The sequence below is a fragment of the Ambystoma mexicanum genome, chromosome 4q, assembly GCF_040938575.1.
Source record: "Ambystoma mexicanum isolate Mex_15411 chromosome 4q, UKY_AmexF1_1, whole genome shotgun sequence".
Classification (NCBI taxonomy): Eukaryota; Metazoa; Chordata; class Amphibia; order Caudata; family Ambystomatidae; genus Ambystoma; species Ambystoma mexicanum.
The window spans coordinates 1,303,417,520-1,303,478,687 of NC_090928.1; the positions used below are offsets into that span (position 1 = coordinate 1,303,417,520).

General features: G+C 48.7%; 1 long non-coding RNA gene across 1 annotated transcript; it reads left to right on the forward strand.

Moving 5' to 3' along the window:
- Positions 1-6,978: 6,978 nt before the first annotated feature.
- On the forward strand, positions 6,979-51,716 carry LOC138468412 (uncharacterized). The gene is made up of 2 exons (XR_011268262.1): positions 6,979-7,041; positions 49,333-51,716. It is a non-coding gene; the product is annotated as an uncharacterized lncRNA (long non-coding RNA).
- Positions 51,717-61,168: the final 9,452 nt, after the last annotated feature.

The window sequence follows — 61,168 nt, forward strand, 5'->3', positions numbered from 1 at the left end:
AGCCAGGCCCTTATTAAGGGCATGGTTCACTCCAAACTCGTAATGAGGCCCCTTGAGTTCGATATATCGGGTACCCCTTCGAAACGTGGGCCAAAATGGCTACTGTGGGTTGAAAAACTTGACATGTATTTTAAGCAACTGGTGAGACGTACGATGAAGCCAAAGTGGAGACACTCTTCTATGCAGCCGGGTCCGAGGTTCATCGCATCTTCAAATCCCTTGTTCCCGTCGATAACTCGTACCAGGCTGTGAAAGACTGCCTTAAGGAACATTTTATGTCACTTACAAATCAAGATTTTGAAAGATTTGTCATGTGCAGCAAGAAGCAGAGGGAAGATTAATCCCTAGATCAATTTTGTGGAAAGCTCTGCCATTTAGCGAGCACATGCCACTGGGAGAATGAAGAAGGCATGGTACGCAACCCGCTGCTGCAAGGGTGCAGTTCAGGACAATTACGCAGTCAGGTCCTCCGCGATCCAGGTTTAACACTAACTCGCATACTTGAGATGGGGAGGTCCTACGTACTTGCAGATAGCCGTGCTACCAAAATGGATGCTGCAGTCAAGTCTCTGAAAGGGGAAGACGCCTACGCAATCGGGCGACCATCGAACGTCGGACCATCAAGACCGAGATGGCCCCCGAGGAGAGCCGAGGTGCCACAGCCATGCCCCAAATGTGGCTACGATCTCCCACACGCAGGTGAGTGTCCAGCGAAGGGGAGCATGCGTGGGCACTGTGGGGTAGCGGAGAACTTTGCGAGAATCTGCCGGGCAGCCGCTCCAGTTGCCATTCGTAGTGGGCCAAGCAGGATGACTAGCGACATGCCCTGCTGAAAAAAAACAGGTAGCCGTGGTGGAACAGGATATGCAAGGCCTGGAAATAGCTGAAGAAGAGGAAGAGGAAGAAGAGGTCTTCTTTATTTTGAGCATTGATTCCCTCAAAAAGAAAAGAAGACAGCCCACGTGCATGGTTGCGGTATGTGGAACGTTGATGAAGGCACACTCCAAAATATGTCCGTTTGGTGGGACCCAGCCACTGTCCCTAAGGGGTGCGTTTGTGACTCAGGTGGCCAATGCAGACAAAGTAATCCAAGCTAAATTCGTTGTGACAGACATAAGTACGCACTCCCACTTAAGCTGTACATTTTGCACTCAGTGTATGCAGAAGACAACAAGAACATCTTGGAAAAGATTGCCAAAGTATGCCGAGGGGTCGGAAAGCTCAAGGGCGAGCCCATTAAATTACACTTTGATGAAACAGTACGCCCAAGGGCGCTAAAATATTGGTGCATACCATTTCACCTGAGAGAACTGTAAAACTTGGTTGACCTAGATCTAATTGAGAGAATAGAAGGCCCCACTGCGTGGGTGTCTCTCACCATGGTAGCAGCCAAACCAAAACAACCAGGGTCTGTTCGAATCTGCGTGGACATGAGGCTGCCAAACCTTGCATCAAACGCGAGAGACATATCACGCCTACACTGGATGATGTGATGGGGGAGCTACAAGGATCCAAGGTGTTCTCCAAACTTGATCTGTGGTCCAGGTACCACCAGTTAGAACTACACCCGGACCCACGCTACATAACGACTTTCACGACTCATCATGGGTTGTATCAATACAAGCGACTGAGCTTCGTAGTCTCCTCGGCGGCTGAGGTTTTTCAAAATGTTATCAAGGGAGCCCTGGCTGGCCTGGAGAGTGTGATAAACTTGAGCAATGATATTTTTGTCTACGCTACGTCAGAGACAGAAGACATGAATTGCCTGGAGAAGACACTTGAGAGGATTAGGATTTTAGGATTGACACTGCACTGTGAAAAGTGTGAATTCCTCAAAGACAGTATCGATTTTTGGTTTTGTCTTTCATGCCAACGGGATCCCTTCGGATCCACAAAAGGTCAGAGACATTCAGGAGGTGAAACCTCCAGAAAACATCTCAGACGTAAGGAGTTTCCTAGGCATGGTGACCTATTGCGGGAGATTCGTTCCAAATCTGGCGAACCTCTCCAGGCCCTGACCAGGAAAGACACCACCTGGTCGTGGTCAGAAGCTGGACAAAAGGTTTTTGACACCATCAAGAAAGCGCTCACGGGAGATGAGACAATGGCCCTCATTACGACCCTGGCGGAGTGGGTTTACGCCAGCGTTATTCGCGGCGGACCCGTCCGCCCTACTACGAGTTCCCGTAGCGCCATGGAGCCTTTCTCCGCCTGGTTTTTCCGGGCGGAGAAATCCATGGCGCTACGGGACCTTGTTGTTAATTACGCCACCGTATTTTACGGTGGCGTAATTAACGCCTTCCCCACTCCCATTATACCCTATGGGGCAAAAATGGGAATGGGGAAGGGTAAAATGGGGGATGGGGATTTACCGCCCCGCCAAGGTCGGCATGGGGCGGAAAATCCGCCAACCCCCATGGCGCTATCGGCAGCTTTCCGCCGTGCTCCGCGGTGCATTTAGCACCGCGATTTCCGCCAGGGTCGTAATGAGGGCCAATGGCTTTCTTTGATCCAGGAAAAGAGTCCGAAATCATTGTGGATGCCAGTCCGGTCGGACTTGGGGCAGTACTCCTCCAGTCAGATACCCAAGGGCAGATGAAGCCCATCGCCTATGCCAGCAAAGCGCTCACAGCCACCGAACAAAGATACTTGCAGATTGAAAGGGAGGCGCTGGCGGTTTTATGGGGCTGCAGGCACTTCTGTATCTACATCCTAGGAAAACCTGTCACGTGATCACCGATCACAAGCCGCTGATCCACATCTTGGCGGGATCCTCATCCAAGCCAGCCCCTAGGATACATAGAGCGGTGGATGCTAGCTCTCATGGAGTATGGGGTCAATCTGAACTACAGGCCAGGAACCCATAACCCTGCGGACTACCTGTCACGACATAAGCCTGTGGCCCTTGCGCTGGAGGAGGTAGCAGAGGACGAGTGTTTCCAACTGATTCAAGAAGCCATCATCAGTGGTGAGTGGGGGTCGGTACTATCCAGTGCCAATCGCAGAAGCCGGGAGACTCAACGAGAACTTGAACAGATATGGCGAGTCCGGCATGAACTTTCAGTGACTGTAGATGGTTTGCTGCTATGTGGCCGACAGATTGTAGTTCCGATGACACTGGTAGAGAGAGTAGTGGAACTGGCACACTGTGGCCACAGCGAAAACAAAGGCGAGATTACGCCCCAAAGTGTGGTTCCCAGGGTAGATGAGTATGACAGCAGGTGTGTCTGGTGGCAGGCAACAGCCCCTGTGAACCGGGAGCCAAGCATTGAATCCATGGCTAGAAGTAACACCCCCTGGGACACGTTACATGTGGACTTCGGGTCGACAAGAAGAGGAATGTACTTTCTTGTGATAATCGACCAGTGGTCAAGATACCCGGAGGTAGAGCTGGTAGAATCGACATCCTGCCAACAGATCATCCAAGTGATGGAAAAGGTGTTCACCACCCATGGGTTCCCACAAGTGACATGCTACGATAATGGACTGCCATTTCAAGGAGGAAATTTTGCAGAGTTTATGGCAGACTGCAGTATTACGTGCAGGAAGGTGACACCTGGATGGCCGAAGGGCAAATGGAGAGGCTGAGCGGTTTATGCGGACGCTCAACAAAGTGTTCCGCATAACCCAGGGTCAGGGAGGAGAACTGAAAACCCTGTACCAATTCCTGAGGGAGTATTGAACCACCCCTCACCAGTCCGCGGGAGTACCTCCAGCGGAAGCCCTCTTCAACATGTGCCCACGGGTGCTACTCCCAGAAATGGAAGGCCAACCGCCAGGCATCATCGATGACAACAGGACATCAGAGGACCGACTAGCACACAACGAGAGAGAAAACGTCAGATGTCGGCTCAGACCACCGGACATTGAGGAGGGTGACACCGTCCTGGTGAGAAACTGCCATCCGGAAGGAAAATTGTCGGGGTGTGTCATGTAGAGCTCTTGCTGTGATGCTTAGAATGTTGTAGGCCAGTGATGCTATGCAGTTCTGTATAGGAATGTTTGTCTAACTTCAATAAAGCCATATCAAAATCATTTACACCACCCTCCACATCCAATTCCGCAATATCAGGTAGTGCGTTACAGATCCTTTGCCCCTCATAACCCAAAAAGTGCATTAACATAGATAATTTGTGATCTGATGAGACATTGGGCCTCATTACAAGTTAGGCAGTAGAGGGATAATGGGGCCGGTAGAGCTGCCGGCCCCGTTATCCCTCTACCGCCTCATTACGAGGTCTGCTCGCGGCTCCCGCAAAGGACGTCTGGTAAAACCAGGTGTCCTTAGCGGCACCCGCAAGCAGACGGGATGCTAACAACTGGCCCGTCATTAACGGGCCCATTGTTAGCATCCTCCCCATTCCCATTGAGCCTTATGGGGGCTCAAATGGGAATGGGGATGTACCGGGTCCGGGTTCCTGGAATGGGGAAATACTGGGCCCTCCAAGGTCGGAATGGCCTGGTATTTCCCCATTCCAGGAACCCGGACCCGGTGCCCAGTATGGGGGTAACCATGCGGTAAAATCAGCCTTCCTCGTAATGAGGCCCATTGTTCCCACAGGCAGCTTTCATGTAGTGAAGAAAACCCTTTTTCCATGGTGACCATTTAATCTTGGGCTGTCCTGGGGCGGGCAAGAACATTTGTGGACCTGGGACACCAGCCATTGCCATGCTTATTAACCTGCTGGTTGCCGAATATTCAAATTAGAGAAACCGTGCAGGCAAGGGATGTTGTAATTTATGCATTTCCCTACAGACTCTTCATGCAACCCCAAACCACAAATGGTGTATCTGTCACAATATGCTAGTACTTCCAAACGTGAAGTATCCAACAACACAAATAAAAATATAAAGGCGACCACAGAGAAATGTATAACCAGTGGAGTGGTGGGGTCGCCTCCCCTGACGGGCCCTGGGCGACACAGATGCCAGCAGAGATCCGATAGCACCTCTCTGTGACTGGCACCCCCACACACGTGGTTCTTTCCTTGTCCCTCTGGGGTGTGCCCTCTCGTAGTGCACAACACCCTCACCTCAATTCTGCAGGAAGTGGCGATGGAACACTAGTTTGACTTCTGACCAGTTACGCCAGACCCGAAGCCGGCAGAGTTTGGGTTCCATAAGTTAACGGACACTCTCCTCGAAACGCGTAACGACACACAGCTGCTTCCTGGTCGCGGGCACGCAGACGTGCCACAGTGCACTAGGGTTCCTTATTAAAATCCTTCATGCCCCACAAGCGTAGCCGCAGGGGCTTGGTACACAGCGCGGCAGGCGAACCTCGACTCACCGAGCATTCGGGTAGATCGCCGACACCCTGTCCAGGCTGTATCGCGTCATCATTCACCTACAGGCGCAGTACAATACGGAGCACGTCCGCTTCAATAGGGAAACGTGCCATTGAGCACCGAGGCGCTCTGGGCTCCTGATAACACATACACAGCAGGGCAGCAGGCACGACAGGCTTCTCGTCTTCTCCTACACTTGTTGCTGTTGCCGAGCCAATGTCCAATCCAAGGGGTTCAGTGGGGTTGGGGGTCCACGGGTTCCCTCGTCGCCAATAAAAAGATGTGCACGGACACCTGTGGGGAGGCTGACATGTGAGCTTTATTGAGGATAGGAACAGCACACAAAGGACCCCCAACCCATCTCTCTCAGCCTCCTCATCCAACTGCCTAATCTTATGAACAAACATCCCTATACAGAACTGCATAGCACCACTGGCCTACAACATTTTAAGCATCACAGCCAGAGCTCTACACTCACTTATGAGCCAACTCCCATGGGGGTAACCCAAGTAAAAGGCTCCATGGTAACCGCTGCTGATCAGAATGGAGCGGTGACTAGGAACTCCAGTGTTTTTCAGAAAGTTGGAGGGGGAGAGAGGCGGAGAGAACGTCGAAGTGAAACCTCCCCGGCCCGACCGTGGACAGAGAAAAAACCCCAGATGGAAACGCTGGGCTCCCAGAATTTGCACTAAGCGACCTAGAGAGAGAAAGGGGAGATGCAGCAGCAGAAGGGCGCTACCCCCGCAGAGAAGGCCGTCATTGCCCCATGTGGTTCAAAGACTAAATCATGGGCGACACCTGAAGACAAGTTGAGCTTCCCGTATTGCCCACGTTGGGCCCACCGTGTGTTCATGTGTTGGTACTTGCATGTCTGTCATGTTGCCAGTAGTTTGTGCCTAATGGCTGTGTTTAGATTTTGTTATGAAAAAGGAAGAGTGTGATGGTGTCACGTAGGTGCGACGGAAACGTTCGCCGTCGCGCGTGTTGTAGAAAATAAAGTGGGCGTGCCCCAGGCTCGGCAGTGCGCCCCGGGAGCCCTGATGAGTACAGTCCTGTGTCTCCTTTTAGGTACGGTAGGCAAGGCATGACCACGGGGGGCCTGGGTGCAAATAAGAACATCACACTATGGACTCAAAAGAATTGGGACTTACACAGTCACAGCAAGTTTGGCTCCAGCGCTAATAGCGACGGACCACGTTGCGCTAACAGTAATTTCTTTGGGTGGTATCCCGGCGGATTTACCTCCAGGATACTGCACAACGTCTGATGATGCCCCTAGTCCGATTGTATCCTGGAATTCTAGGAATTCTAGTTTTGTTTTGCCATTTTATATTTAGGGCTACAAAACCCAGAAGTATTTTTTAAAAAAACCTGGGCTGGATAGCTTCCGCATGCATGGATCTGGGAAACCTGAGAGCTCTGGAAGTCTTCATGTCAGCGGGACACCCTACTCCACTCCTGGGCTCTGTTTTTACTTTAGGTTGCCTTGCCTGAGGAAGGAGCTGTGTGTTTTCCTCACTTTATTTTCCTTTCCCTGCTTCGTTGGACAGGGACAGCCAGTCCCGTGCCTCCCCTATTTCAGAGCAGTTTTCAGCAGGGTTAGTCCCCATTTTCCCAGCACCCACCCCCGAAATCACCAATGGTATTCCCCATTCTCGCCATTGGAGGTTATTCCCCATTTCTGGCATTTCCTTCATCTCTGCGGCTGCAGGAGGTAGGTGCCAAGGAAATGTCCATCACGGATCCTTTGCAGGTAGGACCCACTGAGGGCTAAAGCAGGGTGATCCACTCACGTAGGACCCACTGAGAGCTAAAAACAGGGTAATCACCTCAGGTAGGACCCACTGGGAGCTGAAATCACAGGGATCTGTTCAGGTAGGACTCACTGAGATCTGAAATCAGGGAGTTCTGTGTAGGTAGGCCCCTCTGAGAGCCAAAACCAGGGCAATCACCTCAGGTAGGACCCACTGAGAGCTGAAATCACAGGGATCTGTTTATGTAGGACTCACTGAGATCTGAAATCAGTGAGTTCTGTGTAGGTAGGCCCCTCTGAGAGCCAAAACCAGGGCAATCACCTCAGGTAGGACTCACTGAGGTCTGAAATCAGGGAGGTCTGTGTAGTTAGGACCCATAGAGATCTACAATACGGAAGATCTGTGCAGGTAGGACCCACAGAGAGCTTAAGCAGGGTGATCAACTCACATAGGACCCACTGAGAGCCAACACCAGGGCAATCACCTCAGGTAGGACCCACTGAGAGCTGAAATCACAGGGATATGTTCAGGTAGGTCTCACTGAGATCTGAAATCAGAGAGTTCTGTGTAGTAAGGACCTATAGAGATCTACAATACGGAATGTCAAGCTCTGAGGTCCATGTGGATTAGTATACCTCCGTCGGCAAGCACCAGTCAGGGAGGAGCACAAAATACTCGCTGACTAATTATTGGGGCCACAGGTGGGAGAAACAGGAAACACCGGGTCCCAGGTGGCTGCAAATAAAACACCAGGTTAGCTGATTGGCTACAAGGTATTCCCAACAAGCATCAACAGATAGACAGTAAATGCACCTACCCTTGGGATGACCGATGAATTCTGTACACCTAACTGTTCCCCCCTGAGGGTCTGGTGGGTGGTGCAGAGGAAAGGACGGGACCAATGGCGTCTGGGTGTAAGGGATTGAGTCTTGACAGAAGGTAACAATGGTTCCAAAAGGAGAAAGAGATGCAGTCCTTGAAAACAGTTCCAAAGTTCTGAGCAATTCAGGTAAGAGGTTTACAATGCGCCAAATCCAAGGGGTAATCCAAACGCAATCCAAAGATTCAGTCCAAAAATCCAAGCAAAAGGGTAAGCAGTCCTATTTTAATCCAAGCGTCAAAAATCAAGAACAATCCACAAGAGTAACGAGGTCCAAAATCCGAAGGGGTCGAAAACCATGAAATACGGAGCGCAGGAATAGCTAGACGCCGTCTAAACAGCTGAGAAGCAATGAATGAAAGGGCTAAGCCCTTTTTATCATGGTCTTCCAGGTCTGTTGGCCAATTGCAGACGACTTCCTGGTCACGTGACCGCTCTCTCCTGGTCACGTGACCGCTTGGGTAATCCAAAGCCTGCAATTTCATGGTCATGTCACGTGACATTCTGCTGTGGGACGCCACGCCCAGCAGAGGACCACAACGCGAAATGGGACCCCGTCCGTGCCACACAGAACAAGAAGCCACATACGCCACTGTATCCCTGTTCATGGAGGGCCACCAACACCAACGTTGGAGCAAGGCCAGTGTGCGTTTCTGGCCAGGATGACCGTTTATGACTGCATCATGGGACCACTGTAATGCTATTGAACGTGTATCTGGCGTGGGTAAGTATAATTTCCCCTGTATGTATGGTAGGCCTTCATGCATTTCTATCTCCCACTCTCGCATTTGTTCTGGATGTAAGACAGCCCATTGTCGTATTAGGGTCAATAAATCTGCTGAAGGTGTGCACAGACATATGACATGTTTTCTCTCTAACCAGTCTCTGGAAAAACTGGTAGGGAAGTACCCCCATGGCTACGGGAAAGAGCGTTAGCTTTGCTATGTGCTACGCCCGGTCGGTGTTTGATAACAAAATCATAAGCTGATAAAAACAAATGCCAGCGGACTTGCCGGCTGTTAGTACACTTAAATGTGGCCATATCCTGGAGGTTGCGGTGATCTGTGTAGACCGTGACCTGATGTTTGGCCCCAAGTAGATGGTGACGCCAAACCTGAAAGGCATCTTTGATTGAGAGGAGTTCTTTCTCCGTGACCGTGTAATGAGTTTCAGCTGGTGTAAACCTTCGGGAATGAAAGGCGACTGGATGTAAGAGGCCCGTCGATGGACATGATTGAGACAAAACAGCTCCTAAAGCATATGAGAGGCATCGGCTTCAAGAATATATGGAAGGTCCGGATTAGGATGCTGTAAAATAGGGGCATTGGTGAATGCTGTCTTAAGGGCTGAGAAAGCTCTTGTTGTGAGGGGGTCCAAACAAACGGGGTACGAGGACTTGTGAGTTGGGATAACGGGGCAGCCAGGGCCGAAAACCCCGCAATGAAACGCCTGTAGAAATTAGTGAAGCCAAGGAAGGACTGCACTTCCTTAACGGTTTGTGGAACAGGCCAGTTAGTGACTGCACGGACCTTGGTCGAATTCATAGCCAGACCACCGGGGGTAATGTGAAAACCCAGGAAGTCTACTTCCTTGGCGTGAAACACGCATTTCTCAGGTTTGGCGTAAAGAGAGTGAGTGCGCAGACGGCTCAGGACCTCTCGTACGTGAGTGACGTGTTCTTGTTGCGATTGAGAAAACACCAAAATATCATCCAAGTATACCACCACGTAAATATCGATGATATCATGAAAGATTTCGTTCATAAACCTTTGAAAGGTTGCGGGTGCATTACAGAGCCCGAAGGGCATAACGGTATACTCAAAGAGACCGTATTTTGTACAAAAACCCGTCTTCCATTCGTCCCCTTTTTGGACGCGTATAAGATTGTACGCCCCTCGTAGATCGAGCTTGGTGAAGACAGAAGCATGTGTGAGACGGTCCAGCAATGGTGTGATGAGTGGTATGGGGTACCGATTCTTGATCGTGATGTTGTTGAGACAACAGTAGTCAATACAGGGGCGAAGATCACCTTCCATTTGGGTACAAAGAAGATAGGACTGGCTGCGGGGGACTGGGAAGGTCTGATGTGGCCTAAATGTAATGAATGTTGTATGTGCTCCTTTAGGATCAGATCTTCAGACGGTGAGAGGGAATAGATGTGTCCGCAGGGTATGAGAGCCCCTGGTTCCAGATCTATGGGGCAATCATATGGACGGTGCAGAGGCAGGTGTTCAGAGGATTTTTTGTCGAACACTTCCAAAAAGTCATGATATTCCGAGGGTATTTGGGCCGAAACAAGGCCGACCACATGCCCGGGGATGTCAACCTCCATTTGCTGAGGTTCATGTATGAACAACCGAGCTAATGCTCCACAGGCTTGTGCCGGTGTCGTCACCTGTTCTGGGGATGCCAGGCAATGTTCCTGACAGAACAAGGATTCAAAGGTGATTGAACCCAAGGACCAGTTGATGACAGGATTATGTGCGCATAACCAGGGGATGCCAAGGATAATACCATATTGAGGAGTAGTAATCAGGTCAAAGGTAAGGATTTCCTGGTGTGTGTCCTGTACTACGAGAGTTACTGGGGCTGTTTGTTGTCTGATAGGACCCAAAATCAGTGGGGAACCGTCTACAGCTTGTACAGGTTCTGGGTGTTTCTTATTCTGCAATGGTAGGTTTAGGGAAGCAGCCAAAGTACTATCACCATAGTTGCCCGTCGCTCCAGAATCTATGACTAAATGTACCTGGTGTTTGATGTTGTCAGCAGAGAACAAAAGAGCCGAAAGGAACAAGGGCTGGTTGGGTCGGACAATGACAGCGGTACGTATGGGTGTACTGACAGGCTCGACCGTGCCCCCTGATCTAAGGACGAGCCTTCGGAAAACCCATTGATCTTTGTTTGGGTCTCCGGGGGCATTCCTTGACGAAATGACCAGTGATTCCCCAGTAAAAACAAGCGTTGGCCTGTCTGCGTCGTTCCCTCTCAGTGGGCGAAATGGGACTGCAAATACCCCCAATTTGCATGGGTTCGCTAGTTTGTTCTGTGGATGATGAGCCCAGAGAGAACACTGGATTTGCTCTTTTGGATTCAGTGTTTCTCTCATTATATCTGGCATCGACTTGGAGTGCCAAGTCCAACAATTGAGGATATTGGGTAGGCAATGTGGGTACTACGGATAGGGCATCCTTCATACGTTCGCTGAGGCCCTTATAGAATACAACCGCTTTTTTATCTTCGGGCCAGGCAGTTTCGACAGACAGTTGGTTAAAGCGTGTTATGTATTCTATCAAAGTGGTTTTCCCTTGCGTCATGTCAAGAAATTCTAGGTCCTGAGTTTGTGCTTTATGTCGTGTGTCAAATACCTTGGTAATTTCTGCCACTAACCTATCGAAGTCATACAAAACGGGGCTATCATTCTCCAACAATGGGTTAGCCCATGTAGCGGCAATGCCGCTTAAATGGGATAAGGTGAAGGCAGTCTTAGTGGTAGAATCAGGGAATGCCTGTGGCTGACATAAGAAGTGTGGTTTACACTAATTCAGGAAGGTGCAGAATTTACGTGGATCAACCTGGAACTTTTCGGGGGCAGCCAAGGGGAACAGAGTGTGGGACATAGACTGGGGCTGGTGCCACCGCCCCTGCAGGGGGTTCTGGTTGTGAGGGCACATCCCCAAACTCCTCATCTGGTGGCAAAGCATGTCTTTCACTTTGTATGGCATCTAATCGCTGATGAATGGCCGTAGTAGCGGCCGTCATATCAGCCCTTAAAACCGTGATTGCTTGTACAAGGGAAGCCACCTGGTCCCCGGCAGAGGTATCCATAACCCAGTGGTGGGCGTCTTCTCAGTCTGTCTAGCTCTGAGGTCCACGTGGATTAGTATACCTCCGTCCCCAAGCACCAGTCAGGGAGGAGCACAAAATACTTGCTTACCGGTTATTGGGGCCAAAGGTGGGAGAAACAGGAAACACTGGGTCCCAGGTGGCTGCAAAGAAAACACCAGGTTAGCTGATTGGCTACAAGGTATTCCCAACAAGCATCAACAGATAGACAGTAAATGCACCTTCCCTTGGGATGACCGATGAATGCTGTACACCTAACTGTTCCCCCCTGAGAGTCTGGTGGGTGGTGCAGAGGAAAGGATGGGACCAATGGTGTCTAGGTGTAAGGGGTTGAATCTTGACAGAAGGTAACAATGGTTCCAAAAAGAGAAAGAGATGCAGTCCTTGAAAACAGTTCCAAAGTTCTGAGCAATTCAGGTAAGAAGTTTACCATGCGCCAAGTCCAAGGGGTAATCCAAACGCAATCCAAAGATTCAGTTCAAAAATCCAAGCAAAAGGGTAAGCAGACCTATTTTAATCCAAGCGTAAAAAAACCAAGAACAATCCAAAAGAGTAACGAGGTCCAAAATCCAAAGGGGTCGAAAACCATGAAATACGGAGCGCAGGAATAGCAAGACGCCATCTAAACAGCTGAGAAGCAAAGAATGAAAGGGCTAAGCCCTTTTTATCGTGGTCTTCTGGGTCTTTTGGCCAATTGAAGACGACTTCCTGGTCACGTGACTGCTCTCTCCTGGTCACGTGACCGCTTGGGTAATTCAACGCCTGCAACGTCCTGGTCACGTCACATGACATTCCGTGGGACGCCGCACCCAGCAGAGGGCCACAACACGGAATGGGACCCCCTCCGGGCCACAACACGGAATGGGACCCCCTCTGCGCCTATAATCGCCAGGGCAAGCCCCAAGACAGGCACGGAAAGTGGCACGAGGGAAGTCCCGGAACGTGGCGTCCTCCTAGAGGCCAAGCGAGTGCAGCCTCAGGAGTGGCCCGTACTCCGCTCCACCGCCTGCATGCCGCATGAGCAGGTAAGTCTGATGAGGGCATGACACGATAGATCTGTGCTGGTAGGACCCACTGAGAGTTAAAGCAGGGTGATTGACTCACGTAGGTCCCTATGAGAGACAAAATTAGGTCACTCTCCGCTGATAGGAACCATGGAGAGCAGTGGGGATCTGTTCAGGTAGGATTCACTGAGATCTGAAAACAGGGAGTTCTCTGTAGGTAGGACCCACGTAGAGCTACAATATGGGAGATCTGTGGAGGTAGGACCCACTGAGAGCAGAAATCACAGGGATCTGTTCAGGTAGGACTGACTGAGATCTGGAGATCTGTGAAGTAGGGCCCACTGAGAGCGAAAGCAGGGAGATCGACTCACGTAGGACTCACTGAGATCTGAAATCAGGGCGTTCTGTGTAGGTAGGACCCACTGAGAGCTTAAATCATAGGGATCTGTTCAGGTAGGACTCACTGAGATATGAAATCATGGAGATCTGTGTAGGTAGGCCCCTCTTAGAGCCAAAACCCGGGCAATCCCCACAAGTAGGAACCACTGAGAGCTGAAATCACAGGGATCTGTTCAAGAATCCTTAATAGAACAATCTGTAATCAGGAAAGTACTACAGCATGTATAATCCCATAATTTATTGGCTGCTTCTTCTTTTCATGATCCATCATCCAAGTTACACGTATACTGGTAAATACTTTTCCAGTGTATTTCGGACCAATGGACCTTCATCAGGGCGAACTCTAGAGAACATATGCTAATCAAATAATACTCGGCATACTAAATAAACCTTCAACTATCACACCTATTATTGAAAGAAAACCTGTATAAATTGTCTGTGGTACAGAGTCATTCAAAAGATGTAAAAAAGAACCCGTCAAACATGTGTCCCAACCACCGACTCGGTGGCCACGGCTGATCGCTCCCCTTCCCCCCGCCCTGTGAGCCAGGCCTTTGGCCGTGGCCACTGTACATGTTCCCCCAATATGTTTTTTTTAGACCCACTAGGTGGCCACGGCTGTTTGGCTCTTTGGCCGTGGCCTCTCTGCATATTGTTCCAATAGGTTTCCTAAACAGGCCCACTAGCCATGGCCTTCGGCTGTGGCCACACCACTAGATTTGATTTGGGCACACTAGCCATGGCCTTGGGCCATGTCAACTTTCAATATTCCACCCCTTGACGTGTTGCGCCAGTAGGTTTTGTTGGGCCCTCTAGCCATGGCCTTCGGCCGTGTCCGCTTTCCATATTCCACCCCTTGACATGTTGCCCCAGTAAGTTTCTTTGGGCCCTCTAGCCATTGCCTTCGGCCGTGTCCACTTTTCATATTGCACCATTTGGTTCTTTAAAGTAAACAGTTGCCAAATCCTTCGGCCATGCCCATTACCAGAACCTCACTGTAGTCGCAAAATTACACTTTTTGTTTTGTATTAATCTCATTATGTGTAACTCTCTCGTTCCCATAACCACGGTTATATTAGTAATTTACTATAAATAACCCTGGTTTTCCATAAATGCTCGCAACTACGGTCATCCGTAAAAAGTGTGAAAAATCCCAAACTCTATCCTGCCCTCCCAGACACTCACCAAGTGCCCCCTTCCACTTGCCATGCTTGGCCCAATCTCCACAAGTCCTTTTTCCTTACCTAGGCCTCTCCCATTCCCCTCAACACTTGTAGTTTAGGGTGAAGCACTTTCATTCCCAATCGCTTTTTTTATTACAACCGCAGTTATCCCGCCAAATAACCCTGGTTATGTGAAAATGTGCGAGCTCTCAACTTGGTCCCCGGTCCCCGAACTCCCCAATTTCACATGGGCCCTCATTACGACCCAGGCGGTAAGTTACCGCCTGGGTCGTACCCTTACCACCATGGCGTAAACTATGTTTACGCCATGGTGGTTGGTGGATTTACCGCCCCATTCCAAGGTGAGTGGGGCGGTAAATCCCCATTTCCCATTTTACCCTTCCCCATTCCCATTTTTGCCCCATAGGGCATAATGGGAATGGGGAAAGGCGCTAATTACGCCACCGTAAATTACGGTGGCGTAATAAGCACCAAGGTCCCTTTGCGGCATGGGTTTTAACGCCTGCAAAAAGCAGGCGTTAAAATCACCATCCCGCAAAGGGACCTTGGAATCAGGCGTTAAGGGTCGGCGCCAATTACGGCGTCGTAAACCCCTTAACGCCTGGGTCCTAATGAGGGCCATGGTGTCCTCTTTCCCCCTCCTCACCTCTAGCCTCATGCCATTTCATCCTTTTTCCTCCTCCAAATAGAATTTTTTTCCACTTTTAATTTTCAGCTAACCCTGGTAATACCCGTTATAACCGCGGTTATCTCTTGCCTAAAGAAAAAAAAAAGGCAGCCTTTTCATTTCTGAAAAGCCTTGCAGGTGCATTGTGGGACACCACATAGCTATAATTATGGGAGAAGGGGCACCCCATTCCCGTCTCAAATAGTTTAACAATTACTGGACGGAACAACATCCAGACCCCTCACGGAAAACGAGTCAACGCTTCATGCCCAAGTTGTTTTGTACCTGGTCCAATTCCATCCAGCGCTTTTTGCTGTGCGCTGCGCTGAAGTTCTGACTTTTTCTCTATGGGAAAACGAATGGAAGTGGGCCAAAACAGTGTTTTTTGCTTTCTTAATCATGTTTTCATTTTTTTACACATGTTTCCCAAAATGTCCAGTATGAGGGGTGGTGATTGGTGGGCAGGGTGTGACAAGATTTTGTTTGCAAAATATCAGCCAAATCCGTCATGCAAGTCAAAAGCTATTAGCAATTCAATGTTAGGGTTTCCTATGGAGCATGATACTCAACTCAACTATTGTACGGCGACCACCACACTACAATATGCATGTAACTGCCTTTAAAAATACTTTAAAATACTGATTAAAGGATATTAACATTAATAACATTTCAAATCTATCAGCGGGATAAACTCAGTGGACAAACAGAGGACAAACATAATAAGAGTGTTACTACGCGGTGATGAGAATGCCTGGCAAACGTGTGCATGTAACTCATGAGCTTACATACCGTAATGCCCATGCTTACTGTCACTGCATGTGGGTACTTACTTCCTGTTCTGTTATCTTGTTTCCGCCTTACCGCAGGAAAAGGAACTTGTCACCATGGCCCACTCGTCTCGCCTTTTACTGCGCCGCCTTTACCACCTTTCTGCCAACCCGGGCATTGAGACCAGGGCAGGCCTTAGCGGCAGCAGCACCCCATGCTATTTAAAAAGAATTCGCCACCCACCAACGCTCCCCTCGTCAACAGGGGGGGAGCGGCAACTTTTTTTTCTAACTCCTCGCTCTGGCACCTTGCAGGGAGTTAATCATTGGAATGGGGCGCCCTATTCCAATGAAAAATGCCTCGCTTCCGGCATTGGAGCAAAGAGGTCAACATCTGAATAGGGTGCTGATGCAAAGCTTCAGCACCCTATTGTTATTAAATGTGCCTGCAGCGACTATGCCATCTAGGGGGAGCCCTTGAAACACTCCCCAGAGCTGGCGTGGTGGGGGGCTAATGGCTACCCGGGGGGCATGGAGCCCCTGGCGGTCACCTAACCCACCCTGCACTAAGTCCGGGCCTGATTGAGACCTTGGAGCCCTGGTCCTGGTGCACCTCTGCTCTCTCCAATGTCCGTACACTTACAGAGCCAGCCCCTGCAGCCCCCTTTAGCCTACATCGCCCCGTGTTCCTTTCAGGGTTCTTCCAATGTGCACTGGATAAAAGAAACTAAAAGCGCAAAAGAGCATCAAGCCGCACCGCGATATGGCCGCTTTTGACACTCTCTATCCAGCTACATCTGAGATTTGAAAGAGGGCAGCTCAGCCGGTCACCTCTGGACAAGTCCAAGAACGCAGAGTGTGCTCCATTACCTGAGAACTTCAATGAGGGATTTATGTGCGATTAATTAGTCATACTGAATAAGACCATAATGTCGCAGTAAACTCATCATTGTGGCCCACTCCATGCAGGTAAAGGCATTTTCCATGTCGGTGTGATTGCAGTCACAGGTCAGCCGTTTTAGGGAGAATTCTCCAGAATGGCTAATTTCCCTTACCTACTGAGTCCCTCAGCAGCTTTGCTGGATTTCTAGGATTTTTTTTTCACCTGGTAAGAGTGTGAGCCTTTTCTCCCACTCTTACATGTGTTTTGCTGTGTGTGTAACATTTTTCTTGTGTTCATAGACTGTGGAGCCTCACCTACGCCACAGCCATCATCTTTTTACTGTGTGTTACACAGCCCCTTCAGTGCAGTGACACAGGGTTGTCTTTTAGTCTTCCCAACTTAGACTCCATTTTCTGGGACTGACTACTGTCTCCCAGAACATGTAAGGTTGCCATTGACTTTATTAGTCTCTTTAAATCCACAGACCCAGTACAAACTATCTTACATAGAGTACTGGAAAGGGTTAACACTTATCCCTTTTTGTCTGTTTCTCTTGGAGCACTGTTTCGCTCCCTTTTCATCAAGACTTGGCTGGTGGCAGTGGTAACTACCCTATTTTTCCTACTGTGGTTATCTTAAATAAGCTTGGTAGCCTCAAACTTAAACCTGCTAGACCATATACATTTTTATACGGTTCTGACTTGGTTTATTCGCCATTTCTTTTTGAAAATGTCTTTCTCGTGTTTTACTCCACGCGCCAAACCAGGTTTGGTTCCTTTGTTCGCTGTCCTTTCGCGGGCTTCTACACAGAAGCCCTCCTTAGGCGCCTGAAGTCTGGATAGGCAGGATGTGAGGGAGGGGTTTTAAGACCCCTGCCATGGGTTCCCTTGGTAACCCAAGTCACACTCCTGTTTGATTGGCTAGGTGACTGTCCCACCAGCACAGACACCCTGCAGTGTGATTGACAGCCAGGCTGTGTGAATGGGGGAAAACTGCATAAAAAGCAGGTTTCTGGGGCTGGAAAGGCAGAGTCACCACTGGAATGAAAGAACCGATGAGGAGCTGACAGAAGAGCACCCCTACAACGACTGAACCGCCCAGTGAAGCCCTGCTGCAGGTCCAAATCGTCAGACTCCAACGACAGAGAAGTTCTACCAGCAATCTTCTTCCCCTGAGCTGGTGGGACCAACCAGTGCGCCCAAACTGCAAGCCAGGACTCCCTCCTCTGGTTGAATTTGCTGTACAGAGCTACAGTGAACTGGATGGCCAGGAAGGTCAGACCCTGCTTGGGTTTTAAGGATTGTACCTTTTATTTGTTGCTTTGCTCTGCTGCTGGTTTCTTCCCTGGGCAGTGCAGGACCCTCCAGTCTTCCTACTTCATGTCAGTCTGACAGTCGCTTCAGGAACCGTGAGCCTGCAGGACCTACCAGGAACATCCACCTCAGCTACAACTTCTTCTCCATTTAAAGGTACTGTGCAAATCTGGTTGTTCGTTTCGTCCAGCCGCGGTGAAGGTGTGTGAAACCTTTCGCCAATCCGAGGGCTCGTCCTTCTCTACTCTTTAAACTAACTTTTCTTCCGACCAACTTTGTCCGGAACTCTTGGCAAAGACTTAACTGTGAACTACCCTGAACTAAACACTTTTGTCCTATGCACTTTGGCCCTAAGCCTTTTTGATTTGATTCCATCACTGTAGTTCCTTTTTCTAGATTGCCCTGCTTACTTACCTGTTGGTGCTGCTCAATTTTAGTCTAACTTTGTCTTTTTCTCCCTTTTAAATTATTGGAGTGCCATTTTGCTCATACATTTTGAGCTTAACTTGTCCAGAATCTATTGGGAGTGGTGTGGTGTAGTAAGAGACTTGATTTTTCAACTGCTTTACTTTAGTGAAATGTTTTAAAACTGATGGGTAAATAAATGTATATTCTTTTACTCAGAAGAAACCTCGAGTCAGTGTTTGTTTGAATCATAGTAATTGCTGTCCTGTAACTGCTCACTTGCTCTTGAGATAAGTCTGGCTGCTCAGCCATCACTACCACTTTACTGTGTAGTACAGGCTTGTACCAAAGGTGAATTTGTACTGTCACTTGTAGCCTTAATTGTGTGTGGTGTTCCCAAAGGGTACTGCATATAATTCTGCCTAACACTGGTGTACAGCGGTGAGGATCAAGTATAGGAAATACACTTAGACTGCTGCTATTATCTTGGATCAACCAACCACAAGGCTAAACATCAATAAAAAGCAATATTAATCATGTCTGATATGGAAAGCTACAGTCAGGAGGCCCTCCTTAGTTACACTGTGGATTATCTGAAAAATCTGTGTAGAGAAAGGAATCTCTCTGTTAAAGGCAAAAAGTCTGAATTGATTGAAAGATTGTTAGAGAAACAAAGTCTGGAGGGTGGGTCTGAAATACCTGACCCCTCAGCAAATGTGGAAAATAATGAGGATGATAATGTGTCTATTATTGATGAGTTACAGGAAGTAGATGTGTCTCATAATATAGGCCTCGCTGCTCCCTTACCTGCTCAACAACCTCAACCTTTGTCCACTGGGACCCCACCAGGTCCTACACTCAGTCCTGAATTCATTGCTCTAGAAAACATGAGGCTTGAATTGGAATTCAAACGTTTAAATGCTTAAACTGAACAATAGCACCAAGAACTTAAACTCAGAGAAATGGAGTTGAATCATGAACTAGAAATGAAAAGGTTATCACTTGCCCTGACGAAGGACGAGTACGTCCGAAAGGCATAGGCCCTGGCTTTGATGCATCTGCAACCATTGTTTACATTTTCAACAAACAAGTTGAAGAAATAAATCAATATTTAAATATATATATATATTTTTTTTTTTACACTACACTACTTCCTACTTCTTTCACCAAACGTATGTTGTTAGACGATTTGTCAGTCGTCCCCTCTTACTGTCGGAATCGGCTCTTTTAGACGGGTTTTCGATTCCTTCAACAATTGAACTAAGCCAAACATAATTTTTAGGTCAGTACCTTCAAACATAACTTTCCACCAATCATCAGCCGTGTAGGTACTTCGTGCCTCAAAGAGCAGTCCGAATAACTTTGTTCGCAAAGAGCGAAATTCTGTGCAGAACAACGTCAAGTGTTTTAGTGTCTCTATCGAATGATTACAAAAGCGACAGATTAAATCGACAGGTTCTTTACGTAGCCAAGTACCTGAACGATCTTTTGTCATGAACAGATTAAGTCGAAAGTGCAGATATAATAATCTTGAGTTCTGATCAGGAAATTGCGTCAGATACGGTTGTAATTTGTCTAGCTCTCTTGCTTCTGGTGGTACTTCTCTTAAGAGACGAGAGCTAGATCTGTCGATACAGGTTTGATGCCAGTCCGCAGTCCATAGTTTACGTTCGGCCTTGTCAGGATTTTCAAGTAAAGTAGTAATGTCAATGTCATTTGCGTCCAAAATTTCAGAACATTGCCGATTCCATTTAGCAAGCATTGTATATTCGGGCTCTGAGTTCGGCTTATGTATTATTTTGAATGGAGGGGCTGCATTGGATAGCAGTGACTTTCTGTATAAAGTTAAAGCATTCCAACAAACTCTCGCTTGTATGGAAGTCAGTCCCAGTTCAAATCTTATGTTGCTAGTCGGACATCCTTTAGAGATGTGTAACGCTCTGGTCCAAAAGTTGTTTTCAAGTGTGTTCCATAACTCATGTGGGCAGCCGAACATATTTTCAGCACCATAAATCAGGGTCGGTATTGCTTTTTGTCTGTAAAAATTGATCACAGGTTTTATAGAAAATTTCCCGAATTTTTTGTTTATAATCGCGGCCTGGCAAGCCAGTTGTTGACATTTCCTTTTAGTGGCCTCAACCCAAGGATTGTCATTTATGTGTGCACTTATTATGGATCCTAAGTATTTTATGTGAGTAGAGATCCGGAGCTGTGTTTTTTCCAGGTACCACACATATTGGGTTGATCTCTTTTTATAGGCTGACAAGCTGCGCAGGATCAAGATTTCGCATTTCTTCTTATTTAAACAAAGCTTGTTTTCCATTACATATCTTTCTAAGGCATCTAGTTTTCGTTGTAGGCCGACCGGTGTGACATCCAAGAGTAATAGGTCATCAGCGTACAACAAATAACCCAACTGCGAGCCATGAATTTTAGGTGGAAATGCTGTTGCCTCATTTAATGCATCTCCTATGTCGGAGATAAAGAGGTTGAACACAATTGCAGCCAAGGGGCATCCTTGTTTCACTCCTTTATAAGTTGGAATCAAAGGAGATATTTAAATATACAAGTTACATAACTTGCGAACATCAATATGGAGAATGTTGCCATCCTTGAAAGTCTTCCGGGGAGGGGTACGAATCATGGGTACACCTTGCGGGCGTGTAAAATAAGCCCGACTATCAAAAAGGAGAAGGTTGGCCTGAGGACCTTGGGCCAAGACGGTACCATTCAGGTAAACATTAATGATGACCTTAGAGGAGTGGAAGGGGGCCAGGAGGGCCTCCCACCGGGTGCCACCATTAATGGGAGAAGAAGAGAAAGGAGAGTGCACAAAGACCATGTGAAGAGTCCATAGGTCTGGCGAGGGAACGACAAAAAGGATGCCGGTGAGTGTTTGCCTGGAGGAGGCGCTGGTATAGGTGTCAGCGATAGGGAGGCCTGTGTTGGTGCCCAGGGTGTCCCTTTTAAATTTCTTCCCACCAGATTTAGTGAGGAGAGCAGGGTAGTCGATAAAAAAGCAGTTCGAAAAGATAGGAGAGACAGAGAGCACCATAGAGTACGTAGGGAGAGGAGAGAACAGAAAGAGGGTGGGGAGATCACTAGGGAAGGACACAGGGAGGGGCGCAAACAGACGAAACAGAGAGAGACGAGACAATAGTAGACAATTGATCAAGACGACAGGAGCTCAGATAATGGTAGAAAAATGTGCTGGTTGAATGCTTTGTTAAGAAGGCAAAAAACACAGAACGGCACTACTTTCAGAAAGCAATTTTAAATACTTTCACATTTAACTACCGGAGAAAGCACACCTAGGTTTGAGAGTCCTGTATAGTGGGGGAAAAGGCCTAGGTTTCACAATGCAATTTTAAATACCTTCACAATGCAATTTTAGAGACTTTCACATTTAACTACCAGAGAAAGCAAACCTAAGTTTGAGAGTCCTTTATAGTGGGGAAAAGGGCCTGGGTTTCACAATGCAATTTTAAATAACACGAGAGAAAGAAAAAGAAAAATGAAGAAAAAGAAAACACACCTAAGTCTGGGGAGCTGTTATGTGGCCGGGTTTACAGGGTATAATGAAGGCTCTATGACTGACCCGGGCCACTCCTACCTTACTTAATAGCTGCTGGTTGACGGCTGGCAACTGGCTTCACCTGCAGACACTTTTGGGAGCCGCCCTTTGCCTAGGGCCCTTAGACGCAGGGCTTCAGGGGGCTGCCCTGGGAGAGTAAGTTAAGACTTAACAGAGGACCAATCAGGGGTGGTGGGAGGGCTTGGGAGGCGGGAGGGAGGTGAACCCAGAGGGAGAAGGAAGTTGGGGGTCGAGGAGGGAGAGGGGTGGACAGCGGGGTCGAGGGACAACAAAATGGCACAAATTAAGTAAAAATCCGTGGTGGGTCTGCAACAAAGGATCTGCTCACGTGCTCAGATGGTGGAAAGTGCGAACAGAGGGCGCAACGGGCCGTTAGACCCATGCAGCAGCAAACACAACAGGGGGCCAATCCCTTGTTGTCCTAATGATTTTTGAGGTGTGGCCTCATGGAGTGGAGGTGGTTTCTCTTTCCCACAGTGGTTGCAGAAGATATCCTGATTTGTGTATCATGTGGAAATGCCCCATTTGATAAGGTCCATCTTCTTGACGTGATATTATTGACATTAGTGCATTTCAACAGATAGAATTAAAGGGCCTTAGGCTTTGATGTGGAAGCTTTGCCTTGTTTCGGGCCAAGTTGATGAGCTTGTTGAATATGTAACACGTGTCTGATTTGTACATTGCATATTTGTGGGAGGGGACTCATTAGGAAGCATATTGGGTATTCTTCCTCTCTACTTTCCAGATTCCTGTAAATGTGCAAATTGTTCTCCGGGGGCGGTTTCCAAGATAGTCTCCATTCCCCTTTCCAAGATCCCAGACTCTGGGGGCTAATGTCCTCAGACACACTTCTTCTGTGTTCCAGAATTTCCTTATGGGCAGTCATGACATTAGAACCCGCTTTCATGTCTGCTCTGACTTGCTGTATTGACCTTTTGCAGTCCTCCTCTGTCAAAAGATTTTGCTTGCCATCTAATAAATGGTTGTAGAACAGACCTAAAATAGGTTCTTCTTTTTGTGCCTTGACCAAGTCCTGGTCTGGCGTATTGAAACTCCATTTTGCCACAGGCTGATCTCTTGCTCCCTGAGACTTGGGCCGTGTTACTGCATCCACCTGGACTTCACCAAGGAGGTGGTCAATAGGAAATAATTCTCCCCTCACTGCCCCAACTAATCTGCTTTGTCATTCCTCTCTTTGTCTTCTGGTGTTTTCAGATGGCCCAGTGAATGATCATGTCATTCTCTGACACAAGCGTATCAATTGCCTGAATCAGTTTTACATGTTTGAGCCGCTTTTTGTTATATGTGACCATTCCTCTCAACTTCCACCCCAGTAAGTATTTTACAAAACTGTTCCGGGCATAATCAGAGTCGGTAACTAAAACTATTTCTTGAAAAGTAATTTCACTGCTGTTGATATTGCCTTATAGATGGCAGCCAGTTCTGAAACTTGACTGCTTTTGTAACCTGGCCTCATGCTTACTCTTGGGATACCATTACTTTTGACCCACACATTCCCTATTCCCGCCATGTGGTATGCACATCCATACACATACACGGTTGGGAGATCCCTGCACGTGTCTTCATCGAAAGCCTTGTGTGGAGATTGTCTAGTTTTGGCCAGATTTGTTTCTAGCTTTGTTCATCTGCCACACTCACTGCTGCACAGTCATGTATGTCTGCCAGCCTTTGGGCCGCTGGACTCTTTTTTATTCTGTCCATATCGAGCTTCCACTGGGAATCCCTCTAATGCCAATGTCCATGGTGTGATTCCTGACTGAGCTAAATTCCCTGATCTGATTATTTTACTCTGCAAAAATTGCAGGGGCCGCTGATTTGTTTCAACAATTTCCCGCTCCTCTTGAATAAAGGGGCAGAAATGCTGTAATGCCCAGACCGGGCTCAGCAGTGCTTTTTCACATTCACTACATTTTGTTTCTATCTGTGACAATGCTTTGCTGGGATATGCAATGATTCTGTTGTTTGAATCATACTTTTGATATAAAACCGCTGACATACACTGATCTGTGAACCCTATTTCTATGGATAAGCTAGACATGGGGCTTTTATCAGACAATCTTCCAATTTGGCTACTACCTCACATTGTTCCTTTCCCCATTTCCAGGGAACTCCCTGCTTCAGTGATTTAGTCATAGTTGTGTGATTTCTGCATAATCTTCAATACATTTCCTGTTGTAACTTGTCATCCCTAACAAACTCTTCAGGCCCTCCAGATTTGTGGGATCTTAGCCCATGTCTAATTTCACTGAAGTAGCTTTTTATGTCTTCATTTCTTATCAGGGCATCATCCACGAAGATCACAGTTCTTTCCTCGGCTGCATTTGGGAGTGCTCTGTTCAGGAAGATGCCAAACTCACTTCCGCTATTGATATGCTCAAAAGGAGTACGATTCCATGCATACTGTAGTCCCTTAAAATGAAAATGCAAATAGATTTTGTATATCTTCAGCTAGGAGCCCACACCAATACCCTGCAGGAGATCCAACGTGGTAAATACCTTTGACCCTTGAATCTGTACGAGGCTTTGATCTATAAACGGAAGTGGCACAGGTACCCTTGGCACAGGTACCCTTGTATCTAATTCTCTCAGGTCTGCACACAAACACAATTGACCATTGGGCTTTAACACACCTAATATAGGGGTGTTTGAGGTACTGTGAATAGGCCTAAGGATTCCTCTGGAATCAACATCTACCGGCCATGGGTAGACTAAATTGTCGTGCAAATACAGGCTCCCTTCCATATTTATTTATTTATGTATATAGCACGAAGGTGAAGCCCGGAGGCATGAACGCGCTAAACAAGACAGACACCATATAACGCAATCAGAAACAGAAAGTGCGAGTCAGGAAAATTGGATCAACAGAATAGAATAATTTTCAGTCCCCACCTGAAGATGGAAAGCGATGAGCAGTCTCACAGATCAGGTGGGACAGTGCTCCAGAGCCTAGGGGCTGCATACGGTAAGGACCCTTCTGCCACACAGGTGAGTTTGGTCCTTAGAGTGACCAGAAGAGACGTATTATTTGACCACAGGATTCTGAGGGCAGGCAGCCATGAAAGACATTTGGCCAAGTACTCTGAACCTTGGCCATAGAGGCAGCGAAGGGTAATGCAATGTACCCGAAACAGAGCACGGCTGCTCACAAGGAGCCAGAGTAAGGCTCTTCTGGCTGACGAAACATGATCTGTTCTCTGCAACCCCTTTACAATGTATGCAGCATTGTTCTGAATGATCTGTAAACAGTAAAGTTCCCCATTGGCAATCCCGAGCAGCTGGCTGGAGCAATAATCCAGTTTTGCCCCTCTAATGGCACGTGCAATCATGGCAAAGTTAGAGGTGTTCAGGAAGGGCCGGAGCTGTGCCAGGCTGCTCACGTGCACCTTCATGGACATGTCTTGGTCCAAGGTGACTCCCAGAGTCTTGACTCTGGATTGGGTTTTAATGGAGCAGCCTGCAATATCGAATTGGCAGTACTCTTGACTATGTTTATGTCGTTGGGGAGCAGTTCCTACCACCATAATCTCGGTTTTGGAGTCATTGAGTGCAAGCCTATTGGCCTGCATCCATGTTTGAATCTGACCATAAGCGAGGTTAAGGGAGATGTTAACTTCAGTAGCACCTTCCACTGGAATTTCTTCCCCATTTAACTTATGCCCAGGGCCTTCAATCTGTTTCAATATGCTTTTTGTGGGGGTCTCCCTTGATGTATGCTGTCCAAAGTTTCCTTGACATCACGGTTGCCTGTGCGCCTGTGTCTACAAGTGCAAAAACATTGCATTTCTACCCTGAGGATTCATTTGGATCTTTGCCACTGATTGCCCCCCTTCTATATCGGTAACACCTGTGTTCTCACCCCCTTCCTCTTTTGCTTTCTCCCCATCATTTGGATCTTTTTCACTTACCTCCACTCTGGTGCAAACGTGTTTTGTATTTCCATTACCGTTGTGTGGCAGAACATCATCAGCTTCTTGTGTGTGAAGCTTACCTGTTTCTTGTACCAGACCTGTCAGTTCTGCCTCATGGAACATCTGTGGTTCGAAATACTCCTCGGGGAACTCATCCAAACCTTTCTTTTGCAACATTCTCATTTATGTGAAGATATGATCACTGTTAGAATTGTCAGGCAATTCTACCATTTGATTTTCTATTTTTACCTATTATTGAATCCATGTCATGTTGCGTGTTCATCTTAAAGTGTCTTCTGACCCTTTGCTCTTGGGTTCTTCCTGTGCATTTCTTTTTTTTTTCTCTCATCTTCACATAAATGAATGGTTTGGTTCAACTCTAAATCAAAACACACTCCCTTCTTATGTGTATTTTTACTTCCTATGTCATCATCATTTGCTTGTTTCCTTAGTTTTAAATTGTTAAGCACTTTGGTTTGTTCATGTAATGGTGGCTCACGGTCATTTGCGCATTCATTATGGGAAGCCTGGCTGAGTAGTCATTTGTCGCTGTTCTGTGCAATGTCACTCATGTGACACTCTGCCCTCTCACTCAGCTGCAGTTTCTGCACTACAGACAGTTTTCCTATCTGCTCAGCCAACGTTTTCACGTGTGCCTCTAAGCACTGGAATCTGTCCATATCCCTAAACCCACCCCTCTGTGTTCTAGGCCAGTATTGGTTGAATTAAATTTGATCAGGCTCTTTTGGATCCTCATAGGAGACTGATTTTTTGTTTGTTTCCCCTGAATTCCCGGGACAGAGGAGGTGGAGGTCGTCCTCTGTCCATGGTCTACCCATGGAGAGGACTGACCATAAGGGCGCGGGCCATACGTTACATTCTGTTTTTCATTTGACTGATACTGTCCCCTTTGTTGATTTCCATTTTTAATTAATCTATCTACATACCTTGGCCTTTCTTGATTGCCATATACCGTTGTGGCAGAATCAAGCCTACCCTGGGCCCCCAATGCCTGCTATGGCCCGGTACACATCTGGTTCTGGGTGTTATTAGGCCCCCTCATATCATAGCGAAATCCCACCCTTGGTGAAATGTCAACATACCTGGGACTAATGTACGAACTTCTGTGGCTGGGGTCTACGGATTGAAAAACAGTGGCCTGGGATGGTGCTGCCTTCCCTTGCATGGCCATGCCCCTCTGGTTATGTGGTGTGTCATTCTTTATTTGAGCAGTCTCCAAAAACATTTTCCAGACTTTTGGCCTCATTACGAGTCTGGTGGTAGCTGTGCTGATAAAACCGGCAGGCTGCCGCCGGACTCGTGCATTTATCCGGTGGCTGGATCCACGGAAACACCGGGGGTTGACGATCCCAGTGTTCCTGGAAGTCAGGTGCCCGAAAAATGTAAATTCCCATTTGAGTCTCATAGGACTCAATGGGAATGGGGATGAGGAAGCACCAGCACCGTTAATAACAGTGCTGGTGCTTCCCGGAAAGGCTCTGGGCGAATGCCAGCCCGCTCACCCGGACAGACCTGGCGGGCGGGACAGCAGCCGCCCACAGACTCGGAGTGTGCCAGTCCGGTAACAACAGTGCCGGGAGGCTTAACGGCACCGTTGGTACCGGACCGGCACACTTGTAATGAGGCCCTATATCTCTAAGGCTGCCGGGATAGATTTTTCATCTTTTTGCTTGGATTCTTTACTCTTACCATCATTCTTCTCATGAGAAATTACCTCATAGATCTTAGTAGCTTGTTCGAGAATCCACTCTAAGCTTCGCTCCCTAGTGAACCCATGTGCAAGCTGGGAGAATACCTCTCTTTGCAGGCTGTAAAAAAGAAGTGGTTTTTAATTCTGCTGAATGAATGTCACAGGTCACATCAAAATGTGAAAAGGCTGGAATGGCGATTCTTCTATCTACGTGGTCATGGTGTATGCCATCTTCTTGGCATCTTGAATGTAGCGATATTGCGAGCATTGTTTCCTAATTTGTCTTTCAAAGTCATCCCATGATAAATTCGCCTGTTCATTTAAGCTCCGTATGACGTTGGGGTCCATGGTGAGGTGAAAGAATCTGGTATATTGAGCCTTGGGGATGGCTAACGTCTGACATAGTTCAATGACAGCTGTGGGGTGTTCCTCGATGCTTATACCTGAATCTTTTTTGAACGTTTTGATCAAACTCTTCCTGATTTTTAGTGCACTGCACGGTACCTCACTTTTGCCCCCTTTCTCTGCTCTTAGCAAGAAGACTCAGCCCGAGCATTGGCGTGTAGCCAGTTCTTGCCGAGTGAACATCAGCTGGCAGAGTTCCCAGTCTGTGGCTTGACCCAGCTTCAGAGAAATTAATGCCCTGTTGCTCTCAGGGTTTAGAGAACAGCTCTGGGTTTTTGAAATTCGAAATCGGTCTCTTCATTTCCCTACACTGTGCATGGAGTTCTTGTTTTTCATTATAGAGTGCAGAGTTTTCTTTCCTTAGCTTGGCTATCTCATAGATTTCTATAATTTTCATTTTAAAATCAACTGCAGATTGTATGCATTTCTGATAAGGCAAGGTCTCTATCCTTTCGAACGTCCTCCAGAATCGTTTTGAAATGTACGACTTCTTCACTCTCAGCCAGTTGTCTCTTTCTCTCTCTGTGCCAGCTGCATGTTTGCAGCATCATTCTTGGCCTGTAACTCCCCACGCAGCTCACCCCGTTTCAAACTCTCTGATTAAAGGACTGTCTCGCACATATCAGCAAACTCATGTCGCAATCTTGTCATGAGCTCAGATTTTTGTTTTTCTAAGGTCGACAAACTTGTGTAAAGCAAACCAAGCATTTGCACCCAGAAGTATTGCGCAATCTGTTTGACCCTGGTGATTCTCGGCATAGGAAAGCCTTAATGGGCAGGTTTGTTACACACTTCCTCTGTGCATAGCTGCTCAGGAGATTCCTTATCTAGCTCGGAAACTATCCCCTCTCTCCAACCCGAGATCGTGTCAGAGGTCCAAGGTGCCAAAGCATAAAGCTTCATTTCTGCATATGTGCAGAGGCCAGCAATCGCAACTTCTGTCATGTTTGCAGTGCACTAATGTTCACAAAATGCCATCAAAGCAATTGAGAAAAAGTTCCATGTGCCCCAGTATAATCACTATCATAAGCACAATGTCACTGAATCAATTCAAACAGAAGAAAGAAAATGTGAATATAAAGTGCACCCAGCACCACACAGTATGACCACAGTACAAAAGGCCAGTCACTGTTGGCCCCTCCTGGAGACTGTGGAAGAAGTGGTGCATACAGCACCATTAATGTTCCCCCACAAACGCTGCTTAACGCTCTACCTGGTCTAGTCTTTCTGAACACAGTCCATCTTCCCTTTTTATACTGTTGCTCAGCGCTCTGACGGTGCATTGCAACTCTTGTCCTTCCACATTAGGGTAAGACGCTAGTTCGTAGTGCCGTGTGTTCTACGTTCTGTCTTTTGAAGTAGGTAGTGCATGTGTCAAATTCTACATGGAAATAAAATGCACTGCACACGAGTCTGTCCCTCGCTGTCTGTCCCTGTGAGCTGCTTCTTTCCATGTCTTGGAACGCTACATGGCTAATACAACTGCCTCAATGGACCATGGTCGACCGGAGTGTATGTGTCACTACCCCTTCAGGTGCCCCAGACAACTTTCCCATCAACTAGCCATTAGTCCACCAACGCATCTCAGCTGTATTATGTGCTTCAACACCCATATTTGTCCAAGCTCACTGTCAGTTCTGCTATTAAGCATGCATGTGCAACTGGCCTGGTGGAAGCTTTGCTGTGTTGTGGCCCCCCTGTGCTGCTCACCTTGCCTGGAGTCCCTTGAAACACGTCAGCAGTTCTAGGATGTATGTCTGCAATCCCTGTGCAGCATGCATGTGCAACTGGCCTGGTGGAAGGTTGGCTGTGGTGTGGCCCCCCTGTGCTGCTCACCTTGCCTGGAGTCCCTTGAAACACGTCAGCTTTTTTTGGATGTATGAGTGCAATCCCTGTGGCTCTGCTTGCGCACACATGCACATGTCGGCACCACCAAACGTGTCCAGCTTCCAGACATCCAATGGGTCATGTCTGCTGGCAAAGGTGGCCTGGAGGCTCATCCCCCTGCAGAAAGGGCATGAAACACATGATTACTGCTTTGAAATCACCTGTGTGTGTCTCTTCAGGCATTTCATTACTGGGCCATGTCAGAGACGTACATCAGAAATCACACCATCAGTGCGACTTTCACAGGCAAAGTGTGGTAGACACTATCTACAGCATGAATTGCAACAAGCACATGTAGAGTAAAGATAAGAAACATACTACACAATGTATAGCAATTAATGTACACATGAATCATGAAACCCCCCATCTAGCAAAAGAAGAACAGTGGACAATTACACCCCAATCATCCCCACTAGGGGTGTTAACACAAGTAGGACAGCACCAGACATGCCACAGATATGACAGTCCAAAGCCCTTGTGTAATAGGCTGTTATACCGAACCATCCTTGCGAGCCCGTGGATAAGGGAAGCAGGAGTGGCATATGTGAGTCAGGACCCCAAGCTGCAAACACATACACAAGACAAGCCTAAAGAGCCCAGCTGGAACAGACAGTGGATGCTTTCAAAAGCCACAAAGCACCACACCGTCAGATGAAATCACAATAGACAAGCAATTTTAAACTATATTAACTAATTACACTAACTATGAAAAACCTACATTACCTAATTAAACTAACTATCAAATAGAAACTTAACTAACTAAACTAAAAGAAAAATCAAAAATGGCCACGTACAACCAGGGGGGGGGGGCACCTAGGAGGAGGGAGGTACAGCGTGTTGCTCAACACCCACATGCGATGATGTTGAGGAATAAAAACCTCCATGGGAGATACCTCGTCTTCCGAGTCTGGCTCTTCCTGGAAAGGAGGACGTGGCACAGGAGCCTGACCATGGCTAGCCGCAGCTTGCCCCTCGTCGGCAGCAAGTCTGCCGGACAAGTGAACCTGGTTCTGTGAGGCGATGACACGTAGGTCTGCATGCAGGACCTCACGTGGGTTCTACGTTATTTCGCCACAGTATTTTTCATCGCAGGTTTTTTCATCGCCGTTATTTTTCGAAAAACTCATCATTTTTTTTTTTTTTGGGGGGGGTTACCCCCCCAAGCCCACCTTTTTTTTGTTTTTTTACATTTTTTATTCCCTTACACCCACAACCATTTATTTAATTTTTTAACTCCCCCCCCAAAAAAAAACAATGAGTTTTTTTTCGAAATAAAAACGGCGATGAAAAAACATGCGATGAAAAATACGACGGTGAAATGCGTGTATACCCTCACGTGATACGCGTGCTTCCTCTTGCAAGGTAACACGTGTAACACGGAGTTCCTCCTGCAAGGCCTGGCTGGACAACTGATGCACCTCCCGGCAAGCATGTAGCTCAGCCGAGATGGTACGCTCAAGCTGCGCAAACCTCTCCTCTGACCGCTCCCTCTGGGACATCAGAAGGACACCCAGAGTGGATCTGAGGGAAGCATACTCCTCCCTCAGGGCCTCCATGTGTGCCTCTGCGTGAGCAGCAATTGCTCGACGCAAAGACACCATTTCAGCCTGGCGTGCCCTGTCTGAGGCCGCCATCCCCAGCCTGAGCGAGCGGGCCGTGGACTATGCCGCCTGCTGCTGGAGAAGCACCTGCCTAGCAGGGGGGAGCACGGATAGGGCCACACGCTGCATACTCACAGCGATGTTCTCCATTGCTGCCCCCTGGCGTTCAGAATTGGCAGTCATGTCTTGCGCCCACTCAGTATACAGCGGTTGCGCGCGGCGACTGCATTGCTGGACTTGACACCTGTGGGACCCAAGAACTGGGTGTCCTTGTTGTGTTGGCACCACCCGCGGCTGCACGACTACATGCCCCCATTGACATGATGGCCAAGGCACATCAGTGACTGGTGTGGAGGGTGACCCTGCGTCCCGATCCACCACAGGCAGAGGTTCCAAGACTGTCTGACCCCTCAGTGCAGGTGTTGCGGACAGAGGAAGGCCCACATCAGAATCACTCACCCCTGACATATGGACCTGATGCTCATCCAACTCAACATGGACGTCAGAGTGGTCATCAGGGCTGGACTCATTGCCAGCCAGAGACAAGATGGACTGTAGCACATGTGGGTTTTCGTGGCCTACCACCCCACGACCCCCACTTGTGCCGGGTTGCTGTAGTGATAACAACCCTGTGCCTGGCATGACAACACCATCCTCTGGCTCCATTGCATCATCATCTGAAAAGTAGAGAGAAAAAAGGTCAGTACACATGTTAGAAGCACAGAACACACACATACATAGACATCACACAGACACCAGACACATGAAGCAGACATGTCACACACAAAAGAGAACCTGCCATGCATGGTGGGTCAACTTGACATTGCTTCTGTGATTAGTTATATCGCTCTGAAGTGGGTCGATGCAGTGCAGCACTTTTGTACGTCACTTACTATCCACATGTACAAGTACTTCATGATGTGTATCAGAAAATGTGAAGGCAGTGCAAGGTCAACTTCAGCCATCACGTGCAATGTGCATGCAATGGGTAGCATGGCTACAAGCAAACCACCCCTCCCCCCAAGTGCAAATGCAGGGATACCTTGCATGGTATCAAAAGGATGACCAGAGACCTGTGTATTGACAGACAGTGTTGACTAGCATCACTTGCATCATGTGATTCAAGTGACAACACAGCAGATGATGATGGGACAGTAAGCAGGACACATGATGAAACTTCTGGAGTACACCCACGTGTGAAGAAGACGCTACACCAGTTGGACAGAGTCATTGGCCATGAAACAGGCTAAGGCCTGTTAGCCACACATGTCAATCTGGAAAAATCAATACCCTTCATTTGAATGATAGGCGTAACTTGATGGCCGTGGGCCAACCGTCTTATGCACCGAATTATAGAAATATAAACTGCTATGCTTGACCAACGAGCAACCATTTTAAATGTAGCAAGAATCGCCATTTTGCTTGTTAACCATTGCTCATTGCTTTCTGTCTAAAAACTGCTTTGCAGCTTGCAATTCTTGCGGATTCTGCTTACTCTGCTCAACTGTTAACATTGTTGTCTGAATATGAAAGGACAAGGTCGCGGGACTGAAGAGTTTGTTGAAACTCCTCATGAGTAGCTCAGAGAGGAATGCCCACGCTCCCTCTCTGTAACCTTGGGAGGAAGCTGCAGGGCATTTAATCACTTCACAGCTGCCAGCCAGTCTCGTACGATGGTAGAATATGTTAGAATAATACAGCTAAAGGTTTGAATTATGCTTTTCTTACGGCCCCCCTTCGCAAAACCCTTTAGAACGTGTCGGCTCCCAGGACACGAATAGTACCTCATAGATAGCAAAGCTTGGAATGTGGCTCTTCCCCCGTGTGCAGCTTTCTTCCAAGAACAGAACCACCGTGTTCTGTTCAACAACTAAAAGATGCCTCTGCACTTTCTAATTGCACATTGTTACTAGAATAGACATCGAAAGTGTCAAAATCGTCATGCTCGTCGGATATGTCCATCGTCATCCCGAGTTCAAAGGAACTTAATAAAGGGGGGTGTTAAACATGACATAGCTGATTGTATGATATGCATTTTGTATATAAGTAACTGATGTACGTAATTCGCTCTCTTGCGTCCCTCGAGGTCTAGGAAACTCACGTCGCGGGGCGTGAGATCAGAATTGGCCAATGGATACTATCTTTTGCTTGCAATAAACCCTAGCATTGGGAATTTGAACCTCGTGTCTGGCGCATCTTTTCGTGTATGGTTATTGCCTTGTTTCCATAGCACGAGGGACCCCTAGGGGCCCCTTTCACACAGACTGTCACACCCTAAACATGTGTGCGACGTAGGACTGAGCCACAGTGGCCATGGGAAGGCTGATGAAATGCCATGCAATGTAAGTCACCCTGGACACATACTACAATGATCATCTATGCAAGAACACATAGGGGCATGCATGGAATCCACATGGAGCATGCATGGGCACTCATGTCCCTGCAGGGCATCTGACCTCTGCACAGTCTAAGTGAGACACCCTGCATCAAGTACAAAGGATGTACCCCACAGCATATGTCTGGCAGATTGGCTAGTGGAAGTTAGCATGTATACAGGACACATGAACAGGCAAGTACTTAACAGCAAAATTGAAGCAGACCAGTGCAAAGGTGGAATTGGGGTGCAAAGGGGGGTGGAGGGGCAAGGGAGCATGCCTACATGGAGTACCCGCATGCAGGCAGAGGACACATGCACGTCAGTCATGCTATGACATAGTCCCAGGGCTGAGAGCAAGGTCACCCCAGGCTACATGCAGAAGGTCCAGTGAGCTGGAACATGGACTTGAGGGGCATCCTGGTGACCAGCATATGAGTAGGGTACAATAGTGGTGATGGGACAGTCCCCATCTGCTCCACATGTCCACCATCCAGCAGAGTAGACATGCATCAGTGAAGCATTGCATTACTTGCACATCAGAAGCATGTACACATGACATGTAGTGGCAGTCATGCACAACACATCACACAAGTAAAAGACACATGTCCTCAGCAAACACGCAGCAACACTCACTGGACTGGGCATCAAAGTCCGGCATCTCTCCCACTCCTTCGACCGATTCAGGTGGTATGAACTCCGCAACGAGAGCCTCATGCTGAGTGAGCTCTTCCTCCTCTGGTGCAGGCCCACCGCCAGTCACCAGAGTCAAGTTGTAATTAGAGGCACGCTTAGCCTTAGTGCTGCGTTTGATGTCATTCCAACGCTTTTTGCACTCTTGTGCCGTGCGCACCTCATGGCCGAATGAACTGACATGTTCCGCAACATGCTTCCAGTGGGTGTCACGTTGGGCAGCCGTAGTCTGACTATTGGCACCCACTAGCATGTCACGGCTGTGGCCCCGCACGTAGTCCACGAGGAAGTCCAGTTCCTGCTTACAGAAAGGCTTCTTCCTCGATGTGCAGGAGGTTGTGGCTGTGTGTGGGGTCCCAGCCTGTGCTGCAGGTGCAACCTTCCTCCTCTTGGACTGTGGCGCAGACCCTGGCTGGCTAATGCCGCCCTGACCAGTATGGCCAGTGGGTTCGGTGGATTGAGCCAAGGGAGTGGCAGGTGGAGGGATGACCAAAGGCCTGACTTGTGTCAGTGGCAGCTGGGTGCCCACTAATGGAACCTGCGCAGCAACATCAGCTGTGGCAGGGTCATTGACCGCAACGGTCCTGGTTGGCAGACTCACAACCGGGGTGCTGTTGGGTGCATCTGCCCCTGCACTTGCCAACACCCGGCTGTTCGGGGCAGCAGATGACATGACTGCCCCAGGGACACGTGTCTTGGTCTGAGCAGCCCGGCCTGCCCCTATGGTTTCCCTCCTGGCCTGTTGGAGATCTACCAAGGGCTCCTCAAGTGCCAACGCAGCCTGCGCTGGCAGACCCAGAGCCTGGGTGGCAGTGTCCACAGCTGCACCTGCAGCTACCACTACCCTTGGGCCCGTGGCAGTCGATGGAATGGACTGCCTGGTCAAATGGGTGCCAGTGCCCGATGCAGGAGCTGCATCCCCCGGAACCACAGGGGGTGGTGGCATGACTGCACCGACACATGGCACAACATTGTGCTCAAGTGGCGCACCCCTGCCTCTTCCCCCTCTGTGGCCGCCCTGGACACCCTGGAGTCCCCCTACTCCCTGGTCACCACGGCCATGTCCCCTGAAGTGGCTTATGCAGATGAAGTGTGAGAACCCGAAACTGCTCAGGTGGTCCATTAGCCTGCAAGGGCTAGACTTCACCATAGAGCACAGACCAGGGAAGAATCACGATAATGCAGATGGCCTTTCAAGAAGGTATGTTGACTGTCTGGATGAGGGTGTCTATCCCGTGGGAGATTAGGCACCCTCCACCTCAGTCTGGGGCGGCGTCTTTGATGCTGGAAATGCATCGGAGGGACGGGGCCTCCCTATCCTTGTCCTTTACTGCTTTTTATCATGTGTTCTGTCGTGTTTTCCGTGCAGGAGTCCATGTGGGACTCCTGGCGGTGCAGCTCTCTCTCCTTTGGTTTGGTGAACGGACCCGTGGGATACCCTTATGGCACCCATCGTTGGGGGTGCAACCCTGTGCCCCTAGTATATGTTGTTGGGCACCTGTGGGTGGCCCGCAGAGCAGGGCATGGGCTGGTGGCAGCTCCATGCTGAATTTGACAGGTGTGCGGAGTATCCTCCATTTTGGGATACCCCGGCCCTGCCATTGGGATCAGTTGATTCCGGATGGAAAACAAAATGGCCCCTCCGGCCTCTTGCTTTCTATCACCCATTTCCTTGTTTTCCCAAAGTCCTGGTAAGCCCTGACTCTGTCCCTTCCACCTGACTGGCTGTTGGATGGAAGTGCCATATATGGTGTTGTTGTGAAGGCCCGGCCAGACTAGCTGGAGCTTTCCCGGTGATGTATGTTGTGGGTACCTCCTGTGGGTGGGACCTGGGTGAATAGAGTGTGTGACGAATATGCATTCTGTGTTGTGGATGTCTAGTATCTGGTGGTTGACACAATGACTGAGACAGCCCTGCCCGAAACTGGTATGAATGCAGCTTGGAGTGTTGAATGGCTCGGTACTTGTCCCAATACATATAACTTGTTGTGAGTGTCTGGAGAGAAGTGAATGGCCTGAATACCTTGTGTGCCTGATTGGCTGCCTGCCTGCATAAATGCCCTTATTCGTGATTGGATGCCTGAGTGTGACCCAGTGGAATGAAGGGGAGATCAACAGTATATCTGGGGACCTCTCACTGCTAGGAATCGTGTTCAGAAGTTGAAGTCCACTACGACGAGTAACTGGAGTAACTGAAGCTTGACCTTGAAGCCCTGCTGGACGAGAAGAATTGCTGTTGCTCTCCTTCACAATCTGAAAGCTGCTGTGTCTCCAAAGACTGACCCAGAGAGGACCTGGTAAGGCGACCTCTTTGCCAAAGCTCCCTGGTAGACATACCTTCGACAGGCTGCCGAACCGAGATGGGGACTGCCGTGGAATCTCAAAGAGAAGCACTCGGACTGTTGTCTGCCACTGTCGATGACCACCGTCGCTGACCGGAGCCGCCGTGCTCCCGTTTGCCTAAGAACTTCATTTGATCATCGGACGCTCTCGTCTGCATCGTCGCCCGCTTTATCCCGCTGGAGAAGACCCGACCGTCGACGCGCCGAGGAGCATCCGCCGGTGGGATTCCCGCCACCTAAGGACCACAGAGATGCCGATGACTCGACGCCCTTGCTGGGCCACAGTTCTTCATCATCTCTTTGCGGTCCCGAACTATCGTCACCGAGGTGCCCTGCACGCCTCTTCCTTGCAGGACGCCAACGCTCTGTCGTCGACGAGCACCGCTAGGAACAAAGCTGCCACTTCCCTGCCGTAGTTCCACCTGTTCACCGTCGGACGTTCGACGACCCGTGACTCCTGCTTTAAAGGGAGGGCACTCAAGAAGGGCCGTCGATTCCCCGACAGCGAACGCCGAGTTCCTCGACGCCTCTCGACGAGCCGTGGTTCCTGCTTTAAAGGGAGTCACTCAAGAAGGATCGGTCGACGCATCTTCGGAGAACTCTACTCCACCAGGTTCATTGGGGGGGTAAAACCTTAATAGGAGGAAATAAGGCTATTGAACAATATATGGACTGGGCTTGTGCTATACATCTTTATTTTACAGGTTGCCCAGGTGGGGGGATCTCCACACAGAACTGTGTCTAGGTAACGGGGCCAGCATTCTGCCTATTGTTTAAACCATCTTACGTTCCTTCCTATTTCTATTGCTGGTGTCCTAGTTATTGATCTGTGTGACATTTTAACCATACAGTTGATGCACTTTAATGAGATTCGATAACATTGGTGGTACCACCTTAGAATTGTATATATTTATCATTGTTGATTTCCGAGTACAAAGTGCGTTATTGTGATCGTGTACATACCTTTGAATATTAATTATATAAAGACTGTGTTTTCAGTAATACAGTGTGTGGACCTTCCTTTGTGGGGGTTCGGGGACTACACTGTACTTAAGAACCAGCCTGCATCACCTTCTGAGAAGCTAGGCTTTGATTGCTCGTCCATTGCTACCGTAATAGAGAATCTTGGCTGGGGTCTTCTGTGCCTCTCCTCTATCATATAGAGAAGGGAAGTACAGGCATCCCCTACCAGTCTTTACACCCACCCGCACCTGCCTCTGGGGTTGCCATGTCTACACCATCTGGCACCACTGGCAACCCCCAGCCAGAGAGGCAGAGGGCCACCAGCTTCAGTGCCAGTGAAGTTGGTGTCCTAGTGGAGCATGTCTTGGGGCAGTATGATGCCCTCTTTGGAAGTTTGCGCGCCGACAATGAAGGACGGAAGAGGATCTGGATGGACATCGTGACTGCCATCAACGCGGAGGAGGTGGCAGTCCACGACATTCAACACGTCCGGAAGCGCTCAGAGGACTTCAGGTCCAGGAACCTCAGCAAGGCCCGGTGCCTCTTGAAGCCAGCGGATGGCAAGGGGTGCCAGGTCCGCCTTACCACCATCCAAATGAGGGTCCTGGAACGTATACACCCAGCGCTCCACATCCAGGTCCTTGAGAGGCAGACCCGTCTGGAGTCGAGCGGTAAGTGTACATGCCTACTGATTTTACACTGTGCGTGTTGTGGTGTGCCAGGAGTGTGCAGGTTCAACATATGTCTTTGTAGGGCCATGTATGCATGCGTATGTACAGGGACGTGAACCAGCCACATGTGATTCCTCTCATGTGTGAGACACATCGATGGTGTAAGTGTTGGCAAGCATGCTGGGCAAATGCATGTGTGGGTGCGCACATGTGAAAAATATGTGTATGTACTGTGGCATGGTTGTGGTGTCACACATAGATGTAGGTTCCTGCTGCATGTATCTGCACTGTGTACATGTGCATGTGTGTGTATGTGACAAGTGTGCAACACTGATGCAACATGGATGCATGTGACACTGACATGTAGGAGGCTGATTGCCAGATGTGACATGGATGGTGACATTATCACTGCAGTGGTGGAGATGTACAGATGCATGTCAGTCTGGTGGCATGTGTGCATGTGTTAGGCACTCCCCGTGTTGCATGTGACTTCAGGCTCACCTTCGGCTGCTCGTGCTGTTGTTTGTGTATGGACGGTGCTGCCTGGTGCAAGATTCCTGTTGATTTGCTCATGTGTGTGAGTTGAAATGACATGTGTGTTGGGGAGTGTGATGCCATGTCTGTAGTTTTACACTGCCACTCATGTGCAACTGTCATGTGTGTATCAGTCCATTGTACAGTGCCCTGATGCCTGTGTTCTATCTCTCCCTGTCTGCAGCGTCAACTGATGAAGAGGGCGGAGAGGGTGCTGTGGAGCAAAGCGGCAGGGATCGCACCACCAGCCGGAGACGCAAGGCCCGGCTCCCCTCCCAGGTTGTCATCTCGTCGGGGAGTGAGGAGTATGGTGCCGCATCCCAGGCCGCAGCTGCCAATGGTATGTCCAAGAGGCAGAGGTCAGAGGTTGACTCCTCGGCAGCAGAAGGGGCAGCTGAGACCCCACAGGGTCCGACGGAGGAAGATGGCATGGGGGGTTTGGTGGAGGAGGTAGCCGTGGAATGGACACACACAGGGTCTGGAGGTGGGGATTCCACTGGTGCTAGTGGTGCAGTGCAGGGGCAGGGACAGAAGGCAGCACAGGCCGCCGCGGAGGTGCCTGTGTGTAATCCTGTCCCCGTTCCTGTGACTGCATCATCCTGCACCAGCAGGGATGCCTACGTCCAGACCCGTTTTCAGGGAGGGGATGAGCGCACAACAACTGGCCTTCCTCCCCCTGCGGACGTGGCAATCTCCCTCTGCCTGCGGAATGGCATCCCAGCCGGGACCGGGTTGAGCCTGTCCTGGCTTGGATGGCATTGCGTCAACAGGGCATGCAAGGTCACCTGCAGTGTTTTCGTGAAGACACTGCACGTCATCTCGGATGCCTCGTTGACCGTGTTGACCTACTGGGACGAGTCACCAGGGCTGGATTCCTCCATATGCTGGACCTTATTCCAACCCCCTCCTCACCTGAACCCCCTATGCACCAGTTGTCCCCCATGCCATCTTCCCACCCATGTATCACCTGGGATCCCTGTGGAGCTGCATCTAACCCTGCGGCCAGGCTGGTGGAGGACACATCCCTGCCACAGTTGGGAGTCGGACCTCCAGCAGGGGGGGCCATCACAACAACTGCATCCCAGCCGGAGGAGGACGTGCAGGCAGCAAGAGCCAGGGGACAGGCACAGGCACAGCAGCAGCAGCAACAAGGTGGGAGCCATGATGGCTCGGGGCCTTCAACATCGGAGGGGCAGGCATCGGCCAGAGGGCAGGAGGACCCAGGATTGGAAGTGTCTTCCGTGTGGCCGGGGTTGGGCCAGGCCATTGATGCGGAGCGGCAGCGGGCAGAAGAGGCACGGCTTACAATGGTCAGGGCGGAGAACTCCATGCGGAGGGCACTGAGGCGGGCAGTGTGCCTCGAGGCAATTTGCAGGGAGTTGGAGGTCAACATGGCATCATCCCTGCGAACCCTCAGGGCCATGGAAGAGGTCCGCCTCCAGGACATTGAGCAGGAGTTCGATGATGCCCTGGCCCGGGAAATCGGAAAGTGAGCCGTCGGACTAGCCCGCCGCCATTGTATATAGTTTTTAGTGTTAGGTTTCATTTACGTTTTTCTTTGATTTGGGGTGTTTGGACTATGCCCCACACATTTGTATATATTTCTTTTCTTAGGTAGTTTTTTGGATAGGTTTCATTTCTTTTGTTGGGCTCATGGACCCTGGATGAACTCTGTGTACATAGTTGAACAGTGGATCATGTGAGGATTTTATTTTATTTTATCACCATGGATCAATGGATTATTCAATTTACGTTTCCTTTGGATTTCATTTAGTGGACCATGAGATTGGACACATGTTTTTTTCCATCACTTTGGATTGGTTCTTCATATGTTTTTTTAATTATGTTTCAGACATACATTTCATTTCATCGTTTGAAATATGTTTTATGCTTTCATTTCATTTCATTCATTTTGTTCTTAATACATTTTTGTTTCTTACTTCCATGCGTGGTATTCGCTCATTGGGTTACTGCATGTGATAAAGTAGATTTAGACAATCACTTGCACCCAGGGTGTGTCTGTGAGGGACATGTTTTGATGTACATAGTTGACTTACGGTTTGTGTCATGGAAAAGCCATTTCAGTGTGGGGTGGATTGGAGACTTGATTGCCTCTCGAGACTGGGGTGGGGTGCTGTGGGATTTTGGTGCACATGAGGCCCATGATTGTGCATCTTTATGACGTGTTGGGGGGACATGAGTCAATGCTGGGTGGGTGTGCTGAGGGACATGAGTCGGGGCCTGCTGGCAGGTGGCCTTCAATGCTGGGTGGGTGGGGGTGCTGAGGGACATGGGTCGGGGCCTGCTGGCAGGTGCCCCTCAATGCTGGGTGGGTGGGGGTGCTGAGGGACATCAGTCGGGGCCTGCTGGCATGTGGCCCTCAATGCTGGGTGGATGGGGGTGCGGAGGGACATGAGTCCGGGCCTGCTGGCAGGTGGCCCTCAATGCTGGGTGGGTTGGGTGCTGATGGACATGAGTCGGGCCTGCTGGCAGGTGGCCCTCAATGCTGGGTGGGTGGGGGTGCTGATGGACATGAGTCGGGCCTGCTGGCAGGTGCTCCTCAATGCTGGGTGAGTGGTGGTGCTGAGGGACATGATTTGGTGATCACTAGTGCAAGGTGACATGTGGGCTGGTTGGGGGCATGCCCATGGTAGATGGGCTGCCTGCGGGACATGACCAGGGGTGCAGGGTAGTCCCCTGTGGTGTGGGCTGCCTGAACGGGCTGGGGAGGGGGTCAAGGGCACACCTGGGAGGACCCACACTGGCAATTCACGTGTGTAACACCCCACGCACCCCACTGGATACACGTACCCCGCTCTGCCAGCGAAATCACGTGTGAAAGTTCCCGCGCACCCCTCAGAATACACGTACCCCGCTCAGACAGCGAAATCGCGTGTGAAAGTTCCAGCACACCCCCAAAATACACGTACTCCGCTCGCCCAAGGCCTATCGTGTGTGAAACTCCCTGCGCACCCCTCAGAATACACGTACCCCACTTGCCCAAGGCCAATCGCGTGTAAAACTTCCAGCGCACCCCCGAAATACACGTACCCCGCTCGCCCAAGGCCTATCGTGTGTGAAACTCCCAGCGCACCCCTCAGAATACACGTACCCCACTCGCCCAAGGCCAATCGCGTGTAAAAGTTCCCGCGCACCCCCGAAATACATGTACCCGCTCGCCCAAGGCCTATCGTGTGTGAAACTCCCCGCGCACCCCTCAGAATACACGTACCCCACTCGCCCAAGGCCAATCGTGTGTAAAACTTCCCGCGCACCCCCGAAATACCCATACCCCACTCGCCCAAGGCCTATCGCGTGTGAAACTCCCTGTGCACCCCTCAGAATACACGTACCCCACTCGCCCAAGGCCAATCGCATGTGAAACTCCCTGCGCACCCCTCAGAATACACGTACCCTGCTCGCCCAAGGCCTATCGCGTGTGAAACTCCCCACGTACCCCTCATAATACACGTACCCCACTCGCCCAAGGCCAATCGTGTGTAAAACTTCCTGCGCACCCCTGAAATACACGTACCCCGCTCGCCCAAGGCCTATCGCGTGTGAAACTCCGCGCGCACCCCTCAGAATACACGTACCCCTCTCGCCCAAGGCCTATCGAGTGTGAAACTCCCCACGCACCTCTCAGAATACTCGTACCCCACTCGCCCAAGGCCAATCGTGTGTAAAACTTCCCGCACTCCCCCGAAATACACGTAACCCGCTTGCCCAAAGCCTATTGCGTGTGAAACTCTCCGCGCACCCCTCAGAATACACATACCCCACTCGCCCAAGGACTATCGCGTGTGAAACTCCCTGCGCACCCCTCAGAATACACGTACCCCACTCGCTCAAGGCCAATCGCGTGTAAAACTTCCTGCGCACCCCCAACATACATGTACCCCACTCGCCCAAGGCCCATCGCGTGTGAAACTCTCCGCGCACCCCCGAAATACACGTACCCCGCTCGTCCAAGGCCTATCGCGTGTGAAACTCCCCATGCACCCCTCAGAATACACGTATCCCACTCGCCCAAGGCCAATCGCGTGTAAAACTTCCCGCGCACCCCCAAAATACAAGTACCCCGCTCGCCCAAGGCTTATCGCGTGTGAAACCCCCTATGCACCCCTCAGAATACAGGTTCCCCGCTCAAACAAGGCCTATCGCGCGTGAAACACCCCGCGCACACCTCAGAATACACGTACCCCACTCGCCCAAGGCCAATCGCGTGTAAAACTTCCCGCACACCCACGAAATACACGTACCCCGCTCGCCCAAGGCCTATCGCGTGTGAAACTCCCCGTGCGCCCCTCAGAATACACGTACCCCGCTCGCCCAAGGCCTATCGCGTGTGAAACTCCCCACACACCCCTCAGAATACACGTACCCCACTCGCCCAAGGCCAATCGCGTGTATAACTTCCCGCTCACCCCCGAAATACACGTACTCCGCTCGCACAGGGCCAATCACGTCTAAAACTTCCCGCGCACCCCAGAAATACACGTACCCCACTCGCACAGGGCCAATCACGTGTAACACTTCCCACGCAGCGGGGTATGTGTATTCGGAGGGGTGCGCAGGGATTTTTACAGACGTTTTCGTGGTTGGGAGGCTGTATGCTGGTCTACTGGCCTGTGCGCCATGTACGGGATTTGTGCGCTGTTCATGGCGAATGGGGAGGGGTTGGGGACGTAAGTCGCGCAGCTGCAGGGTCGCTGCGCCACTTTGCGCCACGGCTGTTTATGGATGTTAAAATCCATGAATACGCTGTGCGCAGAAATGGATTTTGGCGCACACGGCTCACGCAGACAGCCACATGCGCACACTGTGCGCCAGCCGCGTGCGCCACTTGTGCGCTGAATTCTATGAATTACTCCCATAGTATTTTGAATAGGCACGCTAAAATGACATGATCGCTATTTTTTGTCTCTGTGCTAAAAGAGGCAGTGAAAACATTGGCCAATGACTGGCTAGCAAAGACATAGGGCCTCATTACAAGTGTGGTGTCTGGAAAAAAAAGGTGCCAGTAAGATTACCAGCACCCTTGTTTCCGGTAAGCTTACCAGCACCCTTGTTTCCGGAACCACCACAATATGAGTCTGCATGCCAGACTGGATACACGTACCCCGCTCTGCCAGCGAAATCACGTGTGAAAGTTCCCGCGCACCCCTCAGAATACACGTACCCCGCTCAGACAGCGAAATCGCGTGTGAAAGTTCCAGCACACCCCCAAAATACACGTACTCCGCTCGCCCAAGGCCTATCGTGTGTGAAACTCCCTGCGCACCCCTCAGAATACACGTACCCCACTCGCCCAAGGCCAATCATGTGTAAAACTTCCCGCGCACCCCCGAAATACCCATACCCCACTCGCCCAAGGCCTATCGCGTGTGAAAGTCCCCGCGCACCCCTCAGAATAAACGTACCCCGCTCGCCCAAGGCCTATCGCGTGTGAAACTCCCCACACACCCCTCAGAATACACGTACCCCACTCGCCCAAGGCCAATCGCGTGTATAACTTCCCGCTCACCCCCGAAATACACGTACTCCGCTCGCACAGGGCCAATCACGTCTAAAACTTCCCGCGCACCCCAGAAATACACGTACCCCACTCGCACAGGGCCAATCACGTGTAACACTTCCCACGCAGCGCGATATGTGTATTCGGAGGGGTGCGCAGGGATTTTTACAGACGTTTTCGTGGTTGGGAGTCTGTATGCTGGTCTACTGGCCTGTGCGCCATGTACGGGATTTGTGCGCTGTTCATGGCGAACGGGGAGGGGTTGGGGACGTAAGTGGCGCAGCTGCAGGGTCGCTGCGCCACTTTGCGCCACGGCTGTTTATGGATGTTAAAATCCATAAATACGCTGTGCGCAGAAATGGATTTTGGAGCACGCGGCTCACGCAGACAGCCACACGCGCACACTGTGCGCCAGCCGCGTGCGCCACTTGTGCGCTGAATTCTATGAATTACCCCCATAGTATTTTGAATAGGCACGCTAAAATGACATGATCGCTATTTTTTGTCTCTGTGCTAAAAGAGGCAATGAAAACATTGGCCAATGACTGGCTAGCAAAGACATAGGACCTCATTACAAGTGTGGTGTCTGGAAAAAAAAGGTGCCAGTAAGATTACCAGCACCCTTGTTTCCGGTAAGCTTACCAGCACCCTTGTTTCCGGAACCACCACACTATGAGTCTGCATGCCAGGGCCGCTGCGCCCAGCAGGTCTGAACCTGCTGGGCGCAGCGGCCCCGGCAGGCAGAGTTGCTATGGAAGCACCGTCCCCGTCAGCGACGGTGCTAGGGGTTCTGTGCCACCATTCCCATGGTCTCCTACGGGACTCCATGGGAATGGGGACTTACAAGATCTCCCGCCTGACTTCCCACTCTTCCAGGACTTGTAATGTCCTGGTGGCACCGGGAAGCCATGTGGTGGATCCAGTGTTATGGGTTACATTGGACTCCATGGGAATGGGATCTTAGACTTTCCGCCACCTGATGTCCCAGGCCGCTGGGACTTGGAATGTACTGGTGGTATCGGGACATCAGGTGGGGGAAACAGTGTTACGAGTTCAGCGGCAACCCGCCGGTAGCATCGGCAGGTTACCACCGAATAGGTAATGAGGCCCATTCTCTCATGGGTACTCAGAAAAGGGCTAGATGGATTTTCCACATTAGGTGTGCACCTCCCACGAAAGTAGGTACACTCCAAGGATTGCATAGACGTAGATATAGGAGAGCCCAAACATCCAAAGAGATCGGGAGATTTCGCTGCAGAGTCTTCCGACAGCTGGGGAGTGTAAGGAACTCATGGTGGCAACAGTAAAGACAGACACAAGTGATCACAGTTCAAGGGTGTTAATTGAACTTTATAATGGGTGAGATAAACGCCTATTCTAAACCTAAATCTAAGATGGGAGCAAGCTATGACCATCAAATAATAAGGCAGTCCTAGTGGCGTCTTGTCAGATAAAAAGGGCCTATACTAAAAAACGATTTTTAGGGCCAAGCCTTACTTCGAAATTAAAAAAAGAGTGTGGGATAATTTCACTAGAAAAGAAAGAAGTGTTAACCAAATGATAAGTCAGGATGGTACGGCAGGGTCTCTCTTCCCCACGTTTGAAGTACAGACAAGGCGGGACTCTTGAGCACAGAACACTCCTTGGCCTTGTCAGCACAAGGTTGACAGTTCCAGGTCAACAATATCAAAACCTTCAGAGGCAAGACTCTTCCTTGCAAAAGTCTCTTGCCTTAGAAGGCCTGTGGTGTTTCACAATGACAAACAAACAAAAGCTCTCTTGCTGATCTTGCACCCTGAGTGATTGCCCTTCGCCCCGAGGATTTCCCTCCATTGGGCTCGTATCCTCTTCAAAGTTTGGGCCTCCCTCTGTCGGGTTCACTACAACGTTTCTTTAACACAGCTCATGTATTGCTCAAAAAACAAATAAACACAAGTTCTTTCAGTACCCTTGTACTTTAGGGCGATTGCTCTTTGCCCCTAGATCTCCCTCCGCCGGGCTCGGATCCTCTTTGCAACTCGGGCCTCCCTCTGTCAGGTTCACTATGGCCTTTCAAGTGCAGCTTACAACTTTCTAGAGTCCTAATGGCCTTTTGAACAACTTTTCACTGTCGACCACCCTCGGCCGGGTTCACTCTTGTCGACACAAGGTTCACAAGTGTATTAGTCTCCAACTTGCAGTTTTGGCCTCCCTCTGTTGGGTTCTCTACCTCCTTTCTTCAGCATACCTCTGTCGGGTTCACGTTTGCCACATTCCACAGTTCACAATCTTATTGTAAAGCAGGGTTCTCTTCCCCTAGCTTTCCTCTGGCAACGGGTCAGAGACTTTCCATTGTACAAAGGATTTGACATAACCCTTGTAGGACCACGCTGACACCTTACGCCACCCTTTCCTAGGGCCTTCTTGTTCTTGTAGTATCAAAACAGGTCCCGGTCAGAGACTTTCAAATGAGCACCCACATGGCGCCAGACCCCTCTGCACCTGGACCTCAACTGTGCTTTCTTTAAAGTTCAAACACACACACAGTTCGTTCTGTTGTAAATTTCTTGCATTCCAAATATTGCTACTTGCAACCTTGGGCTCAACACAGTTCATTTTGCTATCAGCTTCCTCCGACTCACCGACTGCGCTGAACCCATTGGCTTCTCTGATCTCCGGAGCCAAGGATAATACCACGTAGCCCGTTTGCCTTTCCGCCTGTGTTATCAATGCGGGAGGCCTCTGTGTACCGTTGACATCTGCTGCTCCACACGCAAGCTGTAACTCCTGGTCTTATTATTTCTGTTTCAGAGGCTTTAGGGGTCTGAGTTGAAAAGGGCAAGGGCAATTCCCCCTTTGTCATCCTTCCAGGTATTCATCCTCCATTTGTACTGCCAGTTTGGTGTAGCTGTCTCCTCATGCGTTTGGCCTTGCTTGAAGTATGCTTTAGTGCTTCACCATTTATCCCTGTGGGGAAGGTATAGGGCCATCAGGTGTGCGTGGTTATAGTCAATTGCCTGACTCTGCCTGACCCATGTGTTGGGACATGTCAGGCAAACGGCTCTGGTGTTAGTCCGTTGTCTGTTACAGTGTAAGAAAGTGTTTGTGTGGAAAAGGGTGGTGGGGTATTGCTTCTAAATATCCTACATGAGGAAAAGGTGTTACCGGGAAAGGGGTACCGCGTCTCAACCCTCAGTGTCCCACTTCCTGAAGACCCCTCGCCCAGGTGACCCTCCCCCACTGGTCCACCCCCAGGAACTGAATCCAATAGCGATGGCCGTGTCTTGGCCACCTGGACGACAGATCCTGTGGACTAGTAAGTGAGACAGGTGTTTTCTATCTTCAGTGGCATTTCTCATTCTCAGTTCTTATACATGGGGTTAGCCTGGATCGAGCGCCAAACTTGCTTGTCTGGCCAATTCCTGTGATAATGCCGGCGGCAACATGAAAATATCGAACACAAGATCTATTCCCAGAAACTCCACTCTGTGAACTGGATCACCACCAGATCTTTCAATGCTAGGTACAATTCCCACTTCCTCGAGCCTAGCCAGGGCCCTCTAGTTAGACCTGAGGCAATTTCCCAAAATATCTCATGATTTTTTGGCTATCATGGACCTCGGAGACAGCAGACAGTGATTTGCTGTGGCTTAAGGGCATAGCGCTGCACGATCCACTTGACCCCATGTTACCATTTGTGTCCTTGACTAGATTGGGTTCCGCAGATTGCATCGATACCTTACTTCGTAGGGCATACTACTAATTGGCAAGCCAAAAGCAGTCACTCGCCACTTTGATTCCGGGACACGAACCACAGCCTTGGGCAACTTCTACAACTTCAGAAGTGCAAAATTGTCCTTCACTGCACATCTGTGCGCTTCCTCGCGTGTGCGAGTTTATGAATACGACCCCCGGGCATCCTGCAGATGGTGTCATATAACCAAGGAAATAGTGGAAAGACTAGCCAGAGTCCGATATTCACCAAGCTTTCCATGAAAGGTAATAGCAGGGAAGGCACGCCACACAGTCAGGGTCCACTGCCAAAACTGCCCTTCATTGCACTTCCGATTAAATACAGCAACTTATTTCTGGTGTGATGCTAACATGTACATCTTCACTTATAATTGTATTACAGCACTTTCCTTCCATAATCTGTAAACATAATATGTGCTGGCACTTGTACTGTTGCCAGGTAAATAATCTCTTCTCACAATTGATATTATTTCATCCTGCTTTGGATGGAATACACTGTAGAATGGAAGAAAAATCGTGTGCAATGGGGTACTTTATTTGAGACTAGAAGGCAACACTTTCCAGTTAAATTTAGAAACAGGCACCAGTTCTTTGGTTTTCTCGCATTTTGCTTCACACTGTTTGCAGGGAATGCTAATATTATTGATTTATCTGAAATGTTGCTTTGCATTTCAATCGGCTCCATAATTCTTGTTTACAGAGTTCATTAAAGTACCTCAGCATTTTAATGCAGTAAAGAACTACACTTTCTATTCATGGTTGGAGAAAAGGTATACAATATATGAACACAACAAGGTACTACTTCAGCATTGTGTGCTCTAGTTACACCAGTCTGTAATTTCCTTTCAATTTTCCCCCTACAGGAGCAGGCGCCTATATTGTTGGAATATTTTTACTACCTATATTATTTTGTTGCCTGACTTCTTAGAATTGCCTGTTGCTTATACAATGACACAAAATAATACATGAACCCTCTGCTTCCTTCAACAGAAAGAGTGGTTACAAAACCTCGAGCCTGAAAATAAACACTGAAGATTGGGTATACAGAGGAGAATGAGAAATGCCACTGAAGACAGAAAACACCTGTCCACTGAAGATGAGGAAATTGACAGCCTTGGTGGAGAGCTAACTACCCTGTGCCTGTAGGGAATGTGGGGAAAGTGCCACAGAGACGTACACCTTACTAAGACCCCAAAGGTGTCCCATGAAAAGGAGAACCCGCAGATGTGACTACTGTGAAAAGTGCTTTATCCAGCACTTCCCCCTCATGATAGATGTGAGGATCCACACAAAGGAGAAATCATTTGCCTACTGAGCTTGAGGGAGTGTGAGCAATGCATCTCCCTAAAGCAGAAATCCGTACAATTATTGTGTGATCTATACTGGGGTGGAGCCCTATGGATGCAGATGATCTGGAAAACACTGCAAGGTGACAGTGTTACTGCCGAGGGCACATCAGGGGTCCAGCATGGAAGAGAGACAATACACGTGCACAGAGTGTGATAAAACCTTCTCCTGTGGATCAGATCTGTACAGACATCGGGTAATCCATACTGGGGACAAGCTCTATGAGTGCGCAGACTGTATACAATGCTTCACTCTCCCGGGGACTCTGGTAAAGCATCAGAGGATCCATCCTGGGGTGAAGCCTTATGACTGTTCAGAGTGCAAGAAAAGCTTCACTCACTCCTTTCTTCTAAGAAGGCATCTTATGATCCATACTGGGGAAAAGCCCTATAAGTGTGCAGAATGCAAGAAAAGCTTCACACAACCCTCACATCTAGAAAGCCATCATAGGATCCATACTGGTGAAAAGCCATATAAATGTACGGAGTGCAGTAAATGCTTCAGTCACTCCTCACATCTGAGAAGGCATCACAGGATCCATACTAGAGAGATGCCCTATAAATGCACAGAGTGTGAGAAATCCTTCCACCTCAGTTCCCTTTTGAAAAGGCATTAGAGGATCCATACTGGGGGAAGCCCTATGAGTGCTCAGAGGGCTTAAAAAGCTTTACGCAACCCTCACACCTAAGAAGTCATCAGAGGATCCGTACTGGTGGAACCCCTTCAAGTGCACTGAGTGCAAGAACAGCTTCAATCATTCCTCAGTGCTGAGAAATCACCAGAGGGTCCATACTGGGGACGCAATACCTTCAACTCTCTCTTCCTAAATATCTTCCTCCTCAAGCTCTTCGCTCATCTGCCTCCAACTCCCTTAGGGTCAGCCGCTTCTCCAAGCAAAGAGTTAGTGGCAGATCACTCTCTTCGGCAGGGGCCTCTCTCTGGAACAGCCTTCCTGCCTCCCTGAAACTCGAGAAGAACCACCTCTTTGCTTCTGCTTTCTCTCCTCCCGTCTCTTGCTGAATTCCTGACTGAAATTGCACTGGTTACCTGGCCACCTTTTCTGATGTCTGGTCCAGGGCCCATCAATTACCCACCTGCACTGCCTCCCTGGCAACCCCTGCACTTGGGGACCGTTTTTCTGTATCCCCCAGTCCCCTTAACAGCACTTACGTCTGCACTTCCTTGCACTTGCCACTAGCTGGCTGTTTTATGTGTCTTATTTATTCCACTTCCCATGTACTGCACTTTCCCCTCTACCTCCCCCCTGCGCACTTTTCCTATACCCCCTTCCCATGCACTTGCGCGATCTGATTGACACCTGGCCTAGTAGGATCGCTGTCTGTCCTCCCTTGTTTCCCCCCCTTGCCTCGTCGCGCCTTGAAACACTTGTGTATAGGCGCGTTATAAATGCCATATCATATCAAGCCCTATGAGTGCACAGAGTGCAAGAAGAATTTCACTTTCACTTCAGGTCTGAAAAGTCATCAAAGGATCCATACAGGGGTGAGGCCCTACAAGTGCACCGAGTGCAAGAAAAGCTTCCGTCACTCTGCAAGTCTGAAAGCCCATCAGAGAATCCATACTGGGGAGAAACACGATCAGTGCATGTAATTTGATGAGCACTTTGATTGGGCATCGAATATAAAAGGACATCAGAAGGTGGTTGTAAAATTGCTTAGCCTTAATATATGAATATCATTCATTACATTCTGTTTATTCCCACAACAGTATCCAAATAATAATCTAGAGGCCTGAATAGTTTTGCACTGGACCCACGAAGGTTAAAGGTATCAAATGTTTGTCTTACATAATGGAACATAATGCCAGCATTCCCCGGCGCAGAAAGGACTTACATTCTCATCACGATTTGTCTATGAAAAGAAACCGACTAACTTTAAGATACAGAAAAGTACAATGGAACAAAACATCAAAGTGGCAAGCAAAAAAGAACCATGTAAGAAAATAAATAAAATACAAGGACCACTGATAAGCTGAAAATATTAACAAACTTTGACAAAGCCAATAAATGTGTTTCTTTATAGAATTAATATTTTACTTTTATAAGGAAGTTGAGTTTGTAATTTTTTTTAGAATTATATGTTGGACGAAGGCACAGATCGAGTTGTGGAAGAACAGTAAAAAAGGCTCAATGTTTAGCAGAATCCAGTGATTTTACCGAAGGCAAAATGATCGAATGACCAAAAGTTCGAACACTTTGTTTTCGGACATTTCAGCCCCGATAATTTGCGAGAAAAAACACACACACACACACACACACACACACACACACTAACACCCCCCACCCACACCTTCAGCACACCCCCACCCCCAATATAAACAAACCCCACTTACCTTCATCTTCACGCTGGTTCCTGTTCCCTTTCACTTCCGTGATCGGGAACGGCGCTGCAGGGACCTTTTCTTTTCATTTTTTTTTTAAAAGGACGGCTGCGGGGTTGTTCCCCGCAGCCCCCGCTCACTATACCTTAAGGTATACCATACGGTATAGTGAGCGGGGCAATGCGGGGGACACCTCCTCAGCCCGCGTTTTTTTTCAATGCTACCACCAAAGGATCAAACTTTTGGTGTTCGATCCTTTGGTGGTAGCATTTTTAGAACTTTTGGTCGTTTCAACCTTTTTTTTCGATCAATTCGACCTAAACTGTTTAGCACAGGCCATACCCAACAACAGAAGGGGCTGTTTCAGTTGAAGGTAGGACAGTTCAGGACTTCTCTAGCCTCAGAAGGTAAGCACCAGAGATGGGTTCCTGCACTAACCCCATTGATCAGGTCAGCAATTTAATAAAAGGACAGATTGTGTTAGGAGGACATCTAACCTACATTTGGAGGACTAGAAAGTACATTTAAGGGTGTTCACTGATTAAGCCTAGGAGTGGAGGATGTGGAGGTCATGGTGGGCAGGTGCCACAGGTCACTGTGTGAAACTGAGTCCAGAGGAGGTATCTGGGAGGGTTACCGAAACCTCCATAAAATTGCCCAGCACCTTTGCAGGGATCTGTCACATGTGTTCTGCCACAGGTATCTTCACATTGCAGTTATCTCATCATGGATATGGGCATAATGCGGTTTAAGGGGGGGTCCATGTTACAAAGCTCAGGAGCGATCAGCAACCCTAAACTAATATAAGCATGCACAGTATATGGCAACACTGAAGAGGATAAGTCTATGTATCCTTCCAGGACACAGAAGTCACCCAGCCACCATGTTTAAAAGAAAGGCAGCACAATAAGAGTGAAGCCACACAGGACTCCTGACAGGTAATCCCTGTAGATTTAGACGATAAGGGAGACCACATACTAATAATAAGTTGTGGCACCTTATTGTAGAATGTATGGAAACCAGTTTACAGAGGAGGGAATATTTGCATAACGGTCACAACACGGCCTGTGAAAAATGCTGACACAATCAGCATTTTGAAGAAAAACTAATATTGTGTGATATTTCTGAAGCTCCTGGTGAGTGCAGAGCATTGGCTACAGCCCAATACTCGGGACATGACATGTTGAGCAAATAGGCCACGGAATCTTCATTGCCCAGAATTTATGCAATTTATAAACCAACCCCATAGTGGGGAGTCAAAGAGAGTGAAATGAAATGGGTCTGAAATTAAATTGTATTAAGATTGATGGGTCACTTTGGTGGTGGAATCACACACTTTAAGTACTTAAGGAAACACTTAAGGTTGTTGGAACTTCCACTCCTACACCCGTAGGAGTGGAGGAGATGACATTATGGGGTCTGTGGAATTGACATTCATTCCAGATACGGACAAAAGATCGAACGGAAACCCTCTCCCTTAAGGGAGTAACAACGGATGCTGATGATTGTTTGGTCCCACGCCGCCTTGATCTTGTTTTGCTGATGAGATGCAGTAACCTGTGAGGACAGAATTCTGACACTATTGTTTAAAGCAGTCCCCAAATTCATTTCCCAGAATTTCTGCTGATTTATGTGCATCAGTACCTATGAGTGCGGGTGACAACAGTGTAAACATTCTACGACCCGTCACCACCTCATGGGGGCTGAGGTGGTGATCTTTTCCAGGCTTATTCTGCAAACAAACAGTGCTAGGGGAAGGCAGTAAAGCCAAGACTTATGCAAATCAGAACACATTTTTGACAAATGAGTTTTAAACAAGCCCTTGAGATGATTCACAACCCCAATGGCCTGAGGGTGGTACATCAAGCACAACCTGTGCCGTATCCCCAAAAGTGAAGTCATTTCAGTGAAGAAAGAGTTAAAGAAGTGAGTCCCATTATCAGACTTTTGCACTTCACAAATACCCCACTGTGGAAATACCTCGCTTACCAAGAATCTGGCCGCTGACCTGGCATCAGGGTTCACACAGGATTCAGCCTCAAGCCATTGGGAAAATGGACACACAACCACAATTAAATAATGGTATGTGCTGCACCTTTGTACCGTATCAATGAAACAAGATGTAATTCCTTAAAAGGTATAACCCCTCTTACCGCCCTCATAGTATTTCCTGGATTGAATTCCTTACAAAGTGTGCAACTACCAATAAACCTACTCACCTGCTCAAAGAGGTTGGGCACAAACCAATCCTAAAGTTCAGCTGGAATTTGTTGCTGAGGAGTATGTGCTGGGAAAAGCAGTTGCTCCACAGCCACAAGAAGCAACTCTATCGGCATCACTTCCTTCCTCGTCAGGTACTGCCTCCACAACATATCTGTGGGCGAGAGCGTACACCGCCTCTTCACCCAAAGCTCCTTTTCCCCCTGTGGTGCTTTTCCCAGCAGTTCAACAATTTGTAACAAGCGGACTGCAGTATACGGGACCGGCAATTGTGCCTGTTGGCACATCATTTCATTTTTTGGGATATCTGGGAGGGGCGAATAATCTGCAGCCTTTGCAGATTGGTCTGCGGCATTGTTACCAAGTGCTACAGAATCAGTTTTACTAGTATGCACAGTTCATTTAACAACCCCTATCTCCATAGGCAATGTTAACAAGTCAATTAATCATGAAAGCAGTACAGCATGCTGTATAGGGGTCCCATCAGATCTTCTAAACCCTCTTCTCTGCCATATAGATAACCCAGAATGTATTGTTGTGGTAACATACGCAGAGTCGGAGTAGATAGTGACTGCCTTCCCCATACTAATTTCCAGTGCCACCAACTAGGCTGCTTGTGCAGAGTAATGTGATGGCAATTGCTTCTCCACCTCCACCAAGTACTCACCACCCACAAGACTTACAACCGCTGCTGCTGTATGTCTCTCATCAGTGCCCTGATACTCCTGTCTCCAAAGCATCTTCTTTAACACTTTACATTTTTCCCTCATCTCCCTCATAGGTCAGACAATCATGAACATCATCACTAGGCTGCACTGGGTCAGCCAAAAAAAAAATCGCTGGGTTTACTCTGTGACACCTCACTGGTCGTAAGGAAGCATTTGATAAAGCAACCTCATACCTAGAAACTCTCTGAGGAGTCAAAGTTGATTTTGCTTCTCCAAAATTGCAAAAACTGCATGCACCATGTACAGTGTCACCAGGAAGCCCATAGTAATGGCTGAGGACTTTTGTATTGCAAAGGCTGCTGCCGCAAGAGATTGCTCACACGGAAACTGACCCTGTATAAATGAGTCTAACAACCCACTATAATAGGCCAAGGGTTTGTGACCTAAGGATGTTTTTTGTGTTAGGGCCACTGTCATTACCTTCCCATCTGTATGTGAAAAAAGAAAAAATGGCTTTTGGTAATCTGGTGTCGCCAAATTTGGAGCATTACTGATCGCAGTCTTGAGCTCCTGAAAACAAGTTCTCATTTCATCTGACCACTCGATCGGACTTTTCTCTTTCTGTGCTTCCTTGAGAGCTTGCAGCAGGGAGCTGGTGTAACTAGAGTAGTCAAAAATCCAAGACTTACAATAGTTACAGAGCCCCAAAGACTACTGCATCTGTTTTACCGTAGTTGTTGAGGCATGTTCTGAACTGTGCTGGCTCTCTCAGGCATTACCCTTCTCCCTGTGGAGGATAGTACCTGTCCCAAACACAATATTGCAGTTTTTTTGTCCACTTCATACCCCTTCTCCCCAAGCAGGGTGAGGAGTTGTACTGAGTCTGCTCTACACTGTTCCTCTGAAGCACTACAAACAAGTAAATCGTCCACGTACTGAATAACAGCACTGGACATTTGTAAGTTCTCCAAATCCATCTTAATAACTATGTTAAAAACACTTGGAGATTCAAGTACCCCTGGGGTAACCTTGTGTGTTCAAATCTCTGACCACGATACATAAATGCTGTGAGGTAGGAACCGAGAAAAAGGCATTTTTCAGATCAATAACTGTGAAGTGGGTCGACCCAGTAGGGATGTTACATAGAATGGTAGCAGGATTTGATGCCACCGGAAATTCTGCTTCAACAATATGGTTCAGAGGCCGTAAATCCCGTACCATCCTCCAACTAGACCCCTTTGCCTTCTTCACAGGGTAAATGGCCGTGTAACATGGGGATACGGAAGGTTGTATAATCCTTGCTTCAACAATGCCATAATGGTCTATCCCTTCATCTGCCTACTTAGATATTGCCTAACCCTTGGCAAAACTGCTCCTTGTTTTAATTTTATATGCACTGTCCGACACTTTTAAATGCCCCACATCATGGAGATTGCTGGTCCATAAGTGATTCTGCACTTTTCTCCAAATCCTCCTTCCAGTATGGTGATGTCAGGCCGAGGGACCACATCTCTCCAGCCTTAACATCTCTCCACTGGCTCCCGGTTGCTGCTAGGACACAGTTCAAGACCCTCTGTATCATCTACAAGGCTTTCTTGGGCGTGGGACACCGCTACATCTAACTCTCTCTCCCTAAATACCTCCCTGCTAGATCCCTTTGGTCTTGTAGCTCTAAATCTCTGCGGATCAGTCGCTTCACTAAGCAGAGAGTGGGGGTAGATCTCTCTCCTCCGCAGGAACCTCCCTTTGCAATGGTATCCCTGCCCCTCTCAGGCTTGAGCTGGATCACCTTAGGTTCTGGAAGCTCCTCAAGACCCTTCTTTTCTCTTCTTCCTTCCCTCACTCCCTCCTCTGCTACCAACCCCGTCTGCCGCAGTGACTGGTTGCCTGGTTCCCTCTGAGTTCTAAAGGGCACCAGGACCCCAGGCCCATGTCCACCCCCCTCCTCGCACTTAGCGTGTGGCCCCCTCACCCCCCGGCACCACATGCAATTCCTGGCACTGGCCCTCCTGGCCTCCCCTTATCACTTACGTAGCCCCCGTAGCGCTCCTCCCCCCTCCTGCACCTCCCATTTCAGTTGCACAATCTCCTATTTACCCTGCACTTCCACTCCCGTCCTGGCACTTTGCATTTCGCGCAGACCGGCACTCCCCCTCCCTCGCACTTTGTGCTACTGCACGTGCACGATCTGAATGTCACATGGCCTAGTAGGACCGTTATTGTTATCTTTCTCCCTTGTTCTTCCCCCTTTTTTGTCTTGTGGTGCCTTGAAACACCATTTGTTGTATAGGGGCCTTAGAAATATCCAATAAATAAATAAATAAATATATACATTTTTTATATAAGTACCTCTCACTTCTCCAAACATATTTTCCCTACATATAAAGTGAAGTCACTCTTCATTTAGATAAAATAAAGTGTTTCATAAAAGCAGAAATATCAATACAAAAGCTGCCACTCTTCGTCGCTGAAACCTGCCTTCGGCACACCTCTACTCACTTCCCGGGCGGTCTCACCCCAAATTACTACAACGTTCAACTCAGAGTCCGGCATGACTGGACTGGTGGAAGACTTGCCCTCATCCACAATGTCTCCTGGCCCTGCACTAGAATAGAACTAGCCATCATCATCCCTTTAAAACACTCTCCTTCCCCTTTCCAACTGATACTGTCACAGTTAACCCCATATACAAACAACTTAAGCATAATGTCTCTTTGTCAATAGAGAAACTAACCTGGTACCCACCATGTCTCTCTCCAAACATCAAATCAATGTTCTTTAAGGACTTTAACCTCCCAGCCAATACTGCTACCAAGACCATGAATAAGGCACGACTCAACCTACTGGCCAACTACACCTAACCGACCAGACACATAACAAAGGCAACACCCAAGACATCACCACAGCAACAACATCCCTCTAATACAATGCACCCCTACCTTCCGACAGGTCCATTCACCTGTCCATTCCCTTCATGATCCACCACATCACCCACCAAACCACATCCAAGACAAGCCGTTCAAGCAGACATCCAGATTCTTCGAAGATATCACATCAGAACTACTTACAGAAGAGGTGGCCAATCATACCACCACCCTGTCAGGACGCCATAACAAGAACTGCAGCACCCTACTAGGAGCACTCAACAACATCCCGAAGTCAAACATCAAGATATATACCTTAGAATCACAACAAGCCATCGGATACACAACATCTGCTCCCTGGTGCACGCAGCTTAACATGAGGAAAAGATGTATCCAGAAGCAACAGTAAAACCCTCACGCAAGTCCAAAGCCCCATGGGACCTGAGCATACATGAAGATCCAACGGACACATGATCCCCACAACAAGAGCAAGAGCACCCTACTACCAGACAGGCACTGATCGCGTGCCCGACCCTTCCATAGCAAACCCCATAACACACCCCATCACGAAATCCACTGTCTTCAAAGACCTCCTCATTGACAAGATCAGCAATGTCTGCCAAAACGCTGACACTAACACCACGCATCCAACCACACAAGCCCAGGACTCTGACTACCTTAGAAACAAGTCTCTTACGGAGAAGTGACAAAGGCCCTAGCATCACTCAAATGGCATCCTGCCAGCTTCTATCCTGAAGACCCGTCCTGATGTCATCATCTCCATCCTTGCATGCGTCAATTGTGGGGTGCATTTAAAGGCACCAAACAGAAGTCCCTTTTACATGAATAGCAGCCATTTCAACACTGCAAGCAAAAACGGCCTGCCTTTTTCTTTTGTTTTATGTAGTTTGAGTGGCATGTGGAACAGGGCCTACCTGTCATTATCAATGGACAAGTAGCAGTTAATTCACCCAAGATGGAGGAATCAAAGAATCCTGGGACATCGAAAACAGGGTTTTTAAACATTAAAAGCAAAAACGGCCTGCACATGTGTTTGCAAATAAAAACGGCTTTAAAAAGCCACAATGGAAAAAGATATCACTGGTCACAGAAAAATGTCAGGAAAGTAAAATATGATATTTCACCCACAAAACTGCAGTAACATGTGGAGAGACATTTACTTCAGGAAAAACGGTTCTGGCTGAGGTCAAAACTTCACAATGAAAAACCCCACTTCCAGCCCTGGATGTCACATCTCCCATCTAATGACGCCATGCAATAGAATCTGCTGCTGCAGGTGTTGAAAGCCCACTGTTCCCCAGACTGGCTGACAATGAAGGTAGTTAAAGCAGAGACTTCAAGGCAAAATCATCCCTGGCTCAAGCATGACAAAAAGGTGTGAGCCCAAAACCCCCAAACCAATTTTCCCTCTACATTCCTACTCCTTGCCACTGCCTTCCATTCAAAGGAATCAAGTCCAAATTGATGTTTGGGGGGAGCGCTTAACCGTAGTGCTATCATTATGCCAAATTATCCTTTTTCTGTTCTGCCATTAAACATACGGGATTAACTGTAATAGTATACCTTAACCTGGTTATTTTTTAGAGATTATTGCATTTTGTGTTGCCTCAACATTGGTAGCTGTGTAATTGGTTGATTTTCCTTTTTCATGAAATAATAAATTAATAAATATGTTATTGATACTCACCGGCCTGGCTCCTCGTCCATTGTGACACGGGGTGTTTGTGAAGGTTGGCTGCGAGACGGGTTGGAGGCCTACTCAAAATAATCCGCAGTATATTAAGAATAAAAAGTGTTTTATTGTGCGTCACATTCATTGCAGGGGAAGGAGTTCCCTAGCAGGCGTCTGCCGTGTAATAAACCATCACACAATACATCCCTCACTCAGGACACCTTCCCCCCAGCCTCAAAACTAGACACTCCTCCCCTGCCAGAAAAACAACGCTGGACCTTGATTATTTTAGCAATTACCGCCCAATCACATACCTTCCTTCCCTCTGCAAGATACTTGAAACCAGCGGCATCCTACAGGGTTATGCATCAGGTTTCAAACCCAGACGCCGTGCAGAGCCGTGTATGGAAGAGAGAATTGACCACCTTCTCTGCGGCCAGAAGCCTGCTTTCAGAACAGAAACCCCATACCCATATTGAATTCAGAAACCATTGCAGTTCATCTTACCATTGTGATCTGGATTACTACCCAGACCAGTCTCCAACCCACTGGAAAACCTCACACATAATAACTGTTCACACAAGAATGAAGGATGGGGCAGTAGGGAGCACAGGGGGACCCCAATCTGTCCATGAATGGTGGCAGGGAAGATGGGTGACTATGTTTTCATACCACAGTCCCCGGCTCCTCACCTGCAAGTCTCTCACATTACCCACAACTCAAAGAACCGAAGTTCAGAACTCTATTAGCCAATAATTTAAACTCCTCCCCAAGCACGCATTGGTGAAACTGATACAGAAATCCCAACCCAATTACCAGCCTGAACATGATATTAAAGGGGTGGGCTTGCAGCAATGATGTGGGGGTTTGGAGATGGAGGAAGGCAGCGTTTGGAGAGGGATGTTGACTGGAGAGAGATGAGGAGGGAGAGGAAGTGTTCTGGGTGCATTCTGTACATGTTTATTACATGTATTCGGCTGTAGAAGTATGCAACCTCACTTCAGGAGTTCTCCAATCCAAATGTCCCGGGTGCATTCTGTATATGTTTATTACATGTATTCAGGGGTGTTGATAGGTCTGGAAAAGACCCGGGGCTACACTAATGTCGGAACTGTTGGGACCGGGGGCTAGCTAGCCTTTTGGCTGTAGCTCCTGAGATTCTATCCGGGGCTACAACCAAAAGACCCGGGGCTATAGCCCCCTTAGCCCCCCCCCCTAGCAACGCCTCTGCATGTATTCCCCCATAGGAGTCTGTGATTCTCTTGTGAGTGGCACGACTACTTGTAGGCCCATGTACATGGTGACCTCCATGTGTCCTTCTGTACACAGGATGTTTAATGTCAAACTCATGGTAACAGCTTAGACACTGTGGTGGAGCTTTGGTGTAGAGTTCCAGGAGATGGGTGTGGTGGCCCAGGAGGATTTTCTCCGTCATGAGATATTTAGCTTTTCTACTCTACACTATATGGATACTATGCTTTCATCTTCTGACAATTGTTCCAACAATTTGATGGATTTCTTTGTGGTGAAAATCGATACCATTTGCAATGAATTGCAGGCAGATTCACAGTCAGCCCCTTATGAGCCCCCAGAGGTGGTTTCATTGGGCTTCACTGGCTTCAGTTTCCAAGAAGTCTCTGAGGAGATTATTGGACCTCTCTTACTGAAGCCTTAGCCCACCCAAGCTATGTTAG